Source organism: Rhineura floridana, chromosome 11 (assembly GCF_030035675.1).
Source record: "Rhineura floridana isolate rRhiFlo1 chromosome 11, rRhiFlo1.hap2, whole genome shotgun sequence".
Lineage (NCBI taxonomy): Eukaryota > Metazoa > Chordata > Lepidosauria > Squamata > Rhineuridae > Rhineura > Rhineura floridana.
In genome coordinates, this window is record NC_084490.1 from 1295907 (window position 1) to 1356419 (window position 60513).

Genomic DNA, 60513 nt, shown 5'->3' on the forward strand with positions numbered 1-60513 from the left:
CCCCTTCCTGCACGAGATCATAATGTTCCCACAAGGTTTGGGACAAACAGCGCCACTGAGCAGCCCCCCCACACACAGACACTCACTTGCTGGAACGAAAAGCACCTTGATTGTTGTGTTGTGGGTCAGTCCAGTCCAGGGTTCGGCAAAAACCCTAGAGAAAAGCACCCACCTCATGCTGCTTTGCAAACAGCAATCCCGAAAGCAGATCTGTGATCTGGCGCTAGCTCCTGCACTAAACACCAGCCCCCCTTGGGGTAATGCAGAAAATACAGCAGAACTGTAAATTTTGAAAAGGAGAAATGGCCTATTTTGTTAGGGTTTTGTAAACCGCCCAGAGAGCTTCGGCTATGGGGCAGTATATAGATGTAATAAATAAATAAATTACAGTTATTATTATTTAGAATAACCCTGCCCCCCCGCCCCCCGTTGTATGGGCTGAGTCAATTGCAGACTAGTCTTTTGCCCTGTCCCCATAACCCACACAATCTGGAGCATAGTAGGCAACAGCTAGAGTGTCCCCTCCCCACTGAAGCACCTCTAGAGCAAAATAGCTCCAGGTGACTCAAGCGAGGGAGCCAAGTCATACATTACCGAGGAAGGCCAAACCAGGGTAAGCAAGTAACCAGTCTGACGTGTGGGGAGGCGGGGATTTCTTCCCAACTCCAAATATGTCCATCAACAAGTCTGTGACCTACATTCATAGGAAATGCCAGTGGGACCCAGCTCCACCTGGGCCAGCATCTGCAGAGGCAGCCAGACATCCTGGTGCCAGTCACTAGGGTCTGCAGGGGCAGGATTGCGGGGCCGGAGCCAGAGAGCCCTTAGACTCCATGCACATCCATCCCAGCTCCAAGCTTCATGGAAGCCTGAAACCGTGGTCTCCCTGGAAACTGTTCTCTGGCAACGGCGTATCTGCTGTGAACATCTTTGTGACCACCATGGAGCTGTGGTATTTCTCCTGGCTTCTGCTGACATGGATTTCAGTGAACCAAGCCCAGCTGAAGCGGCAGAGAGTCAGCGAACTGGACCTGGCTCAGGGAGACCTGCAGGAAGAAGCCTGCTCCCTTGGGGCGGGGGAGCGCCAGCCTGCTGGCCAAGACTGGCCCTTCCCACTGCTGTCGTGGGGCCTGCCTGTGGTCCTCTTAGGCTCCCTTGCCCTTTACCTCCTCTTCTCCAAAGGGCAAAGGGTGAGTCTGAGCACATGAGAACTGCCATGCTGGGCTGAGACGACTGCCTCTTTTTGCAGGCAGCCAACGCTGTGGCCTCCCTTCCCTGCTCTTGTTGTGACTTGCCCCCCTCGCCTCTGAACATGGAGGCTGCAGGACTTGCTCTCCATGGGAGTACTCAGCCACCCGCCCTGTGTCTATTTAGCTCTGCTCAGAAAACTGTTTCTGCTAGTGACCATCACAACATCCTGTGGCAACAAATCCCCAGGGGTAATTACACATTGTCTGGAGAAGGACAACTTTTTGTTTGTCTCTAACCTGCTGCCAGTCAATTTTAGCAGACGGCCAAGTTGGCATGTGGTTAAACTGTTTTTGCTTTCCTCGACTTGGGATCGTCTCAACCTCTACCACATCCCCTGCCAGACACAGGTGTTAAAACCTCCCCCCCCAACACACACATGCAAGGAAGATTATTCTTATCTATTCCTTTACCCCTTGAATATTTTCCTCCACCTTCTGGTTTTATAGTATGCCTTCTGATGGTAAAAGACTGGGACAGGGGAGGGAGGTTACAAATACCACCCCCAGTACCCTGCCTGCTCACATTCTCCCCTCTGCCTTCAAGATGTGTGGGACTGTCAGTGTGGTGATGGTAAAAGGAAGGGAAGAACAGGAGTGTGCCACTGCTTACTGGGAATGGGGGTTTCTGAGGGGAAATCTGTGGAACCAGTGATTATTTAGATGGATGCAACTAGCACTTTGTTTCGAAGGAGATGCTGGGTCTCAAGTGTGCCCAAAAGTCACCCCCCAGCAAGGCCTTCCTCCTACTCATTGGGGTAGCATGCATGCTCAGGGGAGAACAACATTCCCTTTTTACCCCACATGTTCCAGGACTCGGTCTTGGCACTGAAAAACAAGCTATGTCCCCTTGCTCAAATTACACCTTGGTTGAAAGACAGAAGCACACCAGAGGTACTTGTCCCCTTTATCAACTCTCCAATGTTTCAGGACTGAGCCCTTACCTTTCTCCAGGGTTTAACTCTGGTGAACCTTGGACCACCTCTGGGTTTGGGACCCAAATAGGCATCTCTGCCACTCAAACCCAGTATGCCTGGTGTCACCATTTGCTGCCACATTTACCTTCTTACCAACCCATCTGTGTGGTTAGGAGCATAAGGAAATGCCTTATATTATGTCAAGCCATTAGCCCAACTGGTGCAGTATTGTCTACGCTGTTTAGCAGCAGCTATCCAGGGAACATTCCCAGTCCTACCTGGAGATGGGGAGTGGACCTGGGGCCTTCTTCCTGCAGAGCAGATGCTCTACCACTGAGCTATCGCCCTTCCCCGTGCAGAGTGCAGAAGCCACTTTGGACCCGGACGCCGCTTTGGAGGAGGCTTTGCTGCGCGACGTCTCTGGTGTCCTCCATGTCATCCGCCACCGGCTATGGCAGATTGTGCAGGACAGAAGGAAACACCATTGCCCTCCCGCGTGAAAGCCACTGAGAGGCAGAGTGTCCGGCAGCTGGATCAAACCTGGACAAGCTTTGCTATGTGGGATGAAGAGGAAATGGGTCTCCGCTGGGAGAAGGATTGTGCTAGTCAGGAATAAATGGGAACCAGAGCAAAATGGACTCCTTTTGTGTTGTGGTGTGTTGCTGGTGGCTATACTCTGCTGGCTGAATTAATTTATTCTGCCTGTCCTTCTCTCCTGATTTAAAAGGAAACGGGATTATTATTTGGGAGGGGGGAGGAATAAAGGTATACTAGAGTAACCATCAAACTGGTGCCCTCCAGATGTTTTGGACTACAACTCCCATCAGCCCCAGCCAGCACAGTCTCTGTTACCACCTTCCTTCTTTCTCCTATGCGAAATTAAACACTCAACAGGCCTAACCCAGAGCAAGAAGGTGGTTAATGTGGGATGAGTGGGAGCAAAAGATCCCCTACATGCTTGGGCTTGGCTGAAGCCTTTCAAAATGGACGCTGCCTTGTGTGGGGAGGGAAGCGAACAGGGTGGGTTGGTTGGTTTTTGTTTTTCTGCTGTTTATTATTTTTATTGGATATAATTGGTGTTATGCATTTTAAATGTTTTCTGTTTGTACACCACTTTGGATTTTGTTTTTAATGAAAAGTGGCAATTAAAAAAAACCCTACTAAATGCATTACTGTGCAATCCCAGGCATTCTACTCAGAAGTAAGTCCCATTACGTCCACTGGAACTTACTCCAATAGATTATTTTTCTTATTAGATTTATTACCCAGCCTTCATGAGAAGAATGACAAATAGTGGTAACGAGAGAGGAAGTTCTAGGCTTAATGGACAATATAAAAACTGACAAATCACCGGGCCCGGATGGCATCCACCCGAGAGTTCTCAAAGAACTCAAATAATAATGTGAAATTGCTGATCTGCTAACTGAAATATGTAACTTGTCCCTCCGGTCTTCCTCCGTGCCTGAGGACTGGAAAGTGGCAAATGTAACGCCAATCTTCAAAAAGGGATCCAGAGGGGATCCCGGAAATTACAGGCCAGTTAGCTTAACTTCTGTCCCTGGAAAACTGGTAAAAAGTATTATTAAAGCTAGATTAACTAAGCACATAGAAGAACAAGCCTTGCTGAAGCAGAGCCAGCATGGCTTCTGCAAGGGAAAGTCCTGTCTCAGTAACCTATTAGAATTCTTTGAGAGTGTCAACAAGCATATAGATAGAGGTGATCCAGTGGACATAGTGTACTTAGACTTTCAAAAAGCGTTTGACAAGGTACCTCACCAAAGACTTCTGAGGAAGCTTAGCAGTCATGGAATAAGAGGAGAGGTCCTCTTGTGGATAAGGAATTGGTTAAGAAGCAGAAAGCAGAGAGTAGGAATCAACGGACAGTTCTCCCAATGGAGGGCTGTAGAAAGTGGAGTCCCTCAAGGATCGGTATTGGGACCTGTACTTTTCAACTTGTTCATTAATGACCTAGAATTAGGAGTGAGCAGTGAAGTGGCCAAGTTTGCTGACGACACTAAATTGTTCAGGGTTGTTAAAACAAAAAGGGATTGTGAAGAGCTCCAAAAAGATCTCTCCAAACTGAGTGAATGGGCGGAAAAATGGCAAATGCAATTCAATATAAAGAAGTGTAAAATTATGCATATTGGAGCAAAAAATCTGAATTTCACATATACGCTCATGGGGTCTGAACTGGCGGTGACCGACCAGGAGAGAGACCTCGGGGTTGTAGTGGACAGCACGATGAAAATGTCGACCCAGTGTGCGGCAGCTGTGAAAAAGGCAAATTCCATGCTAGCAATAATTAGGAAAGGTATTGAAAATAAAACAGCCGATATCATAATGCCGTTGTATAAATCTATGGTGCGGCCGCATTTGGAATACTGTGTACAGTTCTGGTCGCCTCATCTCAAAAAGGATATTATAGAGTTGGAAAAGGTTCAGAAGAGGGCAACCAGAATGATCAAGGGGATGGAGCGACTCCCTTACGAGGAAAGGTTGCAGCATTTGGGGCTTTTTCGTTTAGAGAAAAGGCGGGTCAGAGGAGACATGATAGAAGTGTATAAAATTATGCATGGCATTGGGAAAGTGGATAGAGAAAAGTTCTTCTCCCTCTCTCATAATACTAGAACTCGTGGACATTCAAAGAAGCTGAATGTTGGAAGATTCAGGACAGACAAAAGGAAGTACTTCTTTACTCAGCGCATAGTTAAACTATGGAATTTGCTCCCACAAGATGCAGTAATGGCCACCAGCTTGGATGGCTTTAAAAGAAGATTAGACAAATTCATGGAGGACAGGGCTATCAATGGCTACTAGCCATGATGGCTGTGCTGTGCCACCCTAGTCAGAGGCAGCATGCTTCTGAAAACCAGTTGCTGGAAGCCTCAGGAGGGGAGAGTGTTCTTGCACTCGGGTCCTGCTTGCGGGCTTCCCCCAGGCACCTGGTTGGCCACTGTGAGAACAGGATGCTGGACTAGATGGGCCACTGGCCTGATCCAGCAGGCTCTTCTTATGTTCTTATGTTCTTATAAAAGACAATATTTGGAACAGTTTAAAGCAAATGGCAATCATCTCCCTCCTCCGTGCCCAGGATAGAAGTAGCAGCTGGACAGACAGCGCTCTCCCAGCAGGCCAGGGTTTTTATTTTTATTTTGTGGCTTAGAACATGTGATGGGTTTATTGGCAAATCTGGAACCCGAGGATTGCTCAATCCACAGTTTGAAGGCGATCGCCTTGGAGGCAGAGGCCACTATGTATTTGTATATCTATACTGCTAGTGTGCTTCCTGTGGGGCTTGCTTGGTTGTTTTTATGGTATAATGTATTTATAAATCTGTTGTAATTGCTTGCAACGCCTAACAAGTCTAATAAAAGCGTTAAACGAGACGCAAGCTTGCTCTGAGTCCCTTGTCGCATTTGGTTCATCACTAAAATAATAAGGTATGTTTCTGTGATGAACAAAACAGAGATTGTACTTAGCTCTGTAAAAAGTTATGAGAGCAGCTGATGAAAGCAGAAGCCAAAATAAGAAGGCGTCTTTCTGCAATAGTTACTGATTTCTGACGGGTTTTTTACATGGTTTTATTGTATATATAGATGTCATTGTTGTAAACCGGTTTGATTTTGGTATACAATTTTTTAATAAATAAATAAATTCTGTTTTGTTAGTAAGGTGAATAAAACGTTATAGAAATTGCACAGGGCTTTTATTAAACCCATGCCCTGTCTTTCCACAAAACTGTGCCCAAGGACTGTTTCATGGTGGCATCTCCATCTGCAGGGACTCGGCCGGTCAAGGCGAGGCAGAGCTCAAGGGAGGAGGAGGAGGCGCCTCTGCCCGCGCTGGCCTCTCAATCCCTCCCTTTCGTTAAGGAGAAGAAGTAGCCTTCATCAGCCTTCCCCCAAGCGTGAGGGGAAGAACTACACTTCCCATGATGCTCAGCGGGACGGACACGGGGAGGAGGGGAAAGGAGGGAAAGGCTCGACATAGGCTGTGCGTGCGCATGAGGAAGAAAGGGTGCAACGGAGCGAAGGGCGCCTGCGCCAAGTTCGGAAAAGGGGGCGGAGCCAGGCGAAGAGAGGCCGCGCACGCGCCTTGACCTGTCTCGCGCAACTTTCCCGGCGGCCCTTGGGAGGTTCTCTTGCCTCGGCCGGCTTGGGCGACCCGCGCGCGTTCTCGTCTCTCTCCTCCAACGGCCGCCGCGTGAGCACGCGCCCGCCCTCCCGGCGCCTCTAAGGGCGCGATCGAAGGCTCCCACGCCCCCCGCTCGTGCTTTCCTCTGGCCCCGCCCCTTCCCGCGACCCCCCACCCGGCGCCGGGAGATGTGATGAGGAGTCCGGAGCGGGTGAGTCACGTGGGGAGGGGCGAGATGGGTTCGGTCACGTGGGTTGGAGCGTGGAGGGCGGGGGCAGCCGCGAAAGGCTTTCTTGTGTGCGTGTGACGTGGGAAGGGGTTACGGGGGTGCGCGCGCTGCCATTCATTGGCAGCTCTGTACGTGTCGCAGAAGAAAGGTTGGCCGAGACCTGAAGTGGCAGAGCGAGCGCGCAGCCTTCCCTGACCTTCGGGTCGTCAGAGGCTGCTGGACTACAATTCCCATCGTTCCCGACCACTGACCATGCTGGCTGGAGCCGACGGGAGTTGTAGTCGAACAAACCCAAAGGTTGGGGAAGGCTGCGAGTTCAGGCTGGAGGAGGGAATGCTCTGCTTGAAGGGTTCCCTGCGAGTAGAAATGGAGCAGCCAGCTTCTAGGCCAGCCTCTGCGCGTCCATCTGAGGCTAGCTTTCTACTTGCAGGGGCAGGCGGGGCTTCTCTTTTGCTGGGTATAAGATGAGCCACTGTGAAGGGCGAACCTCCTCGGGGTTTCTCTGAGGCAGTTCATGCAGCGAGGAGGCTCAAGTGGCAAAGCTGTGCCTGGATCGCCCCACTGTGGGAGTCGGCCCTGAGTGTGCCAAAATAGCAACTTCGGGGAAATGTTGGGTGCTAGACCAGATGGACCTCTGGTCTGACCTCCTAGCAGGTCTCTCCTTGTGATCACTTTTCTATTATACAGCAAGATCTGCACATGCAGAGCGTTCCAACATACCGCCCATGCCTGGTAAAATCTAGACCAGCCTTCCCGCAAAATGGTGCCCTCCAGATATTTTGGACTACATCTCCCATCAGCCCCATGATGCTGGGGCTGATCAGAAGCATTGCCCAAAACATCTGGAGGGCACCAGGTTGGCAAGGGCTAATCCAGGAGAAACTTCACAGCTTGATTCTATGGATAATATTTTTTTAAGCTGCTGAGAAGACAGAAAGAGAAGTTGTAATCTGGGCTGAAAATGTGCTGGTTCATGAAGGGCAACCAAAATGATCAAGGAGATGGGGCAACTCTTTGTGTGAGGAAAAGGTTGCAGCATTTGAGGCCTCTTAGTTTAGAGAAGAGGTGAGTAAGAGGCGATCTCATATGATAGAAGTGCGTAAAGGTATGCATGGCATGGAGAAAATGGGCAGAGAAACGTTTTCTCACTCCTGGACACCGGACAAAGCTGAACGTTGGAGGATTCAAGGCAGACAGTAGAAATCGTTCTTCGTGCAGCACATAGTTAAGACTGGGATTTGCTTCTGCAGGAGGCAGTGATGGCCACCAACTTGAATAGCTTTCAAAGAGGATCACACAAATTCATGGAGGAAAAAGCCATCCATGGCTACTAGCCAGGATGGCTATCCCCTGTGTCAACAGTCACAACAGTCTGAATACCAGTTGCTGGAAACTAGGAGGGGAGAGTGCCATTGTGCATGCAGATCCTGTGTGTGGGCTTCCCATTGGGACATCCAGTTAGCCACTGTGAGAACAGGATGTGCTGGAGTAGATGGGCCCTCTTTGGACTGACCCAGCAGGTTCTTTTTATGATCTTATGAGGAGGGAGTTTAGTTTTTGGGAAGAAGAGGTTTTGGGAAGGTCATGAGAAAAGGTGGGATGTTACTTGGAGGAAGTAAGATGTTGTAAGGTTCCAATTCTTTCTTGGATTTGCAACCCATGATCTTTCTAAGGTTGGAGACATGGTAAGTATAATACTGTGTACATAATTAATGTACACAGCAATGTATTTTAAAATTTTGAGCACCATTGATGATTCAAGCTATATAATATAAGTAACTGTGTTCTATATACCACTTCCAGTGTGGCCTTTAATCTAAAAAGTTAAAATAGCAACCCAGAATAAATAAAAGCTAACAAACTGTATAAACATTTCCTCATACAGACCCCAACTAGACTCTTCTTGTACACCAAAAGCAATCAGATGTTTTAAAGTGCCTGTTACAATAGTGAAATGGAATGTATGTTATTGAGAAATGAGTATTGAAAGACTTCTGACGTTATTTTATTTGTTAAATTTATTACTTGGTTTTCTTTATAAAAATGAACCCAAAGTGAGATACAATAGAAAGATTAAAACCAATATAAAACTTAACACAAAGGTTAAAAAAAAATACACAGATGAGATGGTGGAACAACCCACCCCCTAAAAGAGGCTACAACATCAAAAGCCCTCCAAAAGCCCTTTAAAAAAATTAAAGCTGAATGCCTGGGAGAAGAGGATGTTTCTGCCTCATGTTTAAAGATAGATAATGATGGCGCCAAACGTTCCTCTCTGGGGAGAGCGTTCCATCAGCAGGGGCAGCCACTGAGAAGGCCTGTTCCTTTGTCACCATCCTCTGGCCCTCCTTCAGAGAAGGGGCACAAAGAAGGGCCTCAGATGCTGAATGCAGGGTCCAGGTTGGTTCATATGGGGAGAGGCAGTCCTTGAGGTATTGGGGTCCTGAGCTGTGTACAGCTTTCTATGTCTAAACCAGCTCTTTAACATAACAATCTAATACAAATAAGCAAACCTTTGAGTTACCAAATAATAAGATGGATATTTTCTGTGGGTTTGTTTTGGTGCCGGACAAGTCACTATCAGCTTGGCCTACTTCACAGGGTTGGCATTAGGATAAAACCAGTCCCTGCACTTCAGAGAGTGACAAACATTTACAGACATTTGGACATTGGGTTTAGCACACACACACCAAATCCCTGCATGAGGAGCAGCCACCAAGAGTCCGCCACCGAATTCTCATAAACCTTTACTTGGCAGGTTGTATCTGTGCTATGGGGTGGTAACCTAGGAAGATTCACAGCATGATAAATGGAAGTACGGAAGCCACCTGTTGGGTGTGCTTCAATTTGGATTCCTGCATTGAGCAGGGAGTTGGACTTGATGGCCTTATAGGCCCCTCCCACCTCTGTGATTCTAAGTCTGCGCTTCCAGCTCCTGTGTGAAAGTGGGATGGCATACGGTGGAGCTTAGTAGGTGCTTGGGGACCACAGGTGTTCTGGCAAGGGACTGTCAAAAAGGGCACAAGCCTTGTGGGTCTTTTAAGAATGGCTGCTGTGGGTGTGTCTCTTGAGGGACGAGGGTCCTGGTGTGGAGTTGGTAGCTTTGTGAATAAGCTCACAGAAATCACTAGCCTGCTGGAGGCTGGCAGACAAGGATAAAAGGACATCCTTGCTGGATCAGGCCAGGGGCCCATCTAGTCCAGCCTCAGTGGCCAGTCAGATGCCCCAGTGGGAAGCCTGCAAGCAGGACCTAAGTGCGACAGCACCCTCCTGTCCTGCAGTTTCCAGCAGCTGGTCTTCAGGAGCCTGCTGCCCCTGACAGTGGAAGAAGAGCACGGCCCTAAGGGTTAGTAGCCACTGAGAGCCTTATCCAAGGCCCGTGTCCCTCTTGCAGGAGCCTGCGGCATTTCCCCTGTGCTGGGTGCACCAGACTGCTGTACTGCCTGCAGTTCCCCTTCACCTGTGGGCTACCAGGTGGGTGCTCCAATGCCAGGCTGTTAGGGGGTCACTTGAGGAGCAGTGCTTCTGGTGAAGAAGGAGGAGGAGGTAATAATAATAATGATAATAATAATAATAATAAATGTTATTTGTTGGTCGCCTATCTGTCCAGGTTAGTGGACGCCCTAGGCGACTTACTATAATAGAGAGCAGTACATAACACAAAATGAAATACAAGCAAACAGAATCATAATCCATTTAAAACCAGTTTCTATTTAAAACCTTATAAAATTAATCCTCCCCAATCCCATAGGCCCGCCTGAATAGCCAGGTTTTTAAGGCTTGGCGAAAACCCATCAGGGAGGGAGCATGTCGGAGGTCAAACGGAAGCAAGTTCCAGAGGGTGGGGGCCACGACCGAGAAGGCCCTCTCTCTGGTCCGCACCAGCCTGGCTGTTTTAACCGGTGGGACCGAGAGAAGGTCTTGTGAGGCTGATCTTGTCAAGCAGCATAATTGGTGATTTTGTAGGCGCTCCTTCAGATAGACTGGGCCAAAACCGTATAGGGTTTTAAAGGTCAGCACCAACACCCTGAATTGGGCCCGGTAAACAACTGGTAACCAGTGAAGATCTATTAACACTGGCGTGATATGGTCACGGCGACGGCTGTGCTGAATCAAGGGTGCCGCCGCATTCTGTACCAGCTGTAACTTCCAGACCGTGTTCAAGGGTAACCCCACGTAGAGCGCATTACAGTAGTCTAAGCGAGAGGAGACCAGGGCATGTATCACCCGTGGGAGCAGATGAACAGGAAGGTAGGGTCGCAGCCTCCGTATCAGATGTAACTGATACCAAGCTGCCCGACTCACCGCCGAGACCTGAGTCTCCATGGACAGCCTGGAGTGAAGAATGACCCCGAGGCTGTGGACCTGGTCCTTCAGGGGTAATCTCACCCCATTAAGCATCAGGTCCGTAATACCCAGCCTTCCTCTGTCTCCCACAAGCAACACCTCGGTCTTGTCGGGATTCAGCTTCAGCCTGTTCTCTCCCATCCATCCACTTACGGATTCCAGGCACTTGGACATGGTATCCACAGCCAACTCTGGTGAGGACTTAAATGAGAGATAGAGCTGAGTGTCATCGCATATTGGTGACACTTCAGCCCAAAACTCCTGATCATGGCCCCCAGTGGTTTCAAATAGATGTTAAACAGCATGGGAGAGAGGATAGAGCCCTGTGGCACCCCACAATTAAGAAGCCAAGGGTCTGATACCTCATCTCCCAAAGCTACCCGTTGGTGCCTATCTGAGAGATAGGAATGGAACCACTGTAAAACAGTGCCCCCTATTCCTAATCCCCCTACGCGATCCAACAGGATACAGTGGTCAACGGTATCGAAAGCCGCTGAGAGATCTAGGAGGACGAGGAAGGTATATTCTCCCCTATCCAACGCCCTCCTCATATCATCCACCAGAGCGACCAAGGCTGTTTCAGTTCCACGTCCAGTCCTGAAACCCAATTGAAATGGATCTAAATAATCCGTTTCCTCCAAGTGTCCCTCTTGGTGACTCTAGGGAACAGACTAGGAGGCCCTTAGCTGTGTGGTGCCGCAGGGTACCATCTTGTCCCCCATGCTGTTTAACATCTATATGAAGCCCTTGGGAGCGGTCATCAGCAGATGTGGGGCAAGGTCTCAGCAGTATGCTGATGATAAGCAGCTCTATTTCTCTGTAACATCTGAATTGGGAGAGGCGGTGCAAGCGCTGGACTGGAGCCTGGACTCGGTGGTGGGTTGGATGAGGGCCAATAAACTGGATCCTAGCAAGACGGAGGCGCTGTGGGTTGGTGGTTCCCGAGTTCGGATAATTGGTCAGTTGCCTGCTTTGGATGGGTCGTACTCCCTCTGAAAGGGCAGGTTCGTAGTCTGGGGGTGCTCCTGGATCCATCTTTGTTGCTAGAGGCCCAGGTGACCTCCATGGCTAGGAGTGCCTTTTGCCAGCTTTGGCTGGTAATGCAGCTGCAGCCATTTCTGGACCAGGATAGCCTGACCACTGTTGTCCACGCACTGGTAACCTCCAGGCTGGATTACTGTAATGCGCTCTATGTGGGGCTGCCCTTGAGGTTGGTCCGGAAGGTGCAGCTGGTGCAAAATGCAGCAGTGAGACTGCTCACTGGGGCAGGATATTGCCAACATGTCACCCCAGTGCTGAAAGAACTGCACTGGCTGCCCATTTGCTACCTGCCAAGTTCAAGGTTCTAGTCTTGGTGTACAAAGCCCTAGACAGTTTGGGACCAGGATACCTGAAAGACCGTCTTACCCCTTATATACCCAGTCGATCACTGCGCTCTGCAGGTGAGGGCCTCCTGCAGATACCATCTTATCAGGAGGTCCATTCTGTACAATATAGGAAACAGACCTTTAGTGTGGCAGCACCTACCCTGTGGAATTCCGTCCCCTTAAATATTAGGCAGGCACCATCTCTGTTATCTTTTCGGCCCCTATTGAAGTCCTTCCTCTTTCAACAAGACTTTTAAGTTGAGACTTTATCCCAGTCTGCGTCTGTGTTGGAATTGCTTTTTAATATTTTTTAAACAATATGTTTTTAACCGTTTTTAAAAAAAGATGTCTTGAAAGCTTTTTAAAAAGTGTTTTTAAAGATGTTTTGTTTTAATGTATTTTAAAGTCTGTTTTATGATGTTTTAAAGTGTTTTTAGTGCTTTTGTTTGCTGCCCTGGGCTCCTGCTTGGAGGAAGGGCGGGATATAAATCAAATTATAAATAAATAAATAAAATAGAAAAAAGGAGCTCTGTGACACATTACACCACATCCACGCTCTTGTCAGTTTCTATGGCACTGCTACACCCTGGATCACACAGGTGCCAGTTGAAGTGGACGAGAATCTCTGCTTCAGCTGCAAGTGTGTGTTCAAAATGTCATGCACCACTCCTGGTTCAGTCCCAGAACTCAATTCCCAAACCCAGGGCAATTGATCCTGGCAACGCACAAACCCATGGCTCCCCTTACTAGGGCTGAGTAAGCCAACAACAACCCTGTAGGGTAGGTAGACTGCCTCCACCCCTTAATCTGGTCGCCCACTCTGGGCCAATGGGAAACCCAAAGTTCCGGAAATAGACTTGCCAATGATTCCAACAGACAAGAGCCAAACTACACTCCTTGTCTTGAAGCCTTAGGCAAAATATCCAAATATACGGTAGTCCACGGTAAATTGGCCAAATTCAGAGCCAAATCCCCTTCCGCAATGAACACACACCAGTAAATAAGTCACTTTATTAAATAAAATATAAGTGCTCAATTACAGCAGCAAAATGGTTTCTTAAAACCCACACCCGTGAGGGCTAGGTAAAACAGAGAGGTACAGTCACAAAACAAAATAACAAAAATGTCTAACCTAGTCCATACTTACAAAGAGGTAAACAGCAAGATAGCTTCACAGTTCCACATCTCCCCAGAGATGTATAGCCTGGATAGCAGATGGAACCCCACCCCACCCCCCGGTAGCATCAACAACCATATGGTACACTGGGGAACAAAGATCTAAGGTCTGAATCCTATTCTTACTGGAAAACGCCCACCAACAACAAGGAATTAGAATAGTAGAGTTGGATGGGGCCTGTAAGGCCATCAAGTCCAACCCCCTGCTCAATGCAGGAATCCAAATCAAAGCATTCCCAACAGATGGCTGTCCAGCTGCCCCTTGAAGGCCTCCAATGTTGGAGAGCCCACTACCTCTCTAGGTAATTGGTTCCATAGTCGTATGGCTCTAACAGTTAGGAAATTTTTCCTGATGTCCAGTCGAAATCTGGCTTCCTGCAGCTGGAGCCCATTATTCCGTGTCCTGCACTTTGGGATGATCGAGAAGAGATCCGGGCCCTCCTCTGTGTGACAACCTTTCATGTGCTTGAAGAGTGCTTTCCTGTCTCCCCTCAGTCTTCTCTTCTCCAGGCTAAACATGCCCAGTTCTTTCAGTCTCTCCTCATAGGGCTTTGTTTCCAGTCCCCTGATCATCCTCGTTGCCCTCCTCTGAACCTGTTCCAGTTTGTCTGCATCCTTCTTGAAGTGCAGAGACCAGAACTGAACGCAGTACTCAAGATGAGGCCTAACCAGTGCTGAATAGAGGGGAACTAATACTTCACGGAATTTGGAAACGATACTTCTGCTAATGGAGCCTAATACAGCATTTGCCTTTTTTGCATCCACATCGCACTGTTGGCTCATATTCAGCTTGTGATCAATGACAATTCCAAGATCCTTCTCACATGTCGTATTGCTGAGCCAAGTCTTATAACTGTGCATTTGGTTTCTCTTTCCTAAGTGTAGAACTTTGCATTTATCCCTGTTGAATTTCATTCTGTTGTTTTCAGCCCAATGCTCCAGCCTATCAAGATTCCTTTGAAGTTTGTTTCTGTCTTCCACGGTATTAGCTGTGCCCCTCAATTTTGTATCATCTGCATATCTAATAAGCATTCCCTGTACCTCCTCATCCAAGTCGTTAATAAAAATGTTGAAGAGCACTGGGCCCAGGACCGAGCCCTGTGGTACCCCACTTGTTACTTCCACCAAGTTTGAGGGGGCTTTCTGATGATGAACTATTTCTGGAGTTTTCACGCCCAACGGTCACGTGCTCCTCAACCTTCCCAGGCCTGTGGCCTTGAATACAGTCTCCAGTGATAAGCAGGTGTTCTTGCCTCGGCCTGATTAACTAGCTTCAGCTGTGCAACTGCAAAGTCATGCCTCTCAGAGGCCCCATCTCACACAAAATGTCTTCCCCCAGAATTCTTTGCCTCAAAGCCATTTTAGAAATCAGGCATTCTTGACGCAAAAGGTGTGGAAAAGCTATCTGGATCCTCCCCCTGCCTCTCTGGCAGCTGGTATGTGTACCATCAACACTGAAGAGGGCCAAAGTGTCAAATTGTTTATTCAGAGTTAGTGGCTCATCAAAGAGGCTTAGTCTCAGTGTAGGAGGTGCTGTCTCTCTCCCCCAATGTAGGAAAGGCTGCCTTGAGCTTCCCTTTTGTGAGGCAGGCAAATTACAGAAGCAAGCAAGAGCTCCGACGGCTGGGACGTGACCTGCATTCTTTGGTGGGTTCATGCATGGTGCTGGGCGATGGGCCCTAAAGCCACATTCACATTGTACCTGTCAGGACAGACATGTCAGGAGACTTGTATTCTCATAGAGCTACTCTTCTCAGAGTGGGCTAAGAGTAACTCTTCCCAGGGACCTCTCAGAATTGCAGCTTTATGATGGGAATAGGGGTCTCCTAACAACTCTCACCACCCTTCACAAACTACACTTCCCAGGATTCTTTGGGAGAAGCTATGACTACTTAAAGTGGAATAAATGTATGGTGTGAGTGAGATCTGAACAGCACCCCAGGGCAGTGTTTGCTTGCTCCCTTCTGATGGAAGCAGCTTCCATCGCACAAACACCCACATTTTCACCCGCTGTTGGAGGCTCTGTGCTTCTGAATACCAGTTGCCAGAACCTGCAAGGGAGGAGGGTGCTGCTGCGTCCAGGCCCTGCTTGCAGCCCCCCCCCCTCGGGGCAGCTGGGTGGCCGCTGTCAGAACAGGAGGCTGGACTCAGATGAGGGGGGGCCTTTGGCCTGATTCATCTGCAAGGCTCTCCTTATGTTCTTAACATGGGGAAGGGCCCCAGCTCAGTGGCAGAGCACATGTTTTGCATGCAGAAGTCAGTGGAGGTCCAATTCTGGGTGCCTCCCAGTACGGCTGGGGAAGACTCCCTGCCTGGAAGCCTGGGGCACTGCTGCCACTCAGTGTTGGCAGTACTGAGCTAGGTGGGCCCCTGTGAAGTGACTGGGTATGAGGCAGCATCCTCTGTTCAAAGCAATAAATATACTGGGCTTTAACAAACCTGGGGTGAATGGAATCAGCTGCCTCTAAGGGGGTCTGAGCAGTTTGCTTGCCCCCCCCAATCTGCTTAACCCTAAGCAGCGGGGTGTACCGTAGAGGCCCCTCCGGTTGCTCCCTCTGCACAGGGGTGAGGATCTGGAGGCCTTCAAAAGGCAGCAGGACAGCCATCTGTCGGGGATGCTTTAAGTTGGATTCCTGCATTGAGCAGGGGGTTGGACTGGATGGCCTTGTTCTCTCTCCAGATAGGCGGGTGTGAAAGGAAGGCAGACATTTCCAGTTGAGTGGTCTGAGCATGGCTCCCTGGCGCGTGTTTGAGGACACCTCTCTCTCCGGAGCACACTTGGTGTGTCATTGAGCCTGTTTTGTCAATGCAGGATGCTTGCCCGCCGCTGAAATCTCTGAATGGACTCTCGGACCTTCCCATGCTTTTTGTGATGTAGCTCTCAGAAGGTCTCTCTGCTCAAGAGCCCCACAGGAGTTCAGAGCAGCTGCCTGCCTGCCTCTTTCGGCCCTTTTGGGAAGGGGTGTCAGAAGAGAGGCTAGTTCGGGCTCCTGCTTCTCCTGCCTTCACGTGCAAGGCCCCACCTTGCCTCTCACAAGCCCAGGAATCCCAGCCTGTGCTCTAACCCACTTGGACCCCCCCCGAAAAGCAGGGCTGTGGAGTCGGAAGCAATTCTGGGTGGAGTCGGAGTTGGTAGAAATGTACCAACTCCGGCTTCAAAATAAATTTTGATTGACAAATTTTAAAAAATATAAATTCAAAATGTCAAAGAAGCTTCCCATGAAGTCAGCTGTAGTTGAGCATTTCACCATAACTCAAGATGGAAAACATTTTGTGTGTCAGTGTATGACACAGGACCCAGATGAAGACAAATGCTGTGATGCCAAGATCAGCGCATATTCAGGCAGCGATAAAAATGCTCCTACGAGAGCTTCCAATTTAAAAAGACATTTACAGCCCTTTCCAGGGCTTTGGAGTTGGAAGCAATTTTGGGTGGAGTCGGAGTCGGACAGTAGAAAAATAGAGGAGTTGAAGGTTTGGCGTACCGACTCCACAGCCCTGCTGAAAAGCCAGGTGGCCTGGCACTGGACCAGAGGATGAAGACCTCAGCTCAGAGAAGGGGATGGGCTTCTGGCGCCCAGCCCAAGCCAACTGCTGAATCTCTGCCCTGGAGGAAAAGCCGTTGTGGTGCAGATGAGAGATAAGCGTGAATGAAGTTGGCTTCCTTCACCACTCCCCTGTGGGAAGAAGCAGTTCCTCTCGGGAGAAGGGTGGGGACCTTCCTCCGCAATGCCTGTCCCAACTGGGAACGGGGCTTGTTCCGCTTCTGCCTCTGTGGCTGGGCCCATGGGAAGAGCCGTGGGGATTCCTCTATCGGGAACAAAGATCTCTGCTACCCGCCCTGCCGTGATTCATGAGGCTCCCCTCCCGGAGTCCTCAGGAGTCTGGCTCCTCTCCGCTGGCCACCAGGTGGGCATCTTCTCAAAAGCCACCATTATCGTGTCCCCATCCCCACGGCTGGAACAGGCCAAAGAACAAATTGTCTGCCTCCTCCCAGAGTATCGCTAGGACGAAGGTGGGGTTGGTAGTTGGCCTGGGTGAGGTAACTCGCTGCTTTGGCAGCATAATCGATCTGAAGAAGTAGGACCCCATGATCTCACGGCAGGGAAATGACAAAACGAAACAACTCCCTCTATAAAAAGAGAGACTTTTCCTGCTGATTGCCAGCTGGACACACTGGCACAAGGCCCGGGGGGGGCATCATCACTTGCTCTGCTGTGGCTTGCGGCAGGGGGAAGCCCCTTCAAGAGAGAGCAGGGGGCTGGCCTCTTCCTGGCCAGCGGCTTGCGGCACCTAGGTTGAGCAGCTGTTGCAGTGGAGTCCAAATCGCAGGCGCTGTGGGCATGTGACCCATTATGGGCACGGCATTCCCAGGAAGTGGAGCTGGGAAGGGCTTCTGCTTGAGGGGTTGGAGAACGGAGGCCAGCTGCCTCCTGTTGCCTTAAGTCTAAGGCTGGTGAAATGAGGTTGCAACAGCTCTGTTGGTACTTCAGGATCTGGAAAGCATTTCTCATCCTGCACAGATGTTCTCAAAGAACACCTGGGCGATTCGTCTCCCTGCTGCTTTGATGGTCCCATCCAGGGGTTCTGGTGGCTCTGAGGAAGGGCTTTCTCCTCCGAGCCTTGACATGTGTGGTTTTTCCCCCGGTCCTGCACAAGGCTATGATCCAGGATGCGTTTGGAAATGTTTCTGCTCTGGAGTAATCAAGATGTCTTTGTGACTTTCACACCCTGCATAGAGATTTTAAAGCCATGGGCGGGGGAACCCTATATCTGTTTATTCAGAAGTAAACACCATTGAGTTCAGTCTTAGCTTTGTAGAAGCAAAAGTGCAGCAGATTCTCATATCCAGTTCTGCTTCTAGTATCTCCAGACTAAATCAAAGGACATCAGGAGAGCAACTCATAAGCAATGACGGCCCTGTATGTTCCTCATGAAGATAGCACCACCCTGACTAGGTGCAAAAATGCATCTTGGATTTGAGTGTTATCAGTGTCTGCACCACTGATGGGGAACCTCCAGCCTGCGGGCCCAGTGAGAGCCACCAGGACTCCCCATTTGGCCTGCCTGGCAGTTTTTGCAAAATCCCCCCCAAAGCTTAGAGATGACCTGAAAACAAAACAAGGACTCATACAGGAAGTGGAAGGAAGGCCAAACCACAAAGGGAGAGTATAGAGAGGTAGCACGGAATTGCAGGGATGGTGTCAGGAAGGCTAAAGCTGAGAATGAGCTGAGGTTAGGGAGAGATGCCAAAAGCAACAAAAAAGCTTTCTTCAGGTATGTCCATAGTGAAAGACAGAGAAAAAAAACGGTGGCACAGCTGCTCAATGAGGATGGCAAAATGATAACAGATTGCAAAGAAAAGGCAGCAGTGCTCAATTCCTACTTTGGCTCAGTGGCTCAGTCTTCTCCCAAAAAATGGCCTATGACCCTCCTGGCAGATGTGAAGCTGAAGGGCAGGATTGCAGCTTGAGATTGATAGACACATGGTCAAGGAATACCCAATCAATTTGAACAAGTTCAAATCTCCAGGGCCCAATGAACTGTATTGAAGGAACTGGCTAAAGAACTCTCAGAACCACTGTCTTATTATGTTTGCAAAATCATGGAGGATGGGTGAGGTGCCAGATGACTGGAGGAGGGCTAATGTTGTCCCTATCTTCAAAAAGGGCAAAAAGGAGGAACCTGGGAACTACAGGCCAGTCTGCCTGACATCAATCCCTGGGAAAAATCTGGAGCAGATTATAAAGTGGTCAGTCTGTAAGACCCTTGAAAACAGTGCAGTGATTCCTAGAAGCCAACATAGATTTTTCAAGAACAAATTCTGTCAGGCTAATCTTAATTCATTTTTTGATTGGATAACCCCTCTGGTAGACTGGTAATGATGTGGACATAATATATCTCGACTTTAGCACCGCTTTTGACAATATTTTTATTAATGCCTTGGATGAGGAGGTGCAGGGAATGCTTATCAAATTTGCAGATGGTACAAAATTAGGAGGGATAGCTAATACCTTGGAAGACAGAAACAAAAATCAAAAGGTCCTTGATAGGCTGGAGCTAAAAACAGAATGAAATTTAACAGGGACAAGTGCAAAGTTCTGCACCTAGGGGAAAAAACCCAAGTGCACAGTTACAAGATGGAGGATACTTGGCTCAGCAATACTACATGAGAGAAGGATCTTGGGATTGTTGATCACAAACAGTCAACAGTACGATGTGGCTGCAAAAAAAGCCAATGCTCTTTTAGGCTCCATTAACAGAAGTATAGTTCCCAGATTGCGTGAAGTACTAGTTCCCTCTATTTGGCACTGGTTAGTCCTCATCTTGAGTACTGTGTCCAGTTCTGGATACCGCATTTCACTCATTCCAGAAAAGAAAATATTTAATAGGGGCGTTTCTCCCAATATTCCTCAAAATTCCCATTTTTTCCATGGGGGGGAATGTGGGAGTGAAAATTGGGGTGAGTGTTTTCCTGAAATTTTCTGTCCCCCCCCCCCCCGGCCTTCATTCCTGTTGAGGGATGAGGCCTGCCTACCAGCTTCCCATCTCTGTCCCAAGGGCTGCCTCTGAATCCACCTTCTTCCTGGGCTTTTCTCCAGTTCAGGTCAGCAGGAGTTCTTGGGGCTAGATCTACACTAGCAGCATAATCTTAACCATGTCTACTCAGAAGTAAGTCCTACAGAATTCGGTAGGGATTGATGCAAGGTCAGTAAGATAAGGATTGCAGCCTTTGTCATTCACTCTTGGGCCCCACTGGAATGGGTGTGAACAGTACCATAACTCTAATTGACTTGGGTGGGATGTACATGTGAGGAGGACCCAGGAGCTCCGCTCTGGACACCCAAGGGTTCCAGGGAGGCCATAGATGCTGCCTGGGAGAAGGGTGGCTTAGCCCGAGAGAAGGAGAGAAGGGAGCCTTTGCCGCTGGGTGTAGTGAGCTTGTGGAAGGCTAGGGCAGGGAGAGGCTGGGAGCCAGGACACCTGGGTTGTGCTGTTCCCTCCCCTCCCCCCCATGTGTGTGTGTGTGTTTGGGAACATACCTTCTTGTCACAACACCAGGAAGTTTGAAACTGGATCATGGATCTTATTTGCCAAGCAAACAAACTGCTGATTAAACCTGCCAGTCTGGAAATATTGGTATTATACCTCCTTTTCTTTTCTGCTTCAACAATCATGTGCATGAAATCTTTGGGCACCCATCTGGCCACGAATGGAGGAGGGCTGCCAGGTGTCTGCACAGGTGGGGGCAGGGATTTGGAACGATGGTCCGTTTTGTCATGCACAGATTCTCTTAGAGGAGTTGGACGGGGAAGTTCAGGGGCAGCCGCTCCCCAACCTGCTGTCCTGCAGATGTTTTAGACACAACTCCCACCAATCCCAGCCAATATGCTGTTGGGGGAGGAAGCCACCTCCCTCCATTCCCCCGATTCCATCCGCCAACCCCCCATATGATGTGGTATCTCCATTCATGATGGGCTCTGTTTTGTTGTTCAAAGTGGTTGATGATCTGAAATATCTGGAGGGCACCAGTTTGGGGAAGGCTGTTCAAGAGCATAAACAGACTCCCAAGGGTCCTTCCGCTCCGGCACTCCACTTCCCACAGTGGCCAAGCAGGGCACAAAGGCAGCCGCCGTCTTGCAAGGTTTGACTCCCTGGCAACTGTTGCTCAAAGGTAGACTGCCTCTGGACCTGGAGGTTTCTTTCTTTCAGCTGTGTCATGGCCTTGGGAAATGGGGTTTAGGGAAGCATTGGGGCAGAAATACAGGAAGGTAGCTTTAGCCAACTGCTGCCGTAAAGGGTTGGGTGCATTTAGGGTAGGCCAGTTTCATAGGTGGGGGGGCCATTTGGGGGGTGAGGCCCAACTCTGTTACCGTAAGGCTGCCTGGAAGTGCAGCGAGGCCAGGATGGGTGACTCGGCTGGCTGACGGGCTGCAGTTGCCTGGGAAGGGAGAGTTTGCTTGCTGACCATCCTCTGTCTAGCAGGAGCCAGACCAACAGGGGCAACAGCATGGCCAAGCCCATGTTGTTCTCTCTGGACATCCTCCCTCCCCCCATGTCGCATGAGTAGCGGGATCCCATTTATCAAATGATTGATGATGCGGAAGAGAAAGCGAACAGAAGGAAGTCCTCATGCACATACACACATACTCTTTTCCTAATAATGTTTATTAAAATATTTACAAGCCGCACGCTTCATGAAAGTATATTGAGGTGGCATGACAAAATACAAAAACACAACAGAATTAAAAGCCAATAAAAATATCGTCAAAAACAATAATAACAGCATATTAAAAGGCCTGTCTAAAAAGCTCAGTTTTCAGGAGACGCCTTAAAGAAAGAAGATATGGTTTCTGCCAAACCTCTATAGGTAGGGAGTGCCACAGGACAGGGCCTGCCACACTAAGGCTCAGTCCCTGGTGGAGGCCAGTTGAACCCTATCAGAAGATCTCAGTGATCGAGGTGGAGTACAGGGAGTAAGGCAGGCCTTAAGGGGCCCAAGTTTGGGCCCAAGTTGTTTAGGGCTTTGTGAATTAACACAAAAGCCTCGACCCTGGCCTGGTAGCAAATTGGCAACCGGTGCAGCTCTGTCAGCAGCAGGGCAACCTGTTGCCAGCAACCTGCCCCTGTGAGCAGTCTGGCCGCTGCATTCTGCACTAGTTGCAGCTTCCAGAGTGGGTAAAGGGCAGCCTCACATAAAGCGCATTACAGTAGTCAAGTCTTGAGGTTACCAATGCATGGACTGCTATGGTCAGGCTCTCATGGTCCAGGAACAGTCACAGTTGGTATACCAGCCAAAGCTGACAGAAAGCACTCCTGCTCACTTGAGCCTCTAGTGACAAAGATGGGTCCAGGACTGCTCCCAAACTGCGTAGCTACACCCCATCCAGGGCAGGCAGTTGACCTGTCTCTTGGACATAGGAGCCACCCACCCACGAAGCCTCCATCTTTCCAGGAATCAAGCTCAGCACAGGCTTTCCCAACCTGGTGTCCTCCAGACATTTTAGACTACAGCTCCCATCAGCCCCAGGGTCATATGGCTGGAGTTGTAGTCCAAAACTTCCGGAAGGCACCAGATTAGCGAAGGCTGGCCTATCTGTTGTAGTTTCCCACCGAGAATCCAGGAAGTGAAGGTTGGGCAGGCGCTGTGAATGTTGCCTCTGAGATGCACAGCCCTGTTTGTGAGGGGGGGGGAGCAGGCAATAAATGTGTAAGCCGATTCAAACCTGGAGTCTGGCTGTGCGCTTGCTAACCACATCTTTTTCCTTTCTCAAAATATTGAAATAAGAAAGAAAATGGTTGTGACATTGCAATGTCTGCAATCTGTAATAGTTCCTTCTGTAACTGGTCCTTCCCAGGACTCACTTGTGCTGTTCCATAGCCAGTGGGCTTGTCCAAAAGGTGCAAAGTTCCAGCCAACCTTTTGCTAACTAGAATATTTGCTCATGAAAAGTAGCCATGGTGTATTTCTTTTGGTGAGGGTTTGTTCACTCTGGGCAGGTGAGTTTGGTACAACAGTGGGAGCCTCCAGGCTTGCGCTTGGCTGACGTGACCCGCACCATGTAGACCTGCAGAGCAAGGCCTTCTGGGAGAAGAGTTGGGTCTGTGAAGAAGAAATATAGGGCTGGGCTGGGCCGCTGCTTCATGTCTCCTCCTAAAACTTTCATCAAATATTTCCCTAAAAAGCCCAAATAGTCACCTCTTCCCTGCCTCCAACGCCTGCAGTCCTGGGAACTGCCCAGTGGGATGGTGGTGGCTGCTCCAGCCTGCTTTGGCCTTCCTCCTGTCTTGATCCTGAGCCCCCTGTTCTTTCTCTGTCTTCTCTAGTTCCTGAGCAGGCTGCCAACCTCTCCGTCCTGGATGTGGCCGGTGGATCCGGGACCCTACAGCTGACACAGTGACAAAAGCTGCCGTAAGTTTGTTGCCTGGAAGGGCCCCGAGGCGCCCGTGAGGCTGGAAGCAGAGCTCTTCCTCCCTGCCTGCCCACCCGCCCGGGGCTGGCTGCCTTTTGGGCAGGCCTCGTGCGCTGCAGCCACAGCCTTGTGGTCAGGAGGCCAAAACCACAAGCCTTGAGAAGACAACAGGGCCTGCATTCAGGGCTGGGAATTGCCAGCTGTCTAGGCGGCAGCAGAGGCTTTGTTGTCGTGTAGAGACAGACAGAGCTGAGAGGACAGAGGCTCAGGAGAGGATGCCCGATGAGTGGAGGAAGCATGTGTGGTTGTGGCAGGGGTGTGTGTGTGAAGAGAGACTTGTGTGACACTTGGGTGACTTGCTGGCTCACGGTGTTTGCCGAGCGGTGAGTGGATGCAGGGAAGGGACGTGTGCTGCGTGACTGAGGAGGGCCTGGGGTGCCTCCCCACCCAGCGACCCCTTGCTGACTGACCTGCCCTCTCTTGGCCCTGTAGGAGCTTGGAGGTGGAGTAGGCGCGTAACCCACAGGAAGGAGACATGGAGAGAGCGGGCGAGGCATACGTGAACCGCGGCGAGGAAGATGAGATGGTCAGTGGGGCTCCACTCCGGGACCTCTCTTGTATTCCACAACAACAACAGCACCCCCCCCCCTTGGCTCCATGTTCCCTCATGTTCAGTGGCAGAGCATCTGCCTTGCGTGCAGGAGGTCCCAGGTTCGATCCCCTGTAGGGCTGGGAGAGACTCCTGGCTGAAGCCCAGCTGCCAGTCAGTGTAGGACAACATAGAGCTAGATGGAGCCATGGCTGGACTCGGTATGGGGCAGCATCTTCCGTTCCTCAAGCACCCACGTGGATTAGAACCCCTGGTTCACTTGGAGGCATGAACGGAAAGAGTGGGGGAAATCCACCTTTGTCCCCCCCTGGTTGTGAGCGCTGCAGGAAGGAAGCATTCGCCTCGCATGGGAGTAATGGGGAGGGGGCTTCTTTCAGCAAGAAGAGGTTTAGGGCAAGGGTTGGGTACCATTTTTAGCCCAAGGGCCACATTCTCTTCCACATAACTTTCCAAGGGCCACATGGCGGTGGTGGGTGGGGCCAGAGGCAAAAGTGGGTGGAGCGAGGAATATAAATTTGCCCTCTGCACAGCTGGCTAGTTTCGGCACACACTCATGCAGACCCCTCTCAGTCCTCCAGCCCAGCAAGAGGACACATTTGAGCCAGTTTAAAACATTTGGGGTGCAAAGTAAGGCCAGTGAGAGAGTTCTTGGGGGCCATGTAGAGAGGCCTGGAGGGCCGCATTGGTTCCTCAGTCCTGGTTTAGGATCTCCCTCCTTGTCCAATGTAACATCCCTGTAAGAGAGCCCTTTCCCTCTCTCCGCTGCCAGGCCTGACTCACTCAAGCTCTCCCTCCCCCCCCTGCAGGAAATCTCTGCCTACAGCCCCTGCTGCTGGAAGCTGGTGCTGGTCTCGCTGGGTACGGTGTGCAGTGGAGGTTTCCTCCTCCTCTTCCTCTATTGGCTGCCAGAGCTGAGTGTCAAGTGGACCTGCCGTACTGTGCCACTGCGGGATGCCTGGGTCGTGCTGCTGAGGACCACGGTGAGGACCCAGCCCAAGTTTAAGGTCCTGATCCTGCCTGGTTGGCCTGGTATCGGAGGAGCCTGCTGTGCGTGCAAAGGGTCTCCGGCTCAGTAGGGCTGGGAAAGGCTCCTGCCTGAAACCCTGAGGAGGAGCTGCCAGTCAGTGTTGGCAGCACTGAGCCAGGTGGACCGCTGGCCAGAGCTGATATCGGCACGGCCACATTGGCTGGGGCTGCTGTGAATTGTAGTCCCTAACATCTAGAGCACTTCAGGTTTTTGTTTTATTTATTTCCACAATTTATATACTGCTTAGTTACATTCATCTCCAAGCTGTGTGTACAACAATAAGATGAAAATAAAAATCGGTTAAAATGAATGAAACCAGGATTCAGTTGAAATACTTGCTGGGATTTTTTTTTAGGAAAAGTCTTCAGTGGGCGCCAGAAGCTCCGCAGGGAGGGGGCCTGTCTGACTTCAGCTGGGAGGGAGTTCCGTCAAACTGGGCCCACAATACGGAAGGCCTGGCTCCTGGTGGCTATGAACCGTGCATCTGAGCCATGAGGGGCCACTAACACTGAGTCCCCACAAGGCCTCGATGATCGGGCAGGGATGTAAGAGATCAGGCAGCACCTGAGGTATCCTGGGCCCAAGTTATTCAGGGCCCGCCTTGTGAATTCAAACAAGAGCCTTGAGCCTGGCCTGCTACCGTAAGGACAGCCACAGCAAGCCTCTGAGCACTGAAGTCACGTGCCGGCTGTAGGCTATGCCCATCAACAGCCCAGCCCCAGGCTGGGAAAGGCTGTCCCTGGGGGCTGACATGAACAGCGTGAGAGGCTCCTGTTGTGGTTATGGGGGGGAGTCTTGCGTCTGTTCTCTTCACATGGAGATTCGAAAGAGGAAGGGAAAGTTGGAAATGTATCATCTGGTGCTCATGCTGGTTGCGTACTTTGCCTCTTTCTCTGAATAGGATTTAGAGTGTTAACCATTTGTTCACAGCCGGCATAGCCAATGTGGGGCCCGCCAGATGTTTTTGGACTACAAAAAATTCAAGCAAGCAAGCAATAAATCTCCCATCATCCCTGACCGATGGCCGTGCCGATTGCTGGGGCTGCTGGGAGTTGTAGTCCAACAGCCTCTGGACGGCTATCCCTGGTTTACGGTGAAGGGGATCCTGGTGCGGGGGAGGGATTAGTGGGGAGTGTTGTGTTTCGATCTCGGGGAGGGCAGATGACCTTGGTCTAGTTATCCCCTCGGCTGGCTTCCCGAGAGAGCTACGTAAGGAATCTCGCCTTGTGCTAAAAGGCCTGTTGTTGATAATCAGAACTATTTCAGACCAGCCAGGGTTGCCCCTAGCAGGGCGGAAGAGGGCGATGGCAGCTGTTCACCCTCCCTGCTGCTTCCTCCTGCAGGATGAGTTCCAGACTTGGTCCAGGGTCCGGGTGCATTCCCTCTTTGCCCCCGGATCCAGCCCCTTGGGCTTCCCCCAGGTGTCGGAGAGCAAGAGGCCTCTGTGCCAGGCCAGCCAGCTGGAGGACTGGGATTGTGAGGAGGGGCTTCTCCCCCAGCACGCACGTGGTGGGGAGCAGGCAGAGGTGAGTTGGAGGATGGCAGGCTGTGTGTGTGTGTGTGCATGCGTGCCCTGCGGCTCTCCTCTCTTCGCACTCTGGAGCTCTCACGAGAAGCCTTTCTTCTCGCCCTTCCAGACCCGCTTCTTCGTTCACCACAACATGCGCTACCTCTGGAGTGTCGAATCCCAGTCTTTCCAGCGGCTCAGGGCCCTGGACCTTGGGCTGCCTTGCTCTGCCCTGCATGCCCTCCACGGGGCTGGCCTCCCTCGCAGCATCCAGGACTACCGGTGAGTTGGGGCTGGGTGGGAGGTGGCTGTGTCTGTGCTGAGCAACTCCTGGGTGAGAGGTGAGGAGCTAACCCTGAGCTAGCATCCTCTCCTGCCTGCAGCGTTTCCAAGAGAGTACCTGCGGGGGGCGGGGGGTGGAGGCGTTGGTGGAAGATCATGGATCCCCTTGGCGTTCCCCTCTGATTCTGAGTGCACATTCCCCCCCCCCTTCTGTCTCCAGGAGGCTTTTCTATGGAGCCAACCAAATTGACGTGCAAGTGCCTTCCCTCCCCAAACTTCTCATCAAGGAAGTAAGTTTCCGGAGCATTGTGGGAGGCCGTCTGCTTCTGAATGCCAGTGGCTGGGGACTGCAAGTGGGCAGAGGGCTCTTGTGCTCATGGAACCTCTTTGCGGGCTTCCTCCCTTCGGCCTGGCCCAGCTGCGGCTCTTTCAGCAGGGCGCTGCGGCTGTTCTCGGGAGCCTTGACTCTGGGGGCTTTTCCTCCCCTCCGCAGGTGCTGAATCCCTTCTACATTTTCCAAGTCTTCAGCATGGTGCTGTGGTCCCTGGACAACTATTACCTGTACGCCTCTGCCATCCTCTTCATGTCGCTCGTATCAGTCTGTTCCTCCCTCTACACCATCCGGAAGGTACCCAGTGGGGAGATGTGCAGTCTTCGGCCCAAGGGGGAAGGAGCGGTTGCCTGCGGGGAGGAGGGGAGATGACGGGGTGGAGCAGGGTGGGTGGGGCCGCCAGGGCTCTGGAGCATCTCCTGTTGGAAGGGGTTTTGGACGCGGCTGCTAATCCTCCTCCTCTTCCTCCTCCTGCTGCTGCTTCTACACAGCAATACATCCTCCTGCACGACATGGTTGCTGCACACAACACCATCCGGGTGGCAGTGTATCGAGGGCCATACGGTGAGTGAGCACCACGGGTGGGGGGAGAGGCAGCAGAAGGGCCCTGGGGCGCAGGCTCACGTAGCCAGGCGCAGAAAGATAGCTACATAAGGCCTGCAGGCTGTGTAATCCACCCGAGCCCTTCCAGACTCCCTCTTGGTGCAGAGCAGCTGTGAGGAAAATGGGCCAGTGCCAGACCGTTGTGGGAAGCCACCTGACCGCCCCCCCCCCCCGTGTTTGATCCACAGGTGCCAACAGCAGGTCCTTTGGGCAAGTGCTTGGCCCTGGCTGGCTCCCTTTGCTTCTTGCGGGGCCCGTCTGAAAGCAGAGTGGGGAAGAGGCCAGGTCAGAAGTTCCTCGCGGTTGGTGTGGATATGACTGGGGTGAACTCCTGTCCAAGGAGCAGGAGTTAGGAGACAACGCTGTCTCTGCCTGCAGGCGTCTCGTAGGCGAGATGCAGAAGCGAAAACACAGAGTCCGGAGGGGACAGCGGGAGAAGGACAGGCAGGCACTGCGGATTCTGCCTGAGGCCCAGTCAGAGTAGGCAGGACAGCTGAGTCATTCATTTCTTTTCAGAATGTGCCTCCTTGCCTTCCTCCCAAAGGAGCCCCGCCAGACCTGGTGTACCAGCATAGCTTGATGAAGGAGCAAAGGGCCTTTCTTCCTCTGCCCTTCCCTTCCGAGGGGCTGTTTAGGCAAAGCTGTGGAGGGTTGCCGAGCAGCTCAATGCAGGGCTGGCATTGGTATGGCGAGGGCTGTGTGGCTGCCTCCCAAGGAGTGTGGCTTTTGGTTCTCTTGCAGAGACGGAGGAGATCTTTTCCACAGAGCTGGTGCCGGGTGATGTTTTGCTGGTGCCTCCGGAGGGCCTGACCGTGCCGTGCGATGCAGTGCTGCTGAGTGGCACGGCCATTGTCAACGAGAGCATGCTCACCGGTATGGGCAGCTGCCTCTGGCGCAGGGGGCTGGGTGTGGATGGGGAAATGGTCTCTCTTTCGGAGCTGATCCATGGTTCTCACCAGGCGAGAGTGTCCCTGTGACCAAGACAGCCTTGCCTGGCCCTGCCCAAGGGGGCAGGGGGCCGCTCCAGGATCCACCCTATGAGCCAGAGGAGCACAAACGGCACACACTCTTCTGTGGCACTTCCGTCATCCAAACACGGTACTACTCTGGGGAGGCTGTACGGGCGCTGGTCATCCGGACAGGTAACGGCAGCTGTGGGGTCAAGGCTCATTCCTGATTCGTTATACTGACAGGAAGGATGAGTTTGTGTGCGTGCGTGCGTGCGTGCGTCCAAGCAAGCAGAGTCCACCACACAGGGTCAGGCAAGAGGCAGAGTCCAAGGTCAGGGGCCAGGTCAAGAGGCAGGTCCCGGACAGTCCAAGGCCAGGTTTGGGGTAAGCAGGAGGTTGGCTTGTGGGCCAAGCACATAAACGTTGTTCCAGCAGCTCCTCCTGCCTAGTGCTGCGGGTTTTGAGCTGCAGCTACTGGAACCACACTCCCCGGCCTCAACCAACTCCTGTCAACTCCCTTCATCCAGAGGTCCCCTTGAGAGAAGAGTCTTACCCTGAGGAGACCTTGCCTGCAGTCAGGCTCTCCTCTGCATGGGCCGGGTTCCTACCTGGCATTTTAAGGCACTGCCTCTCCCTTGGGCTTGGGACCCATTCAGCCTCGATGTTGGAGCCCAGCTCCCCCCTGGATGCAGACAGCCCCTCCTTGGCCTCGTCGCAAGACGCTGGCTCCTCGTCCCCAGGTGGAGCCTGACCCAAGGCTGGGTGTGTGGCCAGAGTCTCCTGGTGGTCCTCTGATGAGGGCTGCCCCGGCTGAGTCATGACAGAGAGAGAGGGGTGGGGGGTGGGGGTGCAGTTCTTTCACTCCCAGGGTGGCAGCCTCACACTTTCTCCACAGGTTTCTCCACCTCCAAGGGGCAGCTGGTCTGCTCAATTTTGTTCCCGAAGCCGACAGATTTCCGCCTGTACAGAGATGCCTACCATTTCCTGCTGTGCCTGGTCGGTGTGGCTGGAATTGGCATGCTGTATTCGGTGATCCGCAGTGTGCAGCAGGCGGTGAGTGTCCCTGCAAAGGAGGCTGGGCTGTGGTGCTTGGCCTCTGTTGAGCCTTGAAAAAGGGGCCCTGTGGGGAAAGTAGCAGGGAGGGTCACCGGAATCCCTTTCCCCCCAGTTCTCAAGATGGGCTGCCCCTCCTGTTTGGTTCATGTCACCCCGTTGTTCTAAGTTGGCAGTTCGACCTGCTTGGAATATTTATTTATTTATTTATTGCATTTATATACCGCCCCATAGCTGAAGCTTTCTGGGCGGTTTACAACAATTAAAAACATTAAAGACAAATATACAAATTTTAAAAAGCACATTTTTAAAAAGCACGTGCTAAAAATATTGGTGGAAAGAGGGAGGCCAGGCATGAATCGGTCTAATCCGGACATCCGCTCTTGCTCCCTCTAAACCAGGAGCCAGTTGGCCGCGTCATACTGGAGTCCCTTGACATCCTGACCATCACAGTGCCCCCTGCACTGCCAGCGGCCATGACTGCTGGGGTGGTGTACGCCCAGCGGCGCCTGCGTGGGCAGCAGATCTTCTCCATCAGCCCCCAGCGCATCAACATTTGTGGGCAGCTCAACTTGATGTGCTTTGACAAGGTACCAGCGTTCTTTTTTCCATTTTTTGGAACCCTGTAAACGGGGGGGGGGGGGGAGGGAGAGAGGCACTTCTCCAGCCTCATCCTGTCAGTGTTAACCGGATCTGGTTTGTCTTTTGCAGACAGGAACCTTGACTGAGGACGGGCTTGACTTCTGGGGGTTTGTACAAGCACAAGATGGCTGGTGAGTGAATGCAAGTTGCCAAGATGGAATTCCTCCTGCTGGGAGGGGATGTTGCCCTGTCATTGCCTGTGGTAAGGTGATAAACCTTTCCTCAAGCAGCAGGGGTGAGGTCAAATCTTTATTGCAAAGTCTACAGACCATCACAAACAGACAAAATACAACAACTATAAACACATAAAAACAAGAACAGTTAACAATAAATGGAATACTTTGGGCTCAACCGTTCCGATAAAATCGAATAAAATCAGGGCCTCGACCTAGTCATAGCCTTCCTAATAATCGTGGCCTGATTCAAAAATTTGGCCACTGATATGGTAGTTCCTTCATCGGAACCCTGCAGAAGGATTGTTAAAAGTGCGCTAGGAGTACGACTCAGTGTATTTAGAAGAATAGGGGTTAAGAGATCGTTTCTAGCTTCCTCATAAAATTTACATTTAAAAAGGACATGCGAGACCGCCTCCACCTCGAGTGTTTCACAGGGACAATACCTAAGAATTCTCAGGGTCTTATCATACCTGCCCTCCAATAATTTCGAGGGTAGAGCTTCGAAGCAGGCCAATCAGTAGGCCCGCCTGTACTTATGGACAGATAGCCAACATAAGTAACGCATCCCATCTTTACTAGGGGGTATGTCCATGCCTAAGGCCCGAGGGGAACATGGGCCGGATGCAGCTACAGAAAGCTCTTGATTATCTATGTCCATTAGACGATGTTTCACCGTCGCCTTAGCTACATGAAGCTCCATACTCAGCAGTTCTACTGGAGAAAGACCTACCGAGACTATTTTCTCTAAGACCACTTTTGGCCAGGATGCGTTAGAAGAGTCCATTAAGATCTGTTGCACATAGGACTCTTGTGTGAACTTAAAATAGCACTGTAGCCAGTAGTAAATAGTATAGAGCCAGGCTAGACAATTTAGGGAGTTTAAACCGACTTCCAGCATGAGAGTAGCACCTGACAGACATCTGGGGACACCGAGGATAGATCTTAAAAAGGCATGAAGAGGACCCTCTAAGTGCCCCTTATAAAATGGAATCCATATAGGGGCCCCATACAGCAACATAGGGATAATTTTAACTCTGAGGATGTGTATTGCGGCCGGGACAAATTTCCCTCCTTTGACAAAATAGAACCAGGATAAAGCTCCCAAGTTTTTCCCAGCTTTTGCTTTGATATAGTTGACTTGGGCTTTCCAGTTGCCCGTCTCCTGAAACCAGATTCCCCAGATATTTAAAGGATTTTACCTGGTCACTTCTAACAGAGCCGAGATACCAGGGAACTCTAACCTTCCTCTTAGAGAATACAATGACTTTAGATTTTGTATGATTGATGGTTAGAAGGTTATCTTTGCAGTACTCCGCAAACCCTGAGAGTAATCTTTTCAAGCCCAACTGGGTTTGAGATACAAGAGCTGCATTGTCAGCATAAAGAAGAATATTGATTTTAGTAGAACCTAGTTTAGGAGGGTGAGATTGAATCTCTCGCAAGACGGGGGAGGTCTGCTAAGTACAGATTGAATAAAGTGGGTGCTAAGACACATCCTTGCCTGACTCCAAGAGAAGAGCATATTTCACGAGAGAGACTGCCACGATGATTACAGTGGACTTGCATCGAGGTGTTATGATATAATGCATAGCGTACTTAGACTTTCAAAAAGCGTTGGACAAGGTACCTCACCAAAGGCTTCTGAGGAAGCTTAGCAGTCATGGAATAAGAGGAGAGGTCCTCTTGTGGATAAGGAATTGGTTAAGAAGCAGAAAGCAGAGAGTAGGAATAAGCGGACAGTTCTCCCAATGGAGAGCTGTAGAAAGCGGAGTCCCTGAAGGATCTGTTTTGGGACCTGTACTTTTCAACTTGTTCATTAATGACCTAGAATTAGGAGTGAGCAGTGAAGTGGCCAAGTTTGCTGACGACACTAAATTGTTCAGCGTTGTTAAAACAAAAAGGGATTGCGAAGAGCTCCAAAAAGACCTCTCCAAACTGAGTGAATGGGCGGAAAAATGGCAAATGCAATTCAATATAAACAAGTGTAAAATTATGCATATTGGAGCAAAAAATCTGAATTTCACATATACGCTCATGGGGTCTGAACTGGCGGTGACCGACCAGGAGAGAGACCTCGGGGTTGTAGTGGACAGCACGATGAAAATGTCGACCCAGTGTGCGGCAGCTGTGAAAAAGGCAAATTCCATGCTAGCAATAATTAGGAAAGGTATTGAAAATAAAACAGCCGATATCATAATGCCGTTGTATAAATCTATGGTGCGGCCGCATTTGGAATACTGTGTACAGTTCTGGTCGCCTCATCTCAAAAAGGATATTATAGAGTTGGAAAAGGTTCAGAAGAGGGCAACCAGAATGATCAAGGGGATGGAGCGACTCCCTTACGAGGAAAGGTTGCAGCATTTGGGGCTTTTTAGTTTAGAGAAAAGGCGGGTCAGAGGAGACATGATAGAAGTGTATAAAATTATGCATGGCATTGAGAAAATGGATAGAGAAAAGTTCTTCTCCCTCTCTCATAATACTAGAACTCGTGGACATTCAAAGAAGCTGAATGTTGGAAGATTCAGGACAGACAAAAGGAAGTACTTCTTTACTCAGCGCATAGTTAAACTATGGAATTTGCTCCCACAAGATGCAGTAATGGCCACCAGCTTGGATGGCTTTAAAAGAAGATTAGACAAATTCATGGAGGACAGGGCTATCAATGGCTACTAGCCATGATAGCTGTGCTCTGCCAGCCTAGTCAGAGGCAGCATGCTTCTGAAAACCAGTTGCCGGAAGCCTCAGGAGGGGAGAGTGTTCTTGCACTCGGGTCCTGCTTGCGGGCTTCCCCCAGGCACCTGGTTGGCCACTGTGAGAACAGGATGCTGGACTAGATGGGCCACTGGCCTGATCCAGCAGGCTCTTCTTATGTTCTTATGTTAATGCTGATATCAAGGACAAAAGTCTCTTGTCTATCAAAAGGGATTCCAATTTGCTCCACAAGTGGCTGCGTGGGATAGAGTTGAAAGCTGACTTCAGGTCTATGAAGGCAACATATAACTTGCCTCCACGGGGTTTAGAGTATTTATACGCCAGCTGGGCTAGGGCCAGGCAGTGGTCAAGAGTGCAATACCCTGGTTTAAATCTAATCTGCTCGGCCCCCAGGATGTTGTTAGTGCTAACCCACTGTTTCATCTTGGAACCTAAATAGGTGGCATAGACCTTACCCACCACGGAGAGCAGACTGATGGGCCGATAATTACTCGGGTCGTCTTTTGCACTGCTCTTGTGAATTGGAATGATATAGGCTCTCAGCCATGATGCCGGGATCATTCCAGAGTTATTTATTTGTGTAAAAAGGGACGGCAACATAGGGGCCCACCAGCTTATATTGCATTTCAGCAACTCTGGAGGAATGCTGGGGGCCTTACCCGACTTAAGTTACGTAAGTAAATCAGCAATGCTGTTAACATCGACTGGGGGCCACTCGGGAGTGTCAGACGGCAGTGAGAAAGCAGAGTAGGAACTCAGGGAATCAGCGTTGTTAAACACAGCCTGGAAATGCTCCTCCCAAATATCAGCTGGAATAAAACAATCCGGGATGCCCTTATGCCTAGTCAGTGCTCCTGTTACCATCTGCCAGAAGGACTTTGAGCTGCACGTGACAGTTGCGGCTATAAGCATTTGCCACGAGTCCCTGACAGCCTCGTCTTTCTTTTTATAAGTGTCTTGTACTCCTTACGGAGTACGTAATAAGAGTGTGGGAGTTGGCGTTCGTTGTTACTGCGATAGGTACAGTAGGTAGAACGAATTTTCTTCCTTAAATCCCTACATTCTGTGTCAAACCATCTGTCATGTCTGTCTATCAAGTGGCCAGCCTTAAAAGAGGTGTTGGTAGGGAGTAAAGCATTGACTACCTGAATCAGTTCCTCATATATGGCGACACCCAAAGTGGGCACATTACCTGAAACCAGCCGGCACACTAGTATATTTGTATAAGGTAATTGGGTAAAATTAAAAAATGCCTGGCCCACCTTAGGGGACCACTTAATCTTATTATAACCATTGGAGGCTGATAGATCTAGGGATATCATAGGCGGTTTGTATAATTGGACATCCCCAGAAATTGGGAGAAGGAATTCCAAGGGCAGATGATCGCTGTCAGGCCGAACTGCAACTCTAAACACATAACCCGCATGCTTCCTCGCTTTCGGTATGATTATATAGTCTACCACACTCGACCCACGGGAGGAAATGAAGGTAAACTCCCCCCAATCGTCACCTGGACAGGAACCATTTAAAATACACAGATCAAATTTAACAACAAACTGAAGCAACCCAACTCCAGCTAAATTTAAATGGTGGTCTTTTGAGTGACGAGCATTACACCTTAGATGTTTCCTGTCAACATTGGTGAAGAACCCGGTTGGCAAGGCATCCTCCAGGTAAGTTCCTGTTCTTGCATTGAAGTCACCGGCCAGAATTAGAAAGGCATCAAAGAAGTTGGACGTCCAGTAAGCATACAATGATTCAAGTTTAAGCCAGTGCGACAGTAGAGCCTCCCTGTTTGAAGTTGGGGGGAAATAGATGTTAAAAGCAGGGATGACTGTGACGACCTCGGTTCTATAAGGAGTGTCAACACCATGGAGTCATTGTCAAAAAAATCAAGAACCGGGAGCTCCGTTAATATAGCATCCATCGAGGAAGAGACCAGGGTACACAAACTTTGCCTAGCTCTCCCCTTGCTCTTACTTGGGAGAGCGGGAATACAAAATGACACAAACCCTTCAATGTAAATATGATCGCCACACCACGTCTCCTGAAGGAGGATGACATCGAACTTCCTCAAATATGCCAGGAGGTTTGGGTCCCAGCTTTTGGATTTCCATCCCGCAATATTCCAGGATAGAATTTTTAGCAAATGGGGGACAGACGATGGACGCCGTCAGTCTGACTCTTCAATTTTATCCAGTGGGACTTGAGGCGCCTTCAGGACTCAACAGTTACCAAGAGGGACATTGAGAGCCAAAGGTTGAACAGTGGGTACAGAGTAACAGCTGTTGTGATCTGGAGTACTACACGCAAGACTACACTCATGGGGGTCCAAAAACTGAAGAGCCAACCAATCATAGGATTTCGGCTCCTGGTTTATGTATTCATAATACGCCGAGGAATATTGTGGATCCTCAGTTGTTTTAGGTGCTGACAGTGCAGGTGACAGCAATATATTCTCTCTTTGAGATGTTCTCAGGGCATCACTGTTCAATAACATCTTTTGCGGTTGTCTTACAGTTATTTCGGGGCTTAAAGTACAGTGGCCCAACAGAGTTGTATTGTGACATTCAGTAGAGATGGGGTTGCTCCGACCTAGGCAGCTAAGTTGGTTTTTTCCTGAGCATCTAGGCTCTTGCACCATGGAATTTTCAGGAAATATAAAATACAAGTCGGCCTTGTTATCTGAGACTAACCGACAAGGAACATTCTGTTGTGGCTCAGTCCTTTTCCGCTCACTCCCTGAAGTGACCAGATTCGTGAGGGTAGCCTTCAAGGATGACAGCCGTGACAGAATCTCGCGTCGTTCCTGTTCAGGAAGCGCTCCAAAGCTATGGATGAGTAGAAGTTCTTCAGGATGAAAATTCCCAGAGCCAGGGACCGTCGCACACTCTAAATGACTCCCTCTGCCTTGCTCAATCCTGTAATTCAGCTGTCCTAAATGATCAGATCCGAAGTTGGTTGCTGAGAAAGTCGGGGAGGGATTAGTACGAAGAGCCGACACTCCTGTACAGGGCTTCTCCAACCTCAAATTTGAAGGGGCAGAACATTTCCCCTTGCTGCGTGTAACCAAAAGCACAGGGGGCGACATGTCCCTGCAATGTCTTTTAGCCTCTATTCCCCTACTTAGGAGCATCTCCTTACACAAGTAGACTAAGTCCACAATAGAGGCTGACACAAACGTTACTAAGGCACGGGCAGTCTTAGAGTTATAAAAGAGATATTCGATCTTTGTAAAGGCGTCTAGTTTCAAGGGGGACTTGATCATTGGTGACAATAACTTCATTAGATGTAATTTACGATCCCGCTGTGACAGCCAGCCATATGGCTTAGGGTAATTGGAAAAAGCCAAGGCTCTATTGTCTAGCCGAAGACACCACCTTTTGCTTTCCAAGGGTAGTAGCTGAAAGCCCTCACAGTATTCACACGCTTCAGCATTATTTTGAGGGACATCATCCCAGGTCATTGGTTGCAAGATTGTCTGATGCCCAGGTAGAGATGTTCCGTTGACATCCGTGGGTCAAACATTGGGGCAGTGCAGCTGAGAGATCCGTTTCGGGTCAGTCTCAATAGATTTAACGTTGTTATTCCTATTATTCACTTGCCCTGATTGAGCAGACTGCTCACAATCCAATAACTTAAAAAGTTTGTTAAAATTCATTTTAGAGCCCTTTCTGAAGCTGCCAGCAGTCTTTATATTTTTCGTTTTCCTTTTTAAATTTATATGAGCCTTGATGTTTTCACGTTTTAAGCGTTTTAAGCCCTTTTTTGTTGGAACCCCAGCTTTATTGGCACACTCACTATGAGTGTGTGTTGGGCTAGTCGGTTTAATCGTATCTGGAAATCGATCCCCCTGCTGTTGTGCTACACACACAGGCAAACCAGTTGTAGAGCTGTGTTCGTGTATGGGGCTAAGGTTCCTATCCACCCGAATCTTAGGATCCGAATCGGTCATTAGCATCACGGTAATAGAAGAGGGCTGGGCGGGTCCCCTTAAGCAAGACAATGTTAAGGCCGTTAAAATTGTCAGCTGACCCATATATTCGGTGAGAAGGTTCTTAATCTGCGACAGATCCTCAGTCCAATTCATAAATAGGCTTTTAATTAGGTCCAGCTGGTATTTAAAAAGATTATCCACCATACTGGGATTAGTTTCTTCATAATGTGGTCCTTTATAAGTTGACGTCTGATGAGGGGAGGATAAACAAAACTGAGCTGAGGAAGGGGAACTATCCACGCTCCCTATTTTACCTGGGTAAGGCAGAGTGATGTTCACAAAACACCCATATACTTGCGACTGGGCTGGGCTGCAGGCCTGCCGGTGGTTTACAATAGGAAGGTTGGCATGCTCCAGTTCCACTGCCAAGGAACGTTCGCCTGCCCTCGTATCATCCCCAATGGAAGGTTTCATTAAGCACTACGGTCCCAGTCTAAGCATTCTTTACCATCAGCTACCATTGAGTCTGAAGGTCCCCTAGTAAACGAGGCACTTAAATTAGGGCCGGAAAAGTCGATAATTTTACGCTGGTTATGTTCTTTAATAACTGCCGTAATGTCATCCATCAAGGGAAGCAGTCCAAGTTGTTTATATCCAACTCTGGTGAGAACCATCTCGCCTGAACTCTGAACCAAGCTTGATTTATATGAGACTCTAATTAAATGGAACTCAGTCCTGTGTAAAACTCAGTCCTGCCCCTTTAAGGCTGCTAAACCTGGTCGCAATGTCGTCAGTGGCCAGCATTTGTAGGCAATCAAACAGTTAGCAAAAAGCAGTCAAAACACTACAGAGGTAATCTCCAAAACCTTGACAGCTGGCAAAGAAGCTGGAGTTACATCAGACACAGTCGGGAGGCGAAAAAGCAAACCTCGAGAACAGCCGGACGAGATAGATGGTTTACTCCTCCGCTGTGAACAAGGGCAGCCAACGACAAACCATACAAAGTTCAAGGTTAACAGCTTGGAGGGCAACCATCCCCGGTAAATAAACAGATGATCTGTCAAATGTCGGCAGGGCAGCGGACGACTTTATGATAGTAGGAGAAGTTATTTCTTACAAAACAGCAGGAGCCGTCTGCTAATAGTTCTTATGAGGCGGCCATCTTCCCTCATTCTTTCTCAGCAGGGGTGAGGGACCTGTGGCCTCCCAGACATCGTTGGGCTTCTCCTCCTTTCATTCCTGATGGTTGGGCGTGCTGGCGGGGGCTGATGGGAGTTGGAGTCCAGCGACATCCGGATGCTCCCCACTCCTGCCACAGAATGAGCCTCACAATCTGGAGTTCCCCTGGTGCCATCGCCTGGTTGGGAAACATATGCTGTTCACATATGTGACCGTTCCACGCTGGGATGTGTCCCCACAGGGGCTGGTTCTGATGCCGCAGCAGCAGATAGAGTCACAAAGCTTGAAAAAACATTCAATGCTGTAGTCCGAGTCAGTTGTATGCTCTTATTTTTGTAATGCCCAGTCATTCAGGCATAGAATCATAGAATAGTAGAGTTGGAAGGGGCCTATAAGGCCATCAAGTCCAACCCCCTGCGCAATGCAGGAATCCAAATCAAAGCATTCCCGACAGATGGCTGTCCAGCTGCCTCTTGAAGGCCTCCAGTGTCGGAGAGCCCACTACCTCTCTAGGTCACTGGTCCCATTGTCGTATGGCTCTAACAGTTAGGAAGTTTTCCTGATGTCCAGTCGAAATCTGGCTTCCTGCAACTGGAGCCCATTATTCCGTGTCCTGCACTCTGGGACGATCGAGAAGAGATCCGGGCCCTCCTCTGTGTGACAACCGTTCATGTACTTGAAGAGTGCTATCATATCTCCCCTCAGTCTTCTCCAGGCTAAACATTTGCAGTTCTTTCAGTCTCTCCTTGTAGGGCTTGTTTCCAGTCCCCTGATCTTCCTCGTTGCCCTCCTCTGAACCTGCATTCTTGAGTACAGTCTGTAACATAATCACCAATGTGATGTGATTCCCACAGCCGCTCCTGTCTTTCCTTTTAGCTTCCTCCCGGCAGGGCAGGACATCCGAGCACCCAACCTGACTGGCTCGCCCTTTGTTGCCACCATGGCAGCCTGCCACTCACTCACCACCATTGGGGGATGTCTCTCGGGGGATCCCCTTGACCTCAAGATGTTCGAGGCTACCGGCTGGGTAAGGCATTGGGGAAGGAGGGGAAGAGCTTTTAAGGAGGCGGCGCCATCTGCACTATACACTTACAGCACTCTTATGCCACTTGAAATGGCCACAGCTTGCCCCAAAGAATCCTCAGAGAGTTGCAGTTCCCAGAGCTCCCTGGGAAGAGGAACTGACTCTTAAACCTCTCTTAGAATTGTAGCTCTGTGAGGGGAATAGGGGGTGTCCTAGTAACTCTCAGCGCCTTTAACAAACTGCAGTTCCCAGGATTCTTTGGCAGGGAAGCCATCGCTGTTAAAAGTGGCATGAGCGCGTTAAATGTCTGATATAGATGGGGCCAGGGCCAGTTCCTTGCTGGACCTGAAGCCATACCTCAGCCCCCTGCAGGCCTCTTTGACTCAGCCACACCTCTCCAAGAATCTCTGCCACCACCTCCTGCCCTCCCCACCCTCTGAATTTCCCCATTGCCATTGTGTTGTTCCATTGGGAACACCACAAGGTAGGCTGTTGAGAGGGAGGATGGACACCCCCTTTCAGGGAGGAGATGCTGGTTTAAGTCTTCCTTGTTTTCATCCCCAAACAGGTCCTGGAGGAGCCCACTCAAGAAGAGACAGCCCTGCATGACCAAATCCAGCCCACGGTTGTGCACCCACCGGATCAAACACCCCCTGAAACCTCGGAGGGAATTCCTGAGGATGAGGTGAGTGATGCTATGGAACCCCGTGGAGCTCTGGAGCCCAGTCCCTGCCAGCTCTTCCTCTGGGTGGTGGTGCAAGGCTTGTGGGGTAGCATCATCTCTCTGCTTCTCTTTTCTTCCAGGCACTCATGGAGTTGATGGTGAGTGGAGCCAGCTCTTCTCTCTCTTTCTCACCCCCATTCCTCAGCAATTCTGGCCACTGGACTTTTCTACACCTTTTTGGTGTCCTGATGAAGTCTCTCTGCTTACCTTCTCCTGCCTGTTGCAGAAAGCCTACCAGATTGGCATCCTGGTGCAGTTCCCCTTCTCCTCGAGCCTGCAGCGCATGAGCGTCGTGACCCGTACGCTGGGGCAGAAGCGCCTGGTGGCCTACATGAAGGGAGCACCTGAGACGGTGGGCAGCCTCTGCCGCAAGGAGACGGGTGAACCATTTCTTCATTTAGGAAACAATCCTTATGTGTTTGATTTCACCGTAACGCCGTGTGGCAGGTTACTAAAGTTTAAAAATGCAGTATTAAAAATAGTGTAAAACAAATTACAATCACGAAGATAGGGTGGGGCCTAAAAACGTATTATGTCTCAAGTGTCAAAAATGTATAAACCGCTTAATCAAAGAGCTCTGGTAAGCAGTGTAGAATAGTAGATAAAAGCACAGCTAAAATGCAAAGAACAATTGACAAACAAAACTTAACACATAAACACAAAGAGAAAAGCTTTAAAACTAATGTAGGTAACCAAACGGTACCTCTGGGTAGATTTGCTGAAGTGAAGAAGTTTTCAGCAGGCGCCTAAAGCCATACAGGAAGCTTGCCTCATGGTACATGTAAACGTGCAAGTTCTGCAGATCAAAGTGATTGCGTGGGCACATAGGAGGGCCAGGTGTTCCCTTCAGCTGCCTCCCCTTTTGGGGATGGTTGTTCTCTGGCCCTTCCCAGCAAGCACCACAGGAAAAGGAGGCTACTCTCTTTTGGCAATGTTGCATGCTGGGATATCTGGTTTCTGTGGACCAATTTGGCAACTAATATATTGCAACCACAGTCGAGGGGTGACATGGTTCTATTCCAAAGTACATTTTTTTTAAAAAAATAAGAGAATGAGAGAGAGAGATCTGTGGGTAGGCGGAGATCCAGGAAATCACAGGCCAGGTAGCTTAACGTATGTTCCAGGTAAACTGGTGGAAAGCAATATTAAAGATATAATTACCAAGCAAATAGAAAAACAAGTCTTGCTGAAGAACATGACTTCTGTGTTCTGTCTAACTAACCGTTTTGAGTTCATTGAGAGTGTCAGGAAGCCATTGGGGAAAGGTGATCCTGTGGCCATTTTGTACTTGGATTTTCAACAAAGCTTCCAATAAAGTACCTCACCAAAAGTCTCCTGAGTAAGCTTTGGCAGTCATGGGTTAGGGATAAATGGACAGTTCTCCCAGTGGAGGGCTGTAGAAGGTGGAGTCCCCTGCAAGGATTGGTATCAGGAGTTGTGCTTTTAAACTTGCCCACAAGCAATCTAGAGTTAGGGGTGAATAGTGAAGTGGCCAAGTTTGCTCACGACTCCAAATTATTCAGGATAAAAGGGGTCTATGTGTGGTTCCCCAGACTTCATGTCTGGGTATTGTGTACAACAATGCACGTTGGGGCAAAAAACCCTGCCCCATTCCTAACTTCACCTATAAGCAAATAGGGTCTGAGCTGGCTAGTAACTGACCTTGGGGTCAGGGTGGATAGCTCCTTGAAGATGTTGCCCCCAGTGTGCAGCAGCTACGAAAAGGGCAAAATCCATCTTGGGGATCATTAGGAAAGGGATGGGAAAAAAAAGTATTGACGTGTAACTGCCCTTGGAATGCTGTGCACGGTTCTGGTTGCCTCATTTCAAAAAGGATCTTGTAGAGCTGGAAAAGAGGTCCAGAAAAGGACGCAAATGATCAAAGGGATGGAGTGACTCCCCTATGAAGAAAGCATAGAATTTTTGGGGTTGTGGTTTAGAGAAAAGGCGAGTAAGGCGGCACATGATAAAGGCGTGTAAGATTATGCCTGGTGTGGAGAAACTGTCCTCCCTCTCTCCTAACACTAGAAGCCCTCAGTAGACGAATGCTGGAATATTCAGGACAGACGAGACAAAGGGTTTCTTCACACAGCACGCAGTTAAACTGTGGCATTGGCTGCTACAGGGGGCAGTGATGGCCACCAACCTGCATGGCTTTAAAAGAGGACTGGACAAATTTGTGGAGGAAAAGGCCGTCAGTAGCTGCTAGTAGTAACGGCTGTACATGATGTCTAGTACCTCTGGTGCTGTGCCTCAGTCCTACTTGTTGGCTTCCCGAAGGCGTCTGGCTGACTCCTGTGGGTGTGGCAGGCTGCACTTGGTGAGCCTCTGGGCTGATCCAGCAGCCAAGCTCTTCTAAACAACTCTTCACGTGTAACTCCGGACAGGCCTGTTGTCTGGAAATCGCATGCTGAGCTTGGCCGCCCAGTCTCTGTCTGAGAGTTTTGACTCAAACGGCTCCTTCGGTTTAACAGGCCCTTCAGCTCCTCATTGAGAGCAGGGTTAAGAGGGAGCCAGAGGCAGGAGTCCAGGCGTCCTAACGGTTGATTCCCTGTCCATTTTCCCAGAGGGGAGCCTGCTTCTCCCTGCTCCCCTGGGTGGAAGGTGGGGTGTGTGTGAGGGGTCAGGCCTGGGCTTCTGAAGCACCTCCGAGAGAGACGCTGTCGCTGCTGTGTGTGTTTCTGTGTGAAGAGCAGAGTAAGAGCGGCTTGCAGTGGGCGTCTTGGAAATGCACCTGGGGGGCATGTGCCAGGGAGGCGAGACCGAGGGGCTCTCTCAGGCATGGCCTCCTTCTTAACACCTGGTGGACGCTCTTCAGTTCCAGACACCTTCTCTGCAGTGCTGGAATCCTACACGCGACGGGGGTTGCGCGTCATCGCGCTGGCAAGCCGGCAGCTGGAGAAGAAGTACACCTGGCACAAAGTCCAGCACATCAGCAGGTCAGTCTCTGGCCTGCCTCCTTCCCTCCACGTCCCCCCCAGCCTCCCTTCTCTCCTTCCCTCCATCCCTCCCTGCCCATTTGTGATGGTTCTTTCCCTCCAGAGACCTCATCGAGTGCAACATGGAGTTCTTGGGCCTTGTCATCCTCCAGAACAAGCTAAAGCCTGAGACGGTGCCGGTTCTGGCTGAGCTGCACAGAGCTCGCATCCGCCTTGTCATGGTGACAGGTGTGCTGGGCTGGTGGGTGGGTGGCGGGCGGATTAAGTACTTGAATTATGCGGGGGGGAGGCTTTTAATGGGATCCAGAAGTCCTGCCCTTTGACACCTGCAGATCATAGCCCAGTTGTAATGACTCCCCACCGTCTACAAAAACAGCTACTTGGGGGGGCATTGTGAAGGCAGAGGGGGCTGTGGGCCCAGGGTAATGCAGGGGAGGGGGGTGAAGCCCAGCGGCCCAGAGCAGGAGGGGATTGGGGCCAGGACGCCTGGGTTGTTCAGCCTATCCAGTGGAAGCTGTATTGCTGTGATGGTGTTCCTCTTTCCCTGCCTCCCCCTCCTCTCCGTGGCCCAGGAGATAATCTGCTGACGGCCATTTCCGTGGGCCATGAGTGTGGCATGATCCCGGCCAAGGGGAAAGTGATTTTGACTGAAGCCCTGCCCCCCAGGGACGGGCAGCCAGCCACCATCAACTGGCAGTATGCGGACGAGCTCTCCACGCTGGAAATCTCGGACAAGGCCAGCAAGGAGGTGAGGCGGCCCTCCTTAGCGGGAGTGCCCCCCCTTTTTGATCAATGAAAAGGGGAGGAGGGAGGGACTTCACGGGGAGTGGAGCCATTTCCCCCGTTTTGTCTCTGGGTTCCCAGGAGATCAAGCTGATGTTGGACGAAGAGGAGGCGCCGCCTCCTGCACCTCGGCCAGGTGTCCCAGATTCCAGTTACCACTTTGCCATCACTGGGAGGTCCTTCTCGGTCATCTTAGATCATTTCCCAGATCTCCTCCCGAAGGTATTTTGGGGGAAGCGGAGAGCAGCTGTGCTGCATGTAGAAGGTTCCAAGTTCAGTCCCCTCCGGCGGGGGGGGGGGCTGGGACAGACTCCCTGCCTCAAACCCTGTGGAGCTGCTGCCAGTCAGTGAAGGCCACACTGACCTAGATGGACCCAGTGGTCTGACTCAGAGTCAAGTGGCTTCCTCTGTTCCTGTCCCATGGGCAGGAGGTAGGGATTGGGGTGTGCACAAGGGGTCCCGCGGAGATGGTGGAGTTGCTAAGGGGTGGGGAAGACTGGCGGAGACTTGCCTCTTGAGGAAGCCCCTTTCCTGGCCCTGGGCTCCCCTTGCCTTTGGGCTGTTTCCGGACTTGTCTTTTCACCTCCTGGAAGAGGGCGGAGATGGGAAAGTCATTCAAGGGGCTGGGCTGGCCTCCAGCTTCAGTAACGCCCATCTCCTCCCCACCCGATTGAGCCGGCACCTCTGTCTTTTTGCAGTTGCTCCTCTGTGGCACCATCTGTGCCCGGATGGCCCCAGACCAGAAGACGCAGCTGGTGGAAGCCTTGCAGAAGATGGAGTGAGTATCCTCTGGCCTCTGAGCTCCTCAGAGCCCAGCCCTGGCTCTGGAAGGGGTACGCAGTTTGGAGGGGGGTCCCCTGCCTCCTCCCTCCCTCCCTCCCTCGGATAACCTTCCTTCTGTCTTCCAGCTACTACGTGGGCATGTGTGGGGATGGTGCCAACGATTGCGGGGTAAGTTGCTGCAGTTGTTTTCGTCTCCGTCTGTTATGGAGCCCGCATGTTGGTGTGCAGGGCCCTTGAACGCCACAGAGAGTCACTGAAATGGCCTTTGTGGTCTGTTTTGGCAAGAGGGTGGGGGGTTTGCTGATGAGCGAGCTTCATCTAGGCCTGGCTGTTGGCCTCTTGTGGCAGCGTGGTAATGCTGTGAGCCGGCATCAGCACTGCATGATTTGGGAGGTTGTGAGGCGGCACAACAAAGGGCTGTGAGAGCTGCCTCACACATTTTACCATAAGGACCAGCAGGATTACAGAGCCTGTGGCAAGCTTCCACACCCTGGTGCCCCCTAGTTGTTGTTGTTGGACTACAACTCCCACCATCCTTGATCATTTGCTATGCTGGGGCAGCTGGGAGTTGTAGTCCAAAGCACCTGAAGGTTGGCCTGTGGAGTGTGAGCCCTGGGCTTCCAGTGCATCTCTCCTCCCTTCCCCTCCACAGGCTTTGAAGCGGGCTCATGCAGGCATCTCCCTCTCTGAGTTAGAGGCCTCCGTGGCTTCGCCTTTCACTTCCAAGACACCCAACATCTCCTGCGTCCCAGACCTCATCCGGTAGGTGGCAGCCAGTTGAAGCTCCTGATCCAGGAGCTTCAGCGGACTTGTGCAGTGAGGCTTGTGCCCAATTTTTGAGGGGAAATGCATGCTGGGATTTGTAGTCTGCCCTCGGGGGGGCATTCTGATAGCAGCATGTGCCTTGTCCCCCCCAGGGAAGGCCGCGCTGCCCTCGTGACCTCCTTCTGCGTCTTCAAGTTCATGGCCCTGTACAGCATCATCCAGTACCTCAGCGTCCTGCTTCTCTACTCGGTGAGCCTCGGGAATCCCCCGCAGCCCTAGCTCCTGAGCCTTTCAGGTGGGTGGGTGGGTGGCTGGGACACAGGTACTTATGGGATAGCCAGAGGGCTGATGGCACCCTCCCCTCTTCCAGACTCTGGGCAACCTGGGAGACGTGCAGTACCTCTTCATTGATGTGGCCATCATCATGTCTCTGGCCTTCACCAGTAAGTTTCCCCTCCTACCAATACCCCCAAATATTTATTCTTTAAATATTTAAGTTGGAGGGTGTTATCCCTCCCTCTGAAGCCCCCCCTCCCCACCGTTCCCCTAGCCAAGCGGGGCTGCTCTGGGAGAACCCAGGGGAAGGGCGTCTGCTCTGCATGCAAAAGGCCCTACGGTCAATCCCCAAGGGCCTCTCAGGGAGGGCTGGGAGGGACCCTTGCCTGAAAGCCTGGAGAGCCATGGCTTCCAGTCAGTGTGCGAGGCAATACCTAGCTAGGTGGGCCAGTGGCCTGACTCATACTAAGGCAGCTTCCTGCGTTCGCCCCCTTGGTCTGCTGTTTCCGTACAATTCTGTCCTTGCTGCTGCGACTTCGTTGCATTTGTCTGTCTGGCATGTTCTTGGATTAGTTGGTTAGAGGTGATGTTTTGTTACCCAAATGTTGATGTTATGTTATTGTAACATCTTACATTTATTCATTTGTTTCTCACAATGAATTTGGAATGGTTCTGAACTGCTTTAGCTTGGATACCTTTGCATTGGATGGTTTGCACTTATTAGCAGCTACTTAGGGCTTCCGGTCAGAAGGAAAAGCAGGGTGTGAATACTGAAATGATTTGGAAATGAAATATGCTAACACATTTTGCATAAATCTGCATTGGGGTGTGTACTGTCACCTGACGAGAGAGAGAGAGAGAGAGAGAGAGGCATACGTATAATACATAAATGATGTGTGTTTGTGCATGCCTGTTTGCATGAGAGCATTTGCCCTGCAAAGGTCCAGGGCAGTCAGGGAAAGGCTGTGCGTGCTCTCCTCATCTCCCTTCCCAGGAACAGAGGTAAGGATCATGGGGAGGAGGGGGGGGGCTACCCAAGCCGAAGAATCGTGGTTGGCTCGCTAGGTGGAGAATGTGGGACACAAGGGCCTTTGACCCCAACCCTCAGCTGCTAGACTGAGCCCCCAGTTGGTTGTCGGGAGCACAGGAAGACGACAGTGATGATGGAGCTGGGGGAGTTTTGACCCCACCCCACCCACGGTTCTGCTCCTCTTCTCTCCAGTGAGTCTGAACAGAGCTTGGGGGGAGCTGGTCCCCCAGCGGCCGCCCACCAGCCTGGTTTCTCCGCAGCTGCTGCTGTCCGTCTTCACCCAGATCCTTCTCTCTCTGGGCTTCCAGGTGGGGGCTTTTCTCCTCGTCCAGGAACAGCCTTGGTACCGCAGTGGAGAGAATGGGTAAGTCCCCAAGATAAGCCATGGGTGCCTGCACTTCTGCCTCTTGGCTGCCCTCAGTCTACAAGCGCTAACTCAGGCTTGGACAGGCAGGAGGGATTCACCCAGCTAAAAGAATGAATCAATGAATGAATAATATTCAAATTGGATCCCTGCATTGCGCAGGGGGTTGGACTCGATGGCCCTTCCGACTCTGCTGCTCTGTGTCCCTGTGGCGGCTGACCCCCTGGCTCTGGCGTTCCCTGCCCAGTAGAGGTCCACCTCACCCCGCCCCTCTTTCCCACCCCAGTGTGAAGACCTTCCTTGTCAGGAAGGCCATTCAGTTGCTTGGGGGTTGAGTGAATTTCCCTTGATGGGCTTTTATTGCTGTTTGTTGTGGTTTTCTCCATCTGCCTTTTCCTGCTCGGCTTCTTCTAAGTATTATTATTATTTCCATTTATAGGCCGCTTACTATCTAAAAGATCTCAAAGCGGTTTACAATAGAATACACAAGGTACAAAAAACATATCAAATTAATTATAAAGCAAAATACATAAACAATATCCGTATACATAAACACAGCATAAAAGTCAGAGTTCACCAAGGGAAGCCCCTAAGCCGCCCTCCCCGCTCTATGAAAGTGTCAGAAAACTGAAATTATGTTAACCGTGGAGGAGGGCGACAAGCAGGGAAACGGTTATTGCTCCCCCGGTGCGGCTTGCGGCTAAGTAGTGATGTCAGAGCAGCTTTTCCTGACCTGGTGGCCTCCCAGAGGTTTGGGCTGCAGCTCATTCACTCTGGCTGGGGCTGATGGGAGCTGTAGCCCAGAATGTGCATTTTCTTTTTCTTTGTTCATAACCTTGAATGTTTGGGAGAGACAGGATATAAATCAGTAGCCTTGGAAGAGGGAGCGGGGTGGCGGCGGCACTGCCATTATGGGCTTCCTCCTCTTCCTTCCCCAGGGCCTGTGGCCTTGCTTCCAACAGCACAGCCCTGATGAACGTCACAGCAGGGCCAAAGCCCGAGGCAGAGGACGGCGAGGCTGACTCCGTGTGCAGCTTTGAAAACACCACCCTCTTCTACGTCTCCTGCTTCCAGTACGTCGCTGTGGCTCTGGCTTTTGCCAAGGGACGACCCTTCCGGCAGCCCACCCGGACCAACGGTGAGTGACATTCCAGGCGCTCCTCCCCACCCAGGCACTGCCCCCCGTGGACTGTGCTTCGGTCTGGCAAACTCTGAAAGCCACGCCTGGCATCCAAGACATGGGGAAGAGCCAACAGGGGAAGCCTCCTAAATAAATAGCAGACAGGAACAGAGAGGAAGTGCCCTGATCCCAAGCCAGGCCTCTGGGCTCCATTCGCTTGGTCTTGTCTACACCAGGGGTTCCCAGACGGTTTCCTCCACAACCCACTTCAGCATTCCTTTTTTTTTTTTCTTTACAATAATTTTTATTCAAATTTTCATAAAACATAGAAAACAAAATCATAGAACATTCAAAGACAAAAAACAAAACAAAACAAAAATGATTAAACAAAAAAAATAAAATGTTGACTTCCCATTTGTCACATATCAAATCAGTTATAGGTCTACAATATATAACAATCCTGTCTCTTAAATCATATTATAAAATCACTTTCCTCCAGTAGTTATCTTAATTAATCCTGAGGGTCTTGGTGGTCCACTTCCTGGTTCCTCTGCCTGTTGTAGCCATTGCGATGTGCTCCGCCAGATGCCGTGTGATTTTTTAAATTGTGTTTGTATTACTTCTTTTATTTATCATAATTGTGTTTTATAGTATTACGATTTGCATTCCATAGAATGTAGGAAATGAAGGAAGCAATTAAAATGCAATTAAAAAGCAACATGAATATTTAATGTGGACATGCTGCAGACCACCTGAACGAAGCTCACAGGCCACTGATGGTCCACGGGCCACAGTTTGGGAACCCGGTGGCGCCCCAGGATTTCAGACGCTGTGGTTTCTCCCAGCCCTTCTTGGAGATGCTGTTGGGGATTGAACGTGGGACCTTCTGCATGCAAGGCAGATGTCCTGCCTCTGAGCTGCACCCCTGCTGAGCTCCACGTGCCATCAGATTGTTCCCAGGGATTTCAGGGATCAGGGTCCCACCTCCACTTGTGCTCCCTTGTCACTGGCTAGGGGATGGCTCCACCCATTGCCTTCTGTTGCACCAGAACTGGTAATAAAGGTGTCCAGGTCCTCCCCAGCTCTCTCTTGGGTCTTATTGGGTGAGTTTAGATTGTCGCCTCCCAAGGATGTCAGCAAAGTGCTGCTTGGACCAGGACATGCGTCACAGCTTGTCAACTTGACCCATGCCCTTCCGGGCTGGGGAAAATGGGCGTACCTGGTTTCTCATGACAGTTAACTTCTCACAGGGGATGCCACAATGCCATCTAACTTAAAAGAGGCCCTGTTGAGGCCCCTGCCAAAAACGCCTTCTCTTGATGACCATGATTTAGAGAATGTATAGGCTGGTGTCAACAACATTCCATTCCATTGATAGGATAAGGCTATTAGTGGCTACTAACACTGGCTATTATTGGAAATGGCCTGCCGTCAAGTCGATTCCGACTCATGGCAACTCTATGAATAGGGTTTTCATGGTAAGCAGAATTCAGAGGGGGTTTACCATTGCCTCCCTCTGAGGCTGAGAGGCAGTGACTGGCCCAAGGCCACCCAGTGAGCTTCATGGCTGCGTGGGGATTCGAACCCTGGTCTCCCAGGTTGTAGTCCAACACCTTAACCACTACACCACACTGGCTCTCAGGCTATTACTATGTATTATTATTTATTGAATTTATATCCCGCCATTCTGAAGGTGCCTATGGCAGAAAGCACATCAACAAAGCAATTTTAACAATAACAACAGCCTTCAAAACCCAGTTACAGTTTCATACATTCGAGGTGGCCTGGTCCTCCGCTGTCGGAGGCAGAATGCTTCTGAATACCAGTGACTGGAAATGGCAGGAGGGGAGAGTGCTGCTCTTGCAGTGAGATGCCACTTGTGGGCTTCCCGTTGGGGCATCTGGCTGGCCACTGTGCGAGCAGGATAGGCAGGACTAGATGGGCCCCCTCTGGTGTGGTCCAGCAGCCATGCTCTTTGGTTCATTCCTGGCTAAGTTGGTTGAAGCAGGCAGTGGCAGAATGAGTCCCTTCAGGTGCTTCATGTCAGTCCCGCTTCAGGCTGGTGCTGAGGCTGCTTTGCTCGCCCTGCTTTGAGAGGGACAGGAAGAGCGTCGCCCTGCTGACTTTTCTGGAGCTCTGAGTGGCTTTTCGACTGCGGTGCCTGCCTGGAACAATGGTCGGGGTTGAGGGGACTCTTACCTCACAGGAGGTTCCAGAAGGTAGATTGGGTGGGGGGGTAGGGGGTGTCGGCTGTTCCTCTGTTGGGATCTCATTTGTGGAGCTGCTTGATCTGTACCATCTCTCTTACTCAGCATCTCCCTGAGGTTTGCAGTGGGTCGCCACCCATATGCAGATGACATCCTGATTTACTGTATGGGCTCGATGAGCATAAACTACATTGAAGCGTAACCCAAACAAGAGAGCTATTCACGGTGGTCAGCTCTGGCAGCAGCAGTGGTGGGAGCTCCCACCTTGAATGGGTCACACTCCCCACAGAGATCAGTTGTTATTATTATTATTATTTATTTATTTATTTATTTATTTGTTTGTTTGTTTGTTTGTTTGTTTATTTATTTATTTATTAGTCGCCCATCTGGCTGGTTGTCCAGCCACTCTGGGCGACGTACAAAATAAAACAATACATTAAAACATTAAAATTTAAAACCATAACAGTAAGAAACCTAACCCACCCCAAAGGCCTGCCTGAAGAGCCAGGTCTTCAAGGCCCGGCGGAAGCTCATCATAGAAGGGGCATGGCGGAGATCATTTGGGAGAGAGTTCCACAGGGTGGGGGCCACTATTGAAAAGGCCCTCTCTCTAGTCCTCACCAGTCTAGCTGTTTTAACCGGTGGGATCGAGAGAAGGTTTTCTGAGGCTGATCTTGTTGAGCGGCATCCCTGACGATGCTGGAGGCGCTCCTTCAGATAGACTGGGCTAAAACCGTATAGGGTTTTAAAGGTCAGAACCAACACCTTGAATTGGGCCTGGTAAACAACCGGTAGCCAGTGCAACTCCTTCAGCACTGGAGTGATGTGATCTTGCCAGCGGCTGCCTTTAATCAGACGAGCCGCCGCATTCTGTACCAGTTGCAGCTTCCGGACCGTTTTCAAGGGTAACCCCACGTAGAGCACATTACAGTAGTCTAGGCGAGAGGTGTACTACCAGTGGGAGCAGATGGTTGGGAAGGTAGGGGCGCAGCCTCCGTATCAGATGGAGTTGATACAGCGCTGCCCGGCTCACAGCCGAGACTTGAGCCTCCATGGTCAGCTGGGAGTCAAGAATGACCCCCAGGCTGCGGACTTGGTCTTTCAGGGGCAAACGTACCCCATTGTGCACCAGGTCCACATCCCCCAGCCTTCCCTTGTCTCCCACAAACAGTACCTCGGTTTTGTCAGGGTTCAGCTTCAGCTTATTCCTTCCCATCCAGCCACTCACCGACTCCAGGCACTTGGACAGGGTTTCTACAGCCAACCTCGGTGAAGATTTAAATGAGAGATAGAGCTGCGTGTCATCCGCATACTGATGACATTGCAGCCCAAATCTCCTGATGATTGCCCCCAGCGGCTTTATATAGATGTTGAACAGCATCGGGGAGAGGATGGAACCCTGTGGCACCCCACAAGTGAGAGGCCAAGGATCCGAAACCTCATCCTCCAATGCCACTCTTTGGTACCTACCAGAGAGGAAGGAATGGAACCACTGCAATACAGTGCCCCCCATGCCTAACCTCTTCAGGCGGTCCAGGAGGATAACGTGGTCAACGGTATCGAAAGCCACTGAGAGATCAAGGAGGACAAGGATGGTGCATTCGCCCCTATCCCACGCCCTCCTCATATCATCTACCAAGGCGACCAAGGCTGTTTCAGTCCCATGTCCAGGCCTGAAGCCCGATTGAAATGGATCCAGATAATCTGCTTCCTCCAAGTGCGCTTGCAACTGTTTTGCCACCACCCGCTCAATCGCCTTGCCTAAGAATGGCAAATTTGAGACTGGGCGAAAGTTGTTCAGATCTTGGGGTTCATAGCCTGGAAGTGCTACTGGATGCAGAGCGCCATTGCTGGGTCAAGGAACAGCCGAGAGCATGTTTGATTCTGCAGCTATGTTCCCTCCTGGAAAATTGGGGCTTGAATGCTGTGGTTATGCTCTTGCCACACCCTAACTAGACTACTCTAACACGATCTTCATGGGACTGGCCTTGAAGGTTGTTCTGTTCATTCAGAATGCAGCAGCCAGATTAATTTCTGCAGGGAGCATATGGAATCCCTCTGAACATCAGCTCCGCTAGTTGCCAACTTGGTTGGCATAGTTCACTGCGTTGGTGCTCTCCTTGAAAGCTCTTGGCGGTCTAGGCCCAGAATGTTTGCAGGAGGGGTGCTGCCTTCCCGCCCTCTCATCCACAGTCCCATCACCTGGGATGAGGTAGTGGGCTCTCCAACAGTGGAGGCATTCAAGAGGCAGCTGGACAGCCATCTGTCAGGAATGCTTCGATTTGGATTCCTGCATTGAGCAGGGGGTTGGACTTGATGGCCTTATAGGCCACTTCCAACTCTACTATTCTTTGATTCTACCTGTTAGGCTGGTGGCCTTCACAGAACGAGCTTTCTCAGTGGTGGCCCCTGAGCTCTGGAGCTTGCTCCCTGCCACAGCAGCCACGTTCGCACATTATGCTAAGCCTAACCATGGTTTAGTGCAAATGCTCTGGCTCTCAAGGAGCAGAAAGTAGCAGCCTCTTTGGTCCTCTGTGTGCTTTTTAGCACAGTGCAGCAGCTCAGTCAAAGTTTGGCTAAGTGTGTGGCCCAAACCTGGGATCATGGTTAAAGTCTCTCCTCCTTGGCCATAATCTTTTGCCAACGTTTCACCTATGGCCACAGGTCGTGGTTAAGGAGGGGCGTCTATAACTATTACCTTGAGTTTGGACAACATGCTAAGCCAGACAGTGACGCACTGATCTGAAAAGCCCAAGAAGGAGCAAAGTGGGTGTGATCTTCTTGGGAGCCAGCACAGAGCTTGGCAAAGTTACTTTTTTTGAACTACAACTCCCATCAGCCCCAGCCAGCATGGCCAGTGGATTGGGCTGGTGGGAGTTGTAGTTCAAAAAAGTAACTTTGCCAGGCTCTGTGTGAGCCGTACACTGGCTTTCCTGGGTGTGCAGATCCAGCTGGTGCAAATGAACGGGAGCCCTGCCCTTTGAAGGGAGCTGGGAAGACTCTGCCATTGATTTATTTAGGCAAGCTTTCTCTGACTAGTATTTTGCGCTAGTGATTTCAACTTGCCTCTTTGTCTGTCTGTGCAGTTTGAACTTTTGTTCCTCACTTTGAGAATGTTGTCTTGGAAAAGTGAGTTAATGGGATGCAATTCTGTAGCCAGCCAGGCAGCCACCTGAGCCATTGGCTGACCCATCCCTCTGCTTGGCAGGTTTCTTTGTCGCCTCCCTCATTGCCACCTCCGGCTTCCTGCTCTTCCTCCTGCTCTGGCCGATCCCTGCCCTGGACAGGTTCTTTGAGGTAAGGTGCCCCTTCAGCCTCTGCAGGTGCCGGGCTCTTCCCCAGTGCAGGCTTCAGGGCGTGAGCGATGGGGTCTCTCCAGGCAGGGGCATGCTGAGCACTCCCAAGTCCAGCAGCCTCATCTAGGGTGGTCCTCCGTTTCTGAGAGCCCAGTTGGGGCAGTAGATGGTGGAAGGGGCAGTGTGCGACGCTGAAGCAGTCCGCCCTGTCGATACCCCACGGGGAAGAAGGCAGAAGCGGAAGGGTGCTGAGCTCTGATGCTAGAGGCTCTGCTTCCCCGCTCCCTCCCGCTCTTGCTCTCCGGGCTCTATTCCTTCCTTCCTGCCCACTTCCACCTTACAAAATTAGCCAGGGGTGCTCACAGCTTGGGTGGAGCGAGGAAGAGTTGCTACTGGTCTCCCCATGCACTCATGCGCACGTCTCCAACAGCTGGAGATGCAAGTGAGTCCCTCCAATGCTTCCCTGGCTCAGTCTGTGTACCCGGGAATGTTCTTTTGCTCCCTCTTGTCTGGAGGGGGGGAGGGTGTCTAACGAGCACGCACACACGAACGTGCACACGCATTGTACATAGAGGGAGGAGAGAAAGTAACCCTTTCCCCCCCAGCTGGCTTGCATCCCGTTTGACTGGAGACTCATCCTCCTGGTTTTGGCGCTTAGCAACCTGGTGCTGTCCCTGTCCCTCGAGGTAAGGCACCCAACCTCCTCTCGTCTTGGGTGGCGTTGGAGGGGGCCTCTTCCTCTCCCAAGTTTGGGTTTGCGAGTGGCCCTCCCTGTGAGTTTCCATCCCGTAACGCTCAAGTCTGTCGCTCTCTTCACCCAGAACTTCATCTGTGATTGTGACATCCTGTGGCAGTGCATTTGCTATACGAGGCAGAAGTACGAGTCTCCAGCCCAGGGCACCTGCCCTCAGGTACAAGCAGCTCTTGAGAGAAAGAGGGAGAATGTGTGGCTACCCAGGGCATGATGGGAAACCATTGCCACATGCCCCATGGGCTGATCATTTGCAGGCTGAGGTTGTGGGATACCTAACCAGGGCAGGGCGGGAGAGTGAGAAGAACTACAGATCTCCATCACAAATACTGGAGCCATTCAAAATGGTGGCCTCAAGAAGAGAAGTTTGCTGGGTGGAGGAAGTGATTGCCTCTGGAGGCATGAAGCTGGCATTCCTGCACTGGATTCTGGGACAGAGGAGTCGGATTTCTCTCCCTTTCTGTATAAGGAGCCCGTGATTGTCTATCAGTCAGTTTCTCTGGCAGAAAGCGGCTGAATCATTCAAACAGGCGTGTGCTTTTTTGGAGCACCAGTGGGAAGCCTGCAACCTGAATTCATCCCTGCTGTGTTTAATGGTGCCCACAGTTGTGCCAAAGACCTCAGAATTCAGAACCGGTGGTTTTCCCAAAGCAACCCCTCCCCCTTGCCACTAGAGTCGACAGGATCCAAAGAGACTGACACCTGGGGCACAGATGGCCTCGTCATGAGTGGCTAGGACCAGTGACTTAGAAATCCAGACACACACCCCTGATGTCGCAGCAGCAAGTGAGCCAATGGCACTGGGCCATTGGCTGGACTGGCCCGTCATACAATCCGGCCTGTAGCTCTGGGATGCGGAACCTTCGGCCCCCAGTCCAAATTTGACCCCACATGATTCCCAGTGTGGCCCATGAGGCTGTTTCCCTCCCAAATCATGCCCACTTGCCATCATATGTGACATTGGGTGTGGGGCAGGTAGAGATGCAGCTGGACAGACTTCCTCATGGGGAACTCGCTTGTACAGCCGGTCCATGCAGAAAGCAGCTTTGCCATCCCTGTGCTCTGTGCCCAAGAAGCCCTGTGCTAGGGAATTTGACAGGGGGGCTGGACAAACCACTTGTCAATCATGTAATGTCATAATTGTGTCAGGTGGCTGACAGCTGGGTTGTCCCGCCCACCTGTCAGAGTTGGCCTGTGGGGCAGGGACAGATTATGATCTGGCCTGTTGGGCAAAAAAGGTTCCTCACCTCTGGCTCAACTAGTTAATGGAAAATGGAAATGGCCTGCCTTCAAGTCAATCCTGACTTATGGCGACCCTATAGGGCTTTCATGGTAAGCGGTATTCAGAGGGGGTTTCCCATGGCCTCCCTCTGAGGCCAGTCCTCCCCAGCTGGCTAGGGCCTGCTCAGCTTGCCACAGCTGCACAAGCCAGCCCCTTCCTTGTCCGCAACTGCCAGCTGGGGGGCAACTGGGCTCCTTGGGACTCTGCAGCTTGCCCATGGCTGCACAGGTGGCAGGGCACATAACCCCTGAACCACTCACTGTGGGGTGGTCTTTAGCTGGCCCTTGACACCCAGGAGACACGAGCGGGGATTTGAACTCGCAGACTCTGGACTCCCAGCCAGGCTCTCCTCCCCACTGGGCTAGACCAGCTGTCCAAGTAGTGAATAGCAACTATCTAATAACTGTTTCAGCAAAGCAGCAGGAGTGTGCTGGGTGCTGTGCAGGATCAGGAAGGACTTTGCAGAAGGGGTGGCTTGAAGGAGTGGTGTAGGCTAGGCCATGGGACGGGGGAAGGCCAGGTCAGGGGAAGCATCAATGTGGAAAGAACCCCCCAAGAGCTCATGCTCTGTTGCGAAAGCATCCCGATGGGACCCCACTGAAAGGGGGGGTGGCGTTCTCTCACAGGAGTGTCCACTGGTGTGTTATAGTCTCCAGAGCAGGCTGCCTGGTCCCAAGCCATAAAATGTGGCCACTGACACTCCCCTTTCCCTCTCAGCTGGAGCTGGATGAGATGGCCCCTGGGCACTCCTGCCGCCGGCAGGCGTCTCCCCGGGCCAAGTACCAGCGCCTGGCCCAGGAGCTGCGCTTCGATCCAGACTGGCCTCCGCAGCCGCAGACGAGCACCAAAGCCCAGGTGCCTCCTGCCGAGAGCAGCACGTGACGGCGCTGGACCCAGCAGATGGGGATTGGCGTGGGAGGAAGGCTGTTCATCGTCTGGCCTTTTGGTACGGCTCCAGGCAGGCTATAAAGGCTGCAGTCCTTGCTGGGAAGTACCTTCCAAAAATACTAATTCTGCACCTTCCTAGCAGGAGCTGCGCTAAAGGGAGGAGAAAAGGCTCGTGGGAACTGTAGTTTATAAGCTGCTATTATTTATGTAAGGTGGCTGCATCGACGTGTCCCTCTCCCCCAAGCCATTCAGTATTCAGCCCTTACGTTCTCTCTCATCCCCCTCCCCCCTCCCAGCCATCATAATCCTCCAAATGGCCTCTGAGCGGTACCAGTAATTAGTATTACTTTGTTAATTACCTCCAGGGATTGGGGATGGAGTTAGCCAGAGGGCTGATCTTTGGGGGTCTCTGCTCACAGGACACCCCCCCCCAAAACCTTCCTGGCAAGTGGTGAGAGCCGGAGGAGCTGACCCCTCTTTCCGGAGTGAGGAGGAGCAGCCCTTGGCTGTGGCCTCCAAAAAGGGGCTTTTAAAACATCGTCTTTCACTATTTTGTTAAAAGACAAGAAATAAAGATGATTGTATAGAACTTTTAAACTATTGTTGGTTGTGGGAGCATCAAAGGTGTTTCATTTCCCCCCAGCCCACCCTGTTTTTTAAAAATATTTATTCCTTTCCCTCTTTCCAGAAGCTCAGTTGGTCCACTCCCAAACACCCCCATTTGGGGAGATCTTTTCCATGCCTGCTTCTCCCCCCCCCTTTTCTGCTTTTGCCTCAAGGGGGAATATACTTACGGGCTTGGTAATGACCTTTCTGCATGCGCTGGATCTGGCAGGCCCTTGTGCTGACGTGGCAGTGTGATGGCGGCAAGGAGATCTCCTGTAGCCTTGTCAATCGCAGTGGAATTAAAATGTCAAACAAGGCTGAGCAAAAATGTCAGAGTCGCTTTCTGGGATGGGGATGGTGCAGTAGTGGATGGTGCTTTTGCTGGCCCCAGGCTGTGGTCAGAAGGCAGAGGAGGCCACCATATTGCTGAAGCTAAGCAGGTCTGGAGCTGGCCAGTGCCTGGATGGGAGACCACATGTGTGCCACCTTGGATTTCTTGGGGGGCAGGAAAAGGAAGAATTGGGATTCCCCCAACTGCCCTGGAAGTGAAATAGCGGTCACTGTCCAAAGGGGAAGCCTAAAACTTGCCCTTTTGATCTGGAAGCCCCATCGCCTGTTCCCAGAAGGGAACAGACTGGTGGTCCCTCTGGCTAGGCAAATGCGCTCTGTATATGCTCAAAGTTATTTAGTTGCTCCAGAGCTGATATGTGGCAACAGCAAGGGGAGATTCCAGCAAACCTTTAGAGGGACCTTGTGCCTGCCCTTTTCCAGAAGTGGGGTCAGGGAAATCTGGAAAAACTAAAGGCGACTCTTTGTGCACATGCGTGACAGAGAGATTTGGTCCTTTGTGTTATTAATACTGATGTCTTGAAATTATGTCAAAGAATTTGCTTTGTATTTTTTGAAGGTGGGAGAAGAGGGGAACATGCTTATTAGAATTCTAGAGGTTGGGAAGAGAGAAGTTAAAATTGCCACTCTCATGGGAGAGGAGAAGAAGGGTGCCTCTGCTAGGATGGAGAGTGTGACCCTCTTGCATCACCACCAAGGCTGTAATCGTCTAGGGTCTTGGGGGGTCTTGGATCCCTTACTTTTTTGAGATCAGGGTCCCTCTGTCTCCAGCATCCTGTGAGCCAATCAGCATGAAAAAGGAGTGTGCTAGTCACTGAGAAGAGTCTTCTAACATGCTTCCTTGACCTTTCCTGATGATTGGAGCCAATCAGAGCGAAAGGAAGTGAGTTGGCCACCAAGAAGAGTCTTAGCAAACACTTCCCCCTTTCAAGCTGATTGGCTTCTCGGGACATCTGTTGTTATTGGAGAAGGCTTTAACAAGGATCTCATTCTCAACCCAGCAACAAAAAAGGGGGGGAGGATGGGGTGTGACTGATTATCATGAAAGGACGCTGCATTTCCGAATGTGCCACTACATTACTGACCACCAACCTCGTGCATTCCCTGGAAGGGTCTTCTAAGATACATATATTGACAGGGATGAAATGGTGCATCTATAGTTGTGGCTGGGACTGGGTGCCAGTCCCCACACTAGGCTGGGTGCTGGGGGGGTTGGGGATGGAAGGGCCTTCTTAGGTTTATGGTCCATGGCAAAACAAGGGGACAGCTTCTCATCACTGGAGGAGGTTGTGGTGGGGGGAGAGGAGAGATGAATCACAAACGTTTGAAGGGCCTTGCAGGGCATGTGACCCATCTCCCTGCAGGAAAACCAGAGCATCGTCCAAGAGCTGCCTGCCTCGCCATGGGCGTCACAACGTTTCTGCAGAGGTTCAGTTGCAACCCACCTTCCTGTCTAGTCCTGTCCTCTGGAGCAGCAGGGCACATTTAGGGTTGTTGCACAGAAGAGGGCAAAGGCTAAAGGCATTTTGAAGAGTGCACTAGATCGTCTGCAGGCTAAATATTCCCGGTTCTTTGTGGCATTTGCTTTCCAGACCCCTGAATATCTTTGCTGCCCCCTTCCTCTGAACCTCTTCCAAATTGTTTACATTTGTTTTACAGTGCAAGGCCCAGTACAAGACCATTTCTCTGGTGTCAATAAATCAAGGGCGGCCAAACAAGTACCCATAACACAGCATTAGCTGCCCAAGGTGGGGGCTACTAATCTAGTGGGCTTCAAAAGGATATTAAACCTCTATTAATGTTTGTATCAATGGCTACCAGCTATGATGAATCAGAGTCGGAAGGGGCCTATAAGGCCATCAAGTCCAACTCCCTGCTCCATGCAAGAATCCAGATTGAAGCATACCTGACAGGTGGCTGCCCAGCTGCCTCTTGAATGCCTCCGGTGTTGGAGAGCCCACCACCTCCCTAGGTCATTGGTCCTGTTGTCGTTTTCCCTGATGTTCAGCAGAAATCTGGCACCCTGCAACTTGAGCCCATTATTCTGTGTCCTGCACTCTGGGATGATTGAGAAGAGATCCTGGCCCTCGTCTGTGTGACAACTTTTCAAGTACTTGAAGAGTGCGATCCTATCTCCCCTCAGTCTTTTCTTCTCCAGGCTAAACAATCGGTTCTTTCAGCCTCTCCTCACAGGGCTTTGTTTCCAGTCCCCTGATCATCCTTGTTGCCCTCCTTTGAACCTGTTCGTCTGCATTCTTCTTAAAGTGCGATGTGCAGAACTGGACTCAATACTCAAGATGTGGCCTAGCCATGACTGGATGGAACTTCCAGCTTCAGATGCCATGTACCTCAGAGTTGCCCAGATGAGGAAAATGAGCTGAGGGCTGTTGCTTCCCCAAGGCATCTGGTTGGCCACTGTGGGAAGGAAGCAGGATCGGTAGACCAGATGAACTGGTAACATCCATAAGAACATAAGAAGAGCCTGCTGGATCAGGCCAGTGGCCCATCTAGTCCAGCATCCTGTTCTCACAGTGGCCAACCAGGTGCCTGGGGGAAGCCCGCAAGCAGGACCCGAGTGCAAGAACACTCTCCCCTCCTGAGGCTTCCGGCAACTGGTTTTCAGAAGCATGCTGCCTCTGACTAGGGTGGCAGAGCACAGCCATCATGGCTAGTAGCCATTGATAGCACTGTCGTCCATGAATTTGTCTAATCTTCTGGTGGCCATTACTGCATCTTGTGGGAGCAAATTCCATAGTTTGACTATGCGCTGAGTAAAGAAGTACTTCCTTTTGTCTGTCCTGAATCTTCCAACATTCAGCTTCTTTGAATGTCCACGAGTTCTAGTATTATGAGAGAGGGAGAAGAACTTTTCTCTATCCACTTTCTCAATGCCATGCATAATTTTATACACTTCTATCATGTCTCTTCTGACCCGCCTTTTCTCTAAACTAAAAAGCCCCAAATGCTGCAACCTTTCCTCGTAAGGG

At 50.9% G+C, this 60513-nt stretch overlaps 1 protein-coding gene across 6 annotated transcripts; it reads left to right on the forward strand.

Moving 5' to 3' along the window:
- Positions 1-6227: 6227 nt before the first annotated feature.
- LOC133365786 (polyamine-transporting ATPase 13A3-like) lies at positions 6228-57169 on the forward strand. 6 transcript variants are annotated; one of them, XM_061588017.1, is made up of 33 exons: positions 6231-6509; positions 23246-23330; positions 23824-23917; positions 24748-24921; positions 26312-26494; positions 26606-26757; positions 26978-27047; positions 27251-27385; positions 27580-27652; positions 28433-28564; positions 28651-28833; positions 29537-29694; positions 30096-30284; positions 30406-30467; positions 39217-39367; positions 39933-40049; positions 40169-40186; positions 40315-40468; positions 42907-43027; positions 43131-43255; positions 43600-43775; positions 43892-44032; positions 44509-44588; positions 44719-44761; positions 45246-45355; positions 45511-45607; positions 45729-45801; positions 46857-47028; positions 47967-48166; positions 53564-53652; positions 54257-54337; positions 54473-54562; positions 56402-57169. In XM_061588017.1, the coding sequence occupies exons 3-33, from the start codon at positions 23867-23869 to the stop codon at positions 56564-56566; spliced, it is 3765 nt and encodes a 1254-aa protein (XP_061444001.1). In that variant the 5' UTR covers positions 6231-6509; positions 23246-23330; positions 23824-23866; the 3' UTR covers positions 56567-57169. The 6 variants fall into 6 exon arrangements, with proteins under 6 accessions (XP_061444003.1, XP_061444002.1, XP_061444004.1 ...); XM_061588018.1 differs by lacking the exon at positions 40169-40186 and having other exon boundaries at positions 6230-6509; XM_061588019.1 differs by lacking the exons at positions 53564-53652; positions 54257-54337; positions 54473-54562; positions 56402-57169 and adding an exon at positions 48896-49174 and having other exon boundaries at positions 6228-6509.
- Positions 57170-60513: the final 3344 nt, after the last annotated feature.

Excerpts from the sequence above, each read along its gene's own strand:
- LOC133365786 (XM_061588017.1), top strand. The coding sequence starts at position 23,867 with ATGGAGAGAGCGGGCGAGGCATACGTGAACCGCGGCGAGGAAGATGAG. Across the intron at positions 30,285-30,405 it reads ACTTGATGTGCTTTGACAAG|ACAGGAACCTTGACTGAGGA; the intron begins GTACCAGCGTTC and ends TGTCTTTTGCAG. Across the intron at positions 54,338-54,472 it reads TGCTGTCCCTGTCCCTCGAG|AACTTCATCTGTGATTGTGA; the intron begins GTAAGGCACCCA and ends CTCTTCACCCAG.